Consider the following 56,746-nt stretch of genomic DNA (forward strand, 5'->3'; position numbering starts at 1 on the left):
GCCTCTCCTGGCCCACTTTCCTGCCAAGAAGCCTTTTTTGCTTTCCACCTATGTTAGGCTGGGAAGCAGCATCTCTGGGAAAGGTGGAGCCAGCGCCCAAGCTAGGAGAAGCAGTCTTACTTTTCTGAACGGGCTCTTCGGCTGTATTAAGCATCAGCCCAGGCAGCCTTCTTCACCCAGGTCCCCGCCGCAGAAACGGCACTTCGGCCTCGTACACCGTGGGAGAAAGGGAGCGGGGTGGGTGGGTGGGCTGGGGGTGGGGGGGGGGAAGAGCGGGGGCCTGGGAAACCCTCCACAAAGGCCTTCCGAATGACTTTGCTCCAGTCATGCAGGGGGCTTCGGGAGGGGACCGGGTGGGTGTTTGTTGTTAGCGTGTTTGCTTAATTCACCACCACCGAGCAGGGGGAGAGGAGAAACATTCAGCCGCTTCCAGGAAGAGCATGAAAATCTTACCCCAGCATCCAGAAGTCTCTCGCCTGCGCAAAAATATATCCCCACGGTGACTGACAGCTAGGATCCCGCGCTGGGCTGCAGACCTCCAGATCAGTGAGGATGGATTGCACATTTTTTTGGTTTCCTCCCTTATAGATTAAATATACCCGGTCCACAGAATATTCCTTCTCGATCTCTCAGTGACTTGGGTTGATGTTGAATTGGGGTTTTATATATATTTTTTTTTTGGTTCAAGTTGTTGGTGGTCTGCCCTCAGACGCAGAGAAATCTAGCCACTAGGGCACATCGTCCTTCCTGCCAGCTTCAGACAAAATGCAGCAATATCACAGGCTAATGACGATTATTGCTGTTACTATTAGTACAATTATTGCTATTTAGTTTTTCCTCTCTCTCTCTCTCTCTCTCTCCTCGTCCCCTAGGATTTCCGATGGCGGTTTGCACACAAGGTGATTGCAGGAGGCTAAAATGCTGTCTAATGCCACGGATTCCCACCGCACGAAAAGGAGAGAAAAAAAAAAAGTAAAAAAAGTCCCAGTGTTTTTGATCACGGGACACCCGGCCGTTCCTCCCCAGTACACCCCGGGTCACAGTACAGTAATGACCGTGGGTTGTGCGTTGTAGGACTTGACCTTTCCTACGTAGAAGAGGGCGCTTTCCTCTACGCTACGGGGAGGGAAGGGAGGGGGGAGCGGCGGGAGGAAGAGAGATGCTCCCTTTGGGGATGTTTAATCACAGTTCAGATCTAGGAACGGGCAAAGCTTCTGCCTTTCAGCACGCCATGTTGAAGCTATTCACTGGCGCACAAAAAAAAAAATCTTTTTTTTTTTTTTGTTTTGAAGGGGGGTGCGGAGGCGGGAGGGAGGCCGGAGGGAGGAGGGAGGGAGGAAAGACTTAATGAACATTTGCATTTCGTACCCTCGTTCATGAATCAACTGCATTCAAGGGGGAGGGGGCTCGGGGGGGCAAGGAAGGACTCACGGCGTGGTTAAAACACCCACGGACGGACCCCTGCGGCCGGGGCGCATCGGCTGGGCCCGCACCCACCGGTCCGCGGGGAAAAAGCAACCCCTGGTCCCCCGCTCTTCTCTTTGGACTCCTTTACCGGCCGAGAACGCGCAAGGCCATCTCCTCAAATCATCATTAAACTGCATTAAAACGCATCTAAAAGCTATGAATGGCAACCAACGGCCTTTTAGCGCCTGCCAATATTTTTTTTGTATTAAACGCTGTCTTGATTTTATTGCTAACGCTGCCCACGGAGAATGCTGAAATGCACCAGGAATGGGGTTTTATTTAAGCCATAGCCATTTTTTGTAAATAACTTGAATTTATAGGCTAAAGGCCGAGATGCTTACCCGTTCGTCCGGGAGCATACAAAATAAAGTCGTTGCTCTGGAAGCAATAGGCGATTTTCTTTTCTGAGTATTTCGATACTCAGCACCATATTTTTTCCGTTTGCTTCAGAGGCCATCTCAGCTAGCGAGGGTTTTTTAAGAGGGAGTCTTTCTGAGCAAAAGGCGGCCGAAAAAGACATAGCTTTGCAGTTCTACTTATCATTCTCTTTTTTTTTTTTTTTTTTTCGGAAATATGCTCCTGTCAAGGTTTATTTCCCATAGCAAACCACCTTTGCTACTGCCAAGAGCTCGAGGCGGGGATAGATTAAATACCGGATTATTCTCTTAGTGGGAAAAAATACAAAACATTCGCTGTACCCGTTCGCCCGCGTCAAAGACGTGAGGCCACTTTCTGTCCATGGGAATTTCAAATCTGAGGGACCGAAGACGGCCAGAATTAGGTGATTATAAACCAACATATGCAGACACTGAGAATTAAAGTACATGTCGCTGAATCCCGCAAGAGTTACCTGAAGTGAAAGTGACCTAATATTTTTTGTCTTTAATTATGTTTTGCGTTTTACACTGGGAATGAAATACTGCTCTGACATTAACGTTTCAATAAATACGCTAAATATACAGTAATAACTTGCTCCCTCTGTCCCTTGCGTCCCTCTGCACATCCGGTAAAATGTTATACGTAACATTTTAATTTCTCGGGGAGCTGAGAAAATAGAGACCCTACTTTGTTTAGGTACGCTTTGTTTTTTAATTTTGTGTTTGTTTTCCTTTCAAATCCTTCTTCCGGCACATTTTTTTTTAACGTCTGCAAATAAAACTCCTCGCACATATAACTCTACACAGCAAGCCAGGCACAATAAGTTCCCCACCACCATTTTAAAACATTCTCGGTAACGCGGGGAATATAAATAATAATTATCTCCGAACCGCGTGCAGGGACGGACGTCGTGAAGTAATGTATCACGTTGCTTAATTATTTTCGTTGGTGATATATTTACTTGTAAAACATATTAGGGATGTATTTTAGGACGCTGGCGGCAGATTGGTGAGAGGGGAATATGTAATACAACAGCAATTTGTACTTGAAAATGTATGTGCCAACAGCTTTTGGACGGTAAATGAAGGTAATAAATAACACGAACACACACACACCTACACACCCGCTCCCCCCCCGCCCAACTCTCGCTGGCCGCATCTACCCGGCGGATGGATGGAGGGACGGGGGGCGCGGAGGGCTGCGTGGGTGCAGCAGTGGGTAGGCAGAGATGCGGGAGGACCGAAGAGGGGGCACCCCAGCCCCTCGGACGGGGAATCTTTCGCCAGTCGGGAAACCGCAGGACAACCCCCGCTCCCCGCCCCCGTCTCGGTACCCAGAGCCACCGCACGGACGCGCGGCGGAGGGCTCCGCCGGGCACCGGCGCTCCCCGCAGCCCCGCTCCCTCGGGGTGCCCCGGTGAGCAAGGCACGGAGCTCCTGGCCTTTACTCACCTGACCAAGCCACTCGTCCCCGGGGGCCGTTTGCCTAGCGGCGCCTCCAGCCGGGCCCGAGGAGGAGGCAGCGGGTCCGAGAGGAGCCGCTGGCCCGGCGGGACCGTGCGCCGAGCCGCCGGCGTGGACACCACGGGACCGGGTGTCCGGGGGAGGGTCACCCCGGCGGGGAGGGGGAGTCCCGCCGCCGGTCCACAGCGGGCCTGATCCTGCTCCCCCGTTGGGGCTCTCCGCCTCCGCAGGACCGGGAAACACGACCCGCTCCTTCCGCTGAAGCCTGTGAGAGCCTGGACGCTGACTTACATGGTAGCAAGGGTCCGATCCAAAACGTTACCTTACTCCTGCCAGCGATCGCTCCCCTTTTTACCCTGTGAAATATATATGCGGCAGAGCTATTTGAACAGTAGTGGGAATTTAAATTCGCTAATCCACGGTCAGTCTAGAAATGTTTAGCAGATTTGGACGGTAGGTAGTTCAGTGTGAAAACATAATCTTCAAACGCTAGCTCCGATTAAAAGTTACCTTAAAAAAAAGAAAAAAAAAAAAGCTGTTATTTTACTAATGTCGGCCATATTCTTGTTGTGCGTTTCTTTCAAGGCGCCCCTGAATTATATCGCTCTGGGGCACGGTTTGAAAATAGAAGATCCTGCCTAAGATACAAGGGACTCGAATCCTGCCTATCACCCTCATCTCCGACCTGCAATACATGTAATTCGCGGCGTGCCTCATGCAATAATTACACAGGTTGCGAAATATAACGGAATAAGTAGAATTATTCACTCGGAGCGAGAACAAGTGTAATTCACAAGTGATTTCTCCAGGCAATTTCGCGCCTTCTGGAAAAAGCGTTGCAATGAGAGGGAGGAAAAGCGCTTATCCGCTGCCTGCGACCGAGGCAGACCGGTAGGGATCTGCCCACGGACGGCAGGTACCGTCGGTGAGACACCGGCCCCCTTAGCCAGCCTGCAGCCCCCGACCTCCGCGCAGGGTGCAACCGGGAGAGGCGGCTGCCCGCGGCCCCGGCAGCCCAGCACGGGAGTTTGCTGCTTGCTCCAGCTCCGCTGAAAACCCCAGGCCGCGGGGCTGCTGCGGGGGTCGTGGATGGTACCGGCTCCCACCCGGCTCCCCTCGGCCGTGGGCAGCCCAAGGCCTTGCCCGCCGCGGACGCGTTATTGCCCCCTCGGGCAGTGTTGCGCCCGTGGATCTTTGCCCGTGGTCCCTCGCCCGGCGCCGCAGGCCACGGGCAGGCTGGGTCCTTGTCATAGGGGCTGTCCCCTGTCACCTCACAGGGGCACGCTGTCACCCCAAAGCACAGCCCGACCGCACGGCCTGGAAACCGGCTACCACTTATGCACCTCTCCCCGGCTATTTTCGCGGCGGGACGGGGGAAATCTGGCACAGAAACTCCCTGACCGGCCTCCGAGGGGATGCAGCTGGTGTTCCCACGCTCCGCGGCCGCGGATTACCCGCGGCCTGAAAAAAATAAAAAATAATCATAGCGATCCGCGGCCCCGAGAGCTGCGAGCGGCGGGCGGATAACGCGCCCGCACGCCGCGGGAAGGCTCAAATCCCGCACGGAGCGCAAAGCCTCCGACACGCCAGCCTCCTGGAAAACAGATCCCGCTCCTGCAGGTACTTTTCATGTAAGTTATGGCACGAATGCGCTACGGTCAGATCTGAGCGGCGGAAAGGGCTCTGCGCTGATCCCTGCAGAGGTGGGTCCTTTTGAATTTCAGAAATGTAAGGCAAGAAGCGCACGGTTAGCGCGGTATATGATACCCTCTAAATGTACCGTAAAGGTCCCCCAATCGCTCTAATTAGAGCTGCAGACCACCGCAGGAGACAGGCGGCGAAAGCAAATCTCTCTTTGTGCCCAACCGAACTCTTCCGCCGCTCACAACACCGGCCGCCCGGCGGCTCCTCGCACCGCACGACCATCCCCCGGCCGGGCACCGGCATCCTCCCGGCCGGGCAGCGGCTGAACACCGATTGTCACCCCTCCGAGCCGCGGCCTCGCCAGTCTCCCGCCACCTCCAGAGAGAGATCAGGGGAGCACAACCTGCTGCGCGCTCCGCCTTGCCGGTCCAGGACATATTATAGATACAGATAGATAAGGCTATGCGGCGGTCCCCGCGCGTGAGGGGAGGATGCGGGGAGGATGCTGCGCGGGTGCGTGCAGCGACGCGGCCAGGTGCGGGCGGGGCGCGGCGGCGGCCACCAGGTGGCGCTGTCGGCCCGCGGATGCCGCGGCGCGGCGAGCTGTCAAAAGTCAAGGTCACAAATCGGCTCTTTTTTTTGTTGTGTTTTTTTTTTTTTCTTTTTTTCCCCTTCAAGGTCAAGGTTTCAGGCCTTCCCCGTCCTGTCATCGCCACGCAGCTCTCCCCCCTCCCTCCCCCCCCACGCCCCCTTCCCGCCGAAGCATGGCCGGGCCGGGCAGCGTCCCCCCGTCCCAGGGGCCGGCCGCCGGACTCCATTTGCCGGCCAAGGCTGCAGCGTTGCACCGGTATCATCCTGCTCTTCCTCTCCCTGGTCCCCAGCCCCGCTGCAAAACCACTGTTCAACATTACTTAAACATTAAGCGTTTAGGAACTCTGGTTGTCAGGCGTGCCTGCCCCCAGAGAAATTCTGCCCGTCCAGAAAAATAACCCCACCATATATACATAAGCTACATGATGGAAGACAACAGTATTACAATTACAAGACAGATACACTATATTTTTTTTCTTACGAAATGCACGTAGGTATCGAAAAATAAAGAGCATTTCTTTCATGTTTTGTTACAGTGACTATTTTATTAACAGTATTAATACTACTATACCTATCTACACGTCTTGGGTTTTCATTTTTCAGTAGAAATATAAAAAAAAATGAGGGTGCACAAGTACATTTTCACAGTGCGCTGATTTTTTTTTTTTATTTACAAGATAGCTTCTTATAGTGAACAAAAACAAAATAATGTGCTGGTTGAAATAACTGATTGGATTAAAAGGTGCTGTAAAAAGAATCCCTAAACGTTCTACTGCGGCCTCATAACAGACAATAAACAAGGAGAAAAGACTAATTAGTTATAGATCAAAATATAGATTATATAAATCAAAATACTTCTGGGGAAAAATGTATTTCAGTTCAAAGTTCTTGGATATTTTTTTCCACGAAGTTTTTGTTTTTTGTTTTTTGGTTTTTTTTTTGGTATTGTAAAGAAATGCCAATGTTCACGTTTTTTGTATCCACCCAGAGTCAATATTTTAAAATTTCCGGGGACTTAGAATATTAATTCTTGAAGATTATTTGAGCTTAAAAATAGGCAGAGTCCTTTAACAGGTATCTATTGTACGGTCTGCAGGAGAAAAAATAAACAACAAACCCCCCCCCTTCAGATGACAAATCATCTTTTGAAAATAAAAAATAAAACCAAAAGGCATCTCCAAGCAAATATTTTCATTTCTACCCCCACTAGTTTGCGATGTTTTAAATTTGCTATCAAGATAGTTCCTCCACAGAGCTTCCTTCATTACTGATGTCTCTGAAATCCTTATTCAGTACCTTCGAGGTTTATTATTACTTTTTGACATTAAACGCATTGCTTAAAAACATACAGTAATTGTACATTTTTTTTTCACTATGGTTTACCTGAGCAGTCATTCAACATACAGTTTGGATTGCAATGGAAGAAAACCAGCTTATGTGTCCACATCGACCTCCTCACGTTAACCAGCTCTCGCATCGTGGCCACGAAAAGTCTTCTCAAATAGTAAGGTCGTAGAAGTACTTACAACTTTCTCAGAAAACGGTGTGTCTCAATTGAAAGTGTATTTCTCGGGGCTGGGCGTGTGGGCTTTACAGTCTGTCAGTGATACTGGCTGGCTGCTTGGGATTTCAGGACAACTGTCAGTTTTAACCATTTTGCTACAGCAATATTTAAAAAAAAAAAAAAAAAAAAAAAGCTATAACTCCAAAGATACAGATCTCTTGTTCTGAAAAAAGAGGTTCATTGTCTTTTCTCTTTTTAATTATTATTAATAATTATTTTAATCTGAACACGAAAAAAAAGTTCTGAAACTTTTGAGTTGCTGCTTCTCCATTTTTAATCCATTAACTGGTAGTCTTCAATTTGTTGATCACTTTTTTCTCTTTGACCCTTCTGTTTTGGAACCAGATTGTGACCTGTCTCTCTGACAGATTTGTAGTTGCCGATATCCTCCTCCGTTTGTCTTTGGTTATGAATTTATTTGTAGCATATTCCCTTTCGAGTTCTTTTAACTGGACCTTTGTGTAAGGCACTCGTTTCTTTCTCCCACGCCTGTACGAGTTCGCATCGGAGGGATGCGAAACGACGTCTGGAACAGAAAAAACCATGCAGGCAAGCGTTAGAAAATCGCTCGAACCGCTTAGGACATCTTCAAGTGGTACAAGGGTTAGAGTTACAGCTCACTCCTCCGCCTGCCCCGCTCCAGTTTAGCTACTAAAACCCGGCTCAGCATTTGGGATTCCTCTCTCCTGGCCGCCGCAGACAGCTTTTAGGCAGGGAAAGGCTCGCTTCTGTCAGGCAGACAAATAATAATAACAAACGCCACGGAGCCCGGCGAGGGACTCCGGGAAGGATCGCGCCGGGCTGCAGGGATTTAGCCAGCCTGCGCGCTGCAGAGATTATGGAAAATAACACCGCAGACCTTCCCGCGGCCCTTTTCAGCTGTTTCCTCTCCCGGTTGCCGGCGGCGGGGCCGGGCGGGCGAGGCGGGATGCGCCGTGCGCCGGCGGGGGGCAGGGGGCGGCACCGGGGCCGCTGCGGCGGGGCCGGGGCATGTGCGGACCGGGGCGGGATGGGGCCGGGGAGCGCAGGCTGGGCGGGGAAGGGTCAGCCCGGGGGTGATGCCGGAGCCCTGCCGGCGGGATACCCGGGAGGGGCGAGCGGGGGAGGAGGAGGTGGTGGGGGATGGGGGGGACAGGGGGAGCCATGCAGGTGTATTACCCGGGAGGGTGGATTTCCAGAGGTGAGGCGGCTGGCTCTGCTCCTTAGGGCAGTACACTTGCCCGTTCCACCCATTGGTGATGGCCCAAGGCTGGTAGCTGTCCATGGGGAGCAGGGGGTCGTGGCGCGGCTCGCCGGGGCCGCCGATGGCGGGCACCACCGGCATATCCAGATAGCCGGGCACCGGCTGGTAGGGCCCGGCGGCGTAGCCCTGGTAGAAGGCGAACTCCTTGGCCCGCGACGTGAACTCCTCGCCGGAGACGGAGGTGTCCATGTACTTGTCGGCGAAGGTGGAGGCGGGCTGGGCGCAGGACTTGATGGCGTTGTGGTGGGTCATGCGGCAGGGGTAGTAGCCGCTGCCGAAGTAGCCGTAGGGCAGCGCGGCGCCGGAGGAGCTCTGCACGGCGGCCGAGCAGGGGCTGCACTGCTTGACAGCGGGCTCGGCCATGCCGGCGGCGGGGGCCTCGCTGGAGGTGTAGGCGGCGGCGCTGGGGGCGGCCAGGGGCGCGGGGTGAGCCATCAGGTTGCGGCAGGGGTTGGCCGCCGCCGCCGCCGCGAAGTTGCTGCCGGCGTGAAACCCGTCCATGTTCTTATTGATCTCATCCAGGCTGTTGTCGTAGAGGAACATGACGGGCTCGATCCAGCGGGGGTGGAGGAGCACGGAGGCTGTCATAGCCCGCTCCGCATTGAGACTAGTGGCTCTTTTTTAAAAGCCCCAAAGACTGAAAAAAGAGATACTCAATCTCCGGGACTTGACCAAGGCTGACGCGCCAGTGTCGCGCCAGGCCGGCCCTCATTGGGCCGCCCGCCCCCACGTGATATGCAAAGCAGCTGATAAACATCTGAAGAAATAAAGTGGAGATAATTAAATAGCGCAATAACCACGCGGGGCCGGGTCCCGGCACGGGGGCGCGGGCACGGGCGCGGGCACGGCGCGGTCCTGCCGCCGCCGCGCCGGGAGCGGGCGCGGCGGGGGGGGCCGAGGGGGGGCCCCGTCCGTCCGTCCGCCCTCCCTCCCTCCTTCCCTTCCTCCCTCCTCCCTCCTTCCTCCCTCCGGCCCTCCCTCCCCTCGCCACCGAGGCGTGAGCATTTTGGCCCCGTTGTTGCCGCAGCGCGTTCCCCGAGGTGCGGGGCTCCCCCCTCGGACACCCCCCGCCTGATTTCTCCCCTTGTGCCGCTTTCCTCCGGCCCTCCCCGCCCCGAGCGCCGTGGAAGCCCCGGAGGCCTCCCCTCATCTCCGGGAGGGGGTGGGGTGGGGGAGGAATGAGCCGCACCCCATCGACCCCCTTCCTCCCCCCGGCCTGAACCGCCGCCTCTCCCCGGGGAGCACCGGCGGGGCGCCGGCCGGACGGTGCGGGGAGCCCGCAGCAAGCTGCAACCGGGCCAGATAAGGCTCTCGAAGTGGAGCCTCCCGGGGTCCTTTCTGGGTGTTTTCCTCCTTCCTTCCCGCCCGTCGAAAGCCCAAGACCCATCTCGCTCCTCTCGCCACAAGCCTCAGAAGTCAGATAAGAGGACCAGACCAGGAAATCCCGATTTTATTTATTATTATTATTATTCTCTTTTAGGATGGGGTCGGGGAGCGGGAGGGTTAACTGGATCTCCATCGTGATTCCGCTGTATTATTTGTCGCTGTAATAATAAAAACCGGGGCCTACAATTCGGCTTGAATCTTCTTTGGCTGTAAAATATCACGTCGGCTTCTATAGTGTGCGCACGGGCCCACGGTGCTTTTTTGTGCTGGGAAAAAATGGTTTATTGGCTGAAAAAGGTTTTTTTTGAAGGTCGTACCGCTCTGCAAGCCAAAGCTACAAAAAAACCAATTACATTGCCTTTTCATGATAAATGTTAGAATTTTTCATAGGGCGAAATAATTTCCATTTTCCATATTCGCCGCACTTCCCACCGGGGCTGATGCTTTTCCCCTCAGCATTCAGTTATTCGCGCACAACCTTGAACTCAAAACGCTCCATCACTGAGCTATCAATAAACTTGACCTAAAGGAGCGTTCATCGCATCGTTAACAGCTCGCAGCCCTCACGCGTGTGGACAAAACAGCCCCAAATACTTCCATCCTGAAAACTAATTTTTTTTTTTCCTTTTTTTTTGCAATTGCATGTTGCTTTGTTTTGCGCCTGACAGCTCGGCGTATTTATTATCCTATTGTGCTTCCCATTGACGTTGTAGCATTGTTTTGCCCTCATGGCTACAAGCGCAGAGCGGTCCCGGGACGTACATTGTTACCGAACAGGCTTTTCCTTGCCTAGCGCAGAGCTGCCAGCCATGAGAAATAGCCCTTTGGCTCCCAAGGATTTTTTTCAAGGTGCTTTTTTCCGTGCGATGGGTTGGGATACCTGAAGTCGCTGTCATTCCCCTGCTAATTTGGCAGCATTTTAGCCGCTTTTTTTCTTCATTGTAGCCAATAAAGAGTTCACATTTTGATTTCGCATACTCTTTTCCGCATTCTTCCTCATGGCCAAAAGCAAATATTTATTCCCCGCATATTTTTCCTTTTCTTTCAGGCTCCAGTTTTGAAACCTGTGGATTCCCCCGGCCAAACATTGCTTGGCTGGCACGAATTGGGTCGGTTTGTTTCCCTCTGTTTTCTCGAGGCTCCTTCTGAAAATCGCGTTGCAGCGGGACGAAAGAGTGGGGGGGGGTGGAGAAGGGGGAAGGGAAGGCAGCTCTATGGGGCAGCGCTGTTTTACATACGGGTTAGACACGGCTAGAGGCCAAGGTCAAGTTGAAAGTTGCAGTCTAGCCAATGTGAGAACTGTCATTCACAGCCCGAAGATCTGTCTGATTTGTTAAAAAGCGGGTAGCCATGAGAACACTAATCTCCCCAGATCGTCTCTCACCCCCCAGCCCGCCCCCCTCTCCAAACTCTCCTCTCCCTCAGCCGCGGAGCGTTTCTCGCCTATCTGCCTCTACTTTTCAAGTCCCTTTCCGTAAGGAGGGAGAAGCCATGTGAAACCGTAGCTTTCAGCCCCGGTGCAAACTGTACAAGTGGTGGAGGGTTGGGGGGGAGGAGAGCGAAGGGGGGGGACATCCGGTCTGCTGGGTTTTGGTGGTTGTTTTTTTGTTTTGTTTACCCACTTGGGGCTCTTCCAGCCCTGTGTGCGAAAGGGAGAAGGAAGATGGGATTAAAGAGCTCTCTTTTCTCCCCTTCACTGCATGTCTCCCTCCGTCTAGAGCTCTATTTAATCACGGGGGAAGAGGGCCGTGCTTTCCACTGCTGATAAGAGCGGTGATACAACTGTCCCCTTCCCCTGTTTGCCATGACGTGGGTGGGAGTCAGGGAACGGCACCGTTTCCTCAAAACAGGCAAAATAGCATCTGCAGGGTGCGTACGCAGCACCAGAAAAAATAGTTATTGTCGGACTCAGGAGTTTACGCCTTTGTTTTGCTTTCCGAATTTGACTTATTTTTTAATAAATTATTGACACCGAGAGAGGAGAAAAGCCTCGTCAACTATTTTAATTCCCACACACACACACCCACACACCGATACCCAGTTTTCATTCCCCAGCTATAATTCCTTCCTGCTTTAATGGGTATCTGCCATTACATATTAGAAAGGAACCGTGAGGGCTGAAGGCATCGAGCAGAACAGATGTTCTTCGAAAATCATGGACCCTGTAATGAACACCAGGGATAAAAATATGCCCGAGCCTATCCCCCCGCCTTGAACTTATACCATTCCCTACCAATTGCAGAAGAGCTTTTATTTTTCGCAATGTAAGGCTTGGGATGCGCTGGATAAATTAACCAAAACTAAGAAAGGGTTTACTCGAAGCTACTGATTTATTTGCCCATGCTCTACAAACGCTTCATTTTTGAAAATTAACTTGATAATTGAATGTTTCCGTACATGCAACGGACAGACCAATCGAAGTTTCTTCCAATTTTTTTTGCCCTTTTTCGTGCGAAATAAAGTGGGGATACAGCAAATACAAGCTTATGACAGAGCCTCAGCTTTTTCTAAGAGATTTGATGCAAACCTTCGAACTGCTTTGTATTACATAGCGTGTAAAACATCTTGGAGAGAAATACATGTGCTAAATCGTTTCCTCTAAAACGAGTATTAATTCCTCAGGGAGCAAGAGGATGAACAACCATGATCAGTAGGAGGATTTTAAAAGGTGCTGAATCCTTTCAGGCAATTTCTAACTGGTTTTGCTATTCGGCGGCAGTCACCCCTCGCAGTGCACGGCCATGCCCATCTCATGTATTACAAAATCCTTTGGTGGCATTTTCTTCCCTTGGCTGCGCTGAGAGTGGTCAGCTATACTTCGCAGGTGTAAATAAAGGCAGAATTTGGCCCCTACAAGTGTTTTGAACCAAGTCACTGTGTGCTCCTGACGCCATGAAGCCAAAGATAGTCGTGCCACAGTGAGCACTGCGGGATTTTGGCCTTAAACGAGAAAATATGAATTATTCGTAATTCTCCCCATGGGACAGGAATACGACCATTCATTTTTCTAAAGAGGCCTTAAAATTTCTCTTTTCTTAGAGAAACCAAAAGTCCTTTCAGCCGAATGTCAGGATTTGCAAACACGGAGTTTGTCGGCAGAGTATCTAGAAGGCTTTTTTTTCCCCAAGCCAGCCTTTGTGTGATAACACACTCACCCACCCTCCGGAGCCCTGCCGCGGGAATGCCCGACTCAGGGCAACTCTGATTCCTTGTAGGATAATCACAGTCGTACGAACACGGAAGAAAAACTGCCGCCCAAGGAAATCCATTCTTACTTTTCCATCCACTGCTTAGAGCTAATTAATGAGCATGAAGAGAAAAAAAAATAATAATCGTGGGTGATTGTTGAAAATATATGTTTGTCAGAGAGTTAAATCCCTCTAAACCCGCTAAGAGATCTCAGCTGATAATGGAGGGGCTAGAGGGTGATCTTAGTTACTAATAATAATCTCCGTCCTTCAGAGCCCAGGAGTCTTGGAAGACGCAGGAGTAAAGTGATAGCAGGAGCAAGAGCCTTAATCGAATTTGATTTTCATGAGCAAATGAAATTTACCTGCCAGAAGGTTATTTTGGAGCAGTACTGTCACCGCAGTTTTCTTCCACAATCTCTAAAGCATCAAGGATTGAGATAAACATTCCTGAGTCCGTTTTAAAGACACTTTGTATTTCAGGATATTCATGTGTTTCTAATGGAAGTAAGCAGCTTTACGAGCAGGGTTCGCAGGACATCTTAACTCTCTCCCTCCCACTGCGTGCCGGGGGGGGCTGAGATAATTACAAAATAAGAAGAATTTGTAAAAGCAAATGCAGAGGGGGGAAAGTCCGAGAAGATTTGCGAAGAGCTTAATGCTGCATTTCTCTCAGGTATAAAAGTCATCCTAAAAATCCTCAGGCGCACACTAGATACAAACCTACCTATTTCAATTCCCCCAAACTTTCAAACTGCCACCTCCTATAAATAAGGTGCACTCGAAAATAATGTAATTGCTTTCACCCGGAGTGTGGGACACGGAATAATCTTTATGGAGAAAGGTCTCAGAAGATCGCTTCACTCTGTGTTGGTTTTTCTTCTTTTCTTTTTTTTTTTTTTTCTGTTTCTGCTCTAGAAAACACGCTGGAGGTATTTCATGTGGTTAAAGTGAAAATGGGAATGATCCTGATTTCTGTCTCACGAACAAGGTCTCTTTTCTGTTTTGTTTTACATTTTTTTCCTGTAATATTTTCACAAGCGTATTTCCAGGGGGGTGCGATAGTTTTCTGTTTATATTTGGCGGGTGAAAGGAACAGAAGTCTGGCGTTACGTGTTGGTAGTCAGCAGAAAATACTTTACTTAAACTGTCGTGTAAATGCAGCGATGAAGAGAGAAGCCCTTGCAGGAGCTCTGTCAGCCGCAGGCTGCTTGAACGCAGTGATAAAGTTCCCCCCTACAATTTCAATTAATTTTGCCATGCAAACTGAGACGGATTTCTTCGCAATCAGCCCTGCTCGCTCGCACAAAGGGAGCCGAGAACGTTTTTATTTTACTCTTAGTAAATTCTGATAAGTAAGGAGGCCAGGCTGGCCGTGCAGATATCCACTGCAGTGATTTACAGGTCGGTTCCATCTTTAGCTAAAATTGTTCTAGCATGAACGTGTAGTAGCAACAGATAACAAAATGATACTCAAGTTAAGCTTCCTTGATTTTGTTGGGCTTATCCTCCGATTTTCAGGATTTAGCGTTTTGAGGGTAAATGAATTTCTTCCCTTATCTACCAGTAGGTCAAAATTTTTTGGGGGAAAAAAAAAAAAGAAAACAGAAAATAAAGGAAGGGTATGGTGAACTGCAATAGCATATCCTCTCTATTTCTGCTGGGAGCTTGTAATAATTGCTACCACATGATCACATGGTGTATTGTTGCAGCCTGATTACAATTAAATTTATCCCTCCACCTTTTTCATTAGGGGAAGAAAAAAAAAAGAAAAAAGTTCTTCCTGAGCTTCGGGCCCACTTTGTGCTGTTTTATTTCCTTTTGAAAAGCTGTCGGAGAGAAGCCGAAGTCGCTCTTTCCTTTACAATGAGACAGAAAGCATTTCCACAAAGCCCTTCTCACCATAACATTCCTGTAGTAGCGTGACATTTACACAGTGTCCGACCAGGAGGGCTCAGGGACAGGAGTGGACGCTGCTGCTCTCTGCAAGAAGTTGCAGGGTCGTTATTTTTTAATTTTTTTTAAAATTTTTTTTTTCATGCTGAGTCCAAAGCCATATCTTCACCTAGGGAAACAATAAGGCTCTCGGTGTTAAAGACGCCTGTGCACAGTATCTAGAGAAAGAAAGGGGGGAGAGAGAGAGGAAAAAAAAAATTCATACAGGAAACATTGGACATGTTTGCCTTTACTGGAAGACAGCTGTTTGAGTACATTCTCCAAGAGGGTTTTTTTGGTTCCCTTTTCAGAAGTGGTTTTAGTGATTAAAACATTGACTTGATGGAGGCAGTTTATCTCTAATGTCTATGTCTGTCTAACAGCTCTTTTTCCTCACTTTTCCAGCCCTTTGCTTAGATGAGACTGCACATACCCGGGTCTCTAATCGCGGCTGTCTTAAGAAATATCTTACAAGACAGGGAGACTCACCGGACAGACGGGAGGGGAGGGCTGGCCTCACGGGACAGTCTAGCTGGAAGTTACCTGAGCCACGAGTGAGGGAGATCTTCCCCGCAGAGAGGAAAAGAAAATATATTAAATAAAAAAATAAAAAAAAATACCCCAAACAGAAAATAAACCCAAAGTATGCTGCATCTGGCAAAGCCCTGCACCTCTGTCAAAGGTGGTGGAGAGGGGGGCAGGAGTGGGAGAAGCCCCGTGGGTGCTGTGCCATGCCCGCGGGCTCCTCCCGCAGGCTGGGCGGATGCGGGGCTTCCGCGGCGCTCCCGCGCGCCGCCGCCGGGCAGGGCGCTGGGCTACCGGCCCGCAGGCTGGGGCTGGGCCTTCCGCACCCGCCCGGCGCTGGCGCGCGGGTCGGCAGCCCCCCCGAAGCACACCTGTGCCGGGCCACCCGGCCGAGCTGCCGGCTCCTACCCGCGGGTCCCGCCTCGGGACCTTCCCACAGCTCCTTTCAGCCCCCGGGCACGGACGGGGCTCCGTTTTGGGGTGGTTTTCTTTCCCTTGGCCCATTTCATCCGACGCTGTCAGCTCCGCGGGCGCGGAGGGGGGCTTTTGCCGGCAGCGGGTGAGAAGGGAGGTGCATGGCCGTGGGGAAGAGCGCACCCACGCAGGCAGCAAGCGCGCACACCTGAAACGAATCCCGTGTCCCCTCATCCTGGCTGGTGGGGGTTTGTGTGACCACACACGTGCCTCTCGCCTTGCGACACGTTATATTCGCCCCTCCGCTGAGAGCCGTGCCGGAGGGAGAAGGAGAGCGGGGAACCCCTTGGTCCTAACGGTCCCCTCCCACCCCCAGGCGCGTCCCACCTCGGGGTCGGCAAGAGCCTTCTTCTCGCGTGGGTGGGACCCCGCAGGGACAGCCCTGGGGATACGCTCCACGAGATGTAATGCACCATCTGCACGGATCTGCGATCAGTTTCGGGCAGAAAGAGACAGCTGGCTTCTGCTGAGTCGCCAGCGCTGCTTAAATGCCCTCCTTCCATGTCGTGGGTGCTCCCAGTACCAACCACCTCCCAGCAGAAAGCTACTTGATACCGCGATCTGATTCCATGTTCTCCAATTAGCTTTACATTTCACCAAGCACATGCATTTCTGTTAAAAGTTTATTTGATTCTTAAAAAAAACAACACCAAACAGTAAACCCGGGCTTTAGAAATTGCTTTCTAGCGCCTCGAGTACGTTTCTCAGGTATATATAATACGTGCTGTCTTTAATAACAAGAGACATTTACTGCTCTTCATGTTAGATGGAACTAATGTCTTTCTATCCATACCGTGAACACATTCTCTAAATAGGAATTATACAGTATTTTGCTTTAAACATAACACCAGCCAAATGCAGACTAGCTGATAACTTGCATCTCTGGGCAAGTATATTACTCCCTTTATTTTTGCTGAATCATGAATTTTCCCAAAGCTTATTGTATTTTATGTCTTCTTTAGATAAGCAGTTACATATGTGGCCCTGTTGAAGGCTAAATCCCATCCTTGCATACGCGACAGCTGACTGTACTTCCAATATGTTATTTACTCTGGAACCAGCTTAAAGCGCTGCGTTTGAGACTGGTGGTTCACCAGGAAAGGCGGGAGCCGAGTCGGTCCCTAATTAACCCGCACACAGCGCACTCCAGCAGTTCCCATCTGCCCATGCCTGGACTTAGATCTTCTCATCTGGGGTATGGACTTCATCTGGCTGAGCACACCGGATTGAGGTCCTTGAGGATGGGAGCTCACCCAGACCACCGGCACCGCCTGGCATTGGCCACCCCTGTGTCCCCACACCCACGCGCGGGAGTGGATGTGGGAGTACAGACTCTTCATCCTCTCCAGTGCGGGAGGGACGGCCTCAACCCAGTACAAACAGTCCTGTGTCAGTGCTGGGAGCCTTCTGAGGGATACCCGGGGAGAAGGAGCCAGGCTGGTGCCCAGGGGCTGGAGCGGAGCTGAGGGCATACGCCAAGGTTCCCACGCTCCGAAGACAATTCGCAAAGTCCCGGGAGCCAAAGTATATTTAGTGCAATAATGGCACAGAGAAAAGGGAGTGGTTTCATAGCAACCCCCCTGACATGCAAAATAATGAGCGGCTAAACAATAAAGGTTAGTCTCTAGTCAAGCATGCCCCCTGGGCTGACAGCGGAGGCACCTAAAGGAAGAAATTCCCCCGTCCCCTTGCACGCAACCCGAGGCCGCTTTCCTGCAGATGTGGCTGCCCTGGTGCCAGCGAGCGAGGATCCTCGCTCGGAGCCGCTTCCTTCCCATTGTGGGGAAGATACTCGCTGCCTGCCAGTAATTACCAATTGTCATCCACTTTCACAAGACCATATTTCTTTGCAGTTTCTCTTGCCGAGTGTGGGGACTATGTCACATCAGCTGTCATCTCCCGGCGCAGCCACCCCGCCCCCCTAAAAAGAAACAAAGAAAAGAAGAAGAAGAAAAAAATTTTAAAAAAGCGGCTGGATGTAACATAAAGCTACATCTCGTAGGTCTTGTTGCAAAGGAAACATAAAGGCTGGTGTGCCTTTGCTCAGCAGAAGTATCCGTATCCGCCGGACGCCGGTGCTCGCTGTTCTCAGGTCAACAAATTCTCAGCCCAGGGATTCTACCTGGAGAAGTCCAGCACCATTTTTGGGTCTGAAACCTGTGTGTGCAGCCCTGAGAAGCTGGCCAGGTTGAGGGGGTCAGGCCAGAGGTGTTGGGACAAGGCAGTCGCCCCAGCGGGGCTAGGGACAGCCCCCGGAGGAGCGGGGACACGTCCCGCAGCCCCGGCCCGGGAGCCCACCTGCTGCTGGGGGACCACTCCACTCCCGCTCCCATAACCCGTCAGGAAGTTTTTACCCACAAGGAATAATTTCACTGTGAGGTGATGAAGGCACGAACAGACACGTCATCACCACTTTGCATGATGTAAATATTTGGCAAATAAAGGAGAGGGAGCTTGTCTGACCTATTAATTTTAGCAGGAGGCTGGAGGGAGTGGGGTTCCGGGTCTGTGACTTCCCTGGGGGTCACTAAAAGAGGGGTCAGAAGTTTGTGCTGAGGTACCTAGGAAGTTTGGACGCTACCTAGCTAATCAAGTAATCGTCATTTCATAATTAGCTTTCAATCAAGTTCTCATCTTCGGTAGGATGGCAAGACCACGTCGAAATAATAATAATAATAATAATAATAATAATAATAATAATAATAATAATATTATATAAAAAATTTCCACTTTAGCTAGGAAGACGGCATTATATATACACAACTACTTTGTCAGAAGATTAAGATTGCACTACTTTTTAAACAATAACCACAGGATCGAAACCTTAAAAACTGTAAGCAAGAATATTCCAGCTGACATAAAAGTTGTCTATATATAAAAAGAGAATCCCATATAACTCCACAGCGGAAATCGGTTAGCAAGTATCTTCTGCCCGTTTGCAAACATCAAATGTTCCTGCCATATGTCCGTTCTTATTTGTATACCAGCTAAGAAACCTGAAACGTATATATGCGATATTAAAACAAAACATGAAAGATTTTCTCAGAAATCTGTGAGAGGGGAATGTAAGTCTGAGGCGGGGGTTAAAGGAAGTAAAAAAACAAGTGTTGCTATTGCCAAAAACTTTAATATTGAACAACGCAGCTGAAGCTTTTATCATGGTACGAAATTTACAGCCTAATAATTTAAATCTGTGTGCTCATAGCAAGATGTCTCTTCCCCTTTCTGAGTACCCAAAGGGAAGGTTTTGCTTTCTCAGGTGAGGAGCATTCCTGCAAGCCAGGGAATTCTTTGGGAACGGCAGGTGACCGGGAACTTGAGGGAAAAGGGAGAGGAAGAGGAAAGAAAACAAGATGATGGCTCTTTAGGATCTGAAGAGATTTCTGATACCTAGAGTGGAAATCAAAATGTGGCCTCTGTAGAAATCACTGAAGGAACAAAACGACAAGGAAAACCCTACCTGGTAAAAAGAAACCCAGAGAAAAACGTGTGGGCTGGAAGAACAGTCGTTTCGTTTGAGTCTTCACAAGGTGGAGGAGATCTCCGAGGCTTCCCCTCCGCATCCTCAGCATTTGGGCAGGTGACGGGGCTTCCCGCATCTCAGTTGCCACATGATTAGGTGCCAGCTAAGAAGCTGGAGGTGATCTGAACTCCTTGGGGGGGAAAAAAAAAAAAAAAAAAAAAAAAAAGGATGGGAGGAGACCACCCAATTTAGAAAATATCCACCGACCTCCTCCAACTCCCCACAAAATAGGAGGAATCCTGGCACTGGGTCCCACTGCAGCTTGGAAATGCTTTTCGTGGCCAAGGAGAAGCCACCTGTTAGACGGGGACAGCCTGGGACCCCCCGTCACGGCAGGGTTGATCGCTCAGGTGCCAACACGTGTTTCAAAGCTCAAGGTCAACGCCTCCCCCTCCCCCGAATACTCCGTCCTCTCCCCAAAACCCGCGGGGTAAAAGAAGACGTGAATTTCTGCCATGGCACCGGGGAAGCCGGGAGCTGAGCTCTCCCGTGTGGTTTAGCCAGTCCCCCTCCTCCTCCCGTCTTTCCTGCCTACCCCTGCCGAGATCTGTAACACAGAAAGGAGCAGAAGGGGTTTCGGGCAAGCTGGGATGTCTTCCCTCCCGCCGGGGGCGGCGGGTCGCAGCGCCCCGCGTGTCCCGGCTTGCTCGGATGGCTCCGCCGGGCGCCGGGGCCGGCTCCCGTCCCCCGCTAGCGATAACCATCAGGTATTTGCAAGGGTAAACAGAGCCCCGAGGCTGCGGGAGGAGAGGGAGGGGGACATCCTTGCCTGGGTTTCCAGCACCGCCCGTGGCAAACGGAGCGAGGCACCGGGTGGAGCAGCACGGCGGGTTGCGGGGTGGCCGTTGTGGGGTTGAAGCCGGACGGGGGCCGGTCTCGCCGGGGCAGGACCCGGGCGGGGCCGTGGCGGGCCGGACTGGCACCGGGAGCCTCCAATGGGGGCGAGAGGGGGCCGCGCCGCGGGGCGCCGCCGTCCCCGCTCCCGGCTCCGCGGCGGCGACGGCCGGGCTCCGCGGCGGCCGGAGGAGAGGAGGGGAGCGGTGCGGTGACGACCGAGAAGCCGGGGTAAGCGCCTTCCCGCGGGGCGGAGGAGATCGGGGTGCAATTGCGAGGGTTTCCCACTAGATGTCTGCACAGCTAATGATAATTGAAGGCTCTGTCCTTCCCCGGTGTACCCCCGAGAGCCCGACCCTCCAGCCTCTTTGAAGTCTGCCACCCCCTTTAGAAATTAAATCCCTTTCTCCCCTACCATCCTGCCCCCCCCGCCCTTGGATCCTTTTTCTTTAAAGAGCTTTCTGGAGCTTAGGCTAGAATAAAGTACGGACTTCTCCACAGAGAAAGCTCTCTGGTGCACGACTCATGCTATTGGAATCCTTTTATGACCTTTGATGTGTTTAAATAACACGGTAAAGCTGTGCACACACCTCGGATTAAACTTTAATCATCCCAAGTCAAGGACATCCAGGTGGTAAATGACTTTACTTTGACATTTCTACTTTAGAACAATATATGATCCCAGTCGCAAGTCAGAGAGACGTTCCCAGTCTTCTCACCCTCAGAAGCACAAATACGGTTTTACCTAGAGATTAGAAACTCGTCGCTCTTGTTACCTTATTTAAAAAAAAAAAAGAGAGAGAGAGAAAACCAAACCCAAAAATCAAGGCTCCCGGGATTCTAGTTCTATCAGGTACCTACAACCTACAGACTTCCCACAGGACTGCGAAAATGTTCCTCGCTGTTAAGCACTGCTCTGCCGCTCCTGGGGTGTGTGTATGTGTATAATGATCCATACAGGAATCTAGACAAGTTTTCTCTGTGTGTGTACATATATATATGTGCATATAAAATTTTTAAAATTAAAATTTCCAAGCTTTCCCTTCGAGCTCAGATAATGATTCTGAACTTCTGAATATTTCCTCATGAGGACTCCCTTCCTGCAAAAGGTTTTGCTGTAGTTGATTGCTTTAAGAAAGAAAAAAATCTTCTGCAGACTTTCTCTCTGGTCCCGGTGCGGTGCGAGCACCCCCTACGAGCCGAAAGTGAGCTTGGTTCCTCACGAACAAAAAAACCAAGCAAATAATGTAAGTATGTTTAAGAGAAATCTGGAAGTCTTTATTTGCTTCGCTGCTAGCACCTGGTTTTAAATCAGACAACTTTGGGTTAACACGTACAAGAGAGGGGGATTTGTGGGCCCTTTTATTGCCAATCAAAATTAGTGACAACTAAATTTTGCGTTGATTTTTACCAATGGATCCCTGCTCAGCCTCGGCTAATGCTTGTCTTGGAAGCTGTGGAGCGCAGGGAGCTAAAGCCAAGTCTTCCGCATGGAGTTTTAGGTCCTGGACTCAGTTGTTGGAAAGGCCTAAGCATGGGAAATCCCATCCTTCTTTTTTATTCCTTTTCATCTCCGCTTTGACCCACAGAGACTTTACACCCGCTCCGAAGAAAATTAAAATATGAATAAATATGAGATAAATTTTAAGGGAAACTGTCGGGAGGGAGGCGGGCTCGGGCAGCTCGTTTTGAGGGGCCGGTTAGAAATAGACGGGTCCGGGTGGGTAGCGCAGTCTCACGGGGGAAGGGGTGAGATTTCGGCTCCACTCGAGAGCGGGGACAAGTTCAAATCCTCGGGAATAAAGTACTGGCGACCTTCACAGCATAGAAAGCAAGACAGTGAACGGACAGTCAGCCCTGGGGGCACGGCAGGAGGGAACCGAAAAAGAGCATCGACACCTTCTTCCTGGAGTCTTCCCCAGCCCCACGGACGACGGAAGGTGCTACGGACCCCACGGCTGGAGGCGGACGGGGGGCGCCGGGGACGGAGTGGGGTAACGCTGCGGGGGCAGGGCGCTGGGGTCGGGCGCGGACCTTGCGACGACGCCCGAGACTTTGCTCATTTCCAAAAGTTCGGAGGCGTTGAGTGAGAAATCAGCATCTTCGCAAAAATTTGTGGGGATTTCATGATTTGTAGGAGAGAAAAGCTCCGCTTCCCTGCTCCCTCCCGGCCGCCGGTTGCACGCAACCGCCTTATGTGTCTGGGTTGTGCCAGGCGGCGTTATTGCCTTATGTACTGTTGTTATTGAGAGGAGATAACTCGGAGCGAAGGAGACGTTGTAGCCATAATTGCGGCTCCCCGAAAGACAACAGGCTGTTCTTTTTTTTTTTTTCTCCCCCCGCCCCAAAAAAATCTCTGAGTCTAATTATTTAACTGTCCGCTCTCTCCTCCGCTTCTAATTATGAACTCAAGATGTTTAATGCTGGAAAAATACATCAGTTGTTTTATACCCGGACAGAGCCTTTACTTGTGAAACTCACTCCTAAAAAAAATAAATCTGGAAATAATTAACTCGTACAGTTGAGAACATTATGTTGCTTATACTGTAAACGTGTCCTTACACCTTTACAAGACGTTACAGAGGACTTACTCAACTAATTGAAACTGTTATATAGCAGCGTTATGTATTCAACATACTCGTTACATTTCATCTTTATGGACTTAGAGTTTTATTCCTTTCACAGTCTTGTGATTTTTTTTTTTCCCAGCAGCCGGTCTTTTAATCTGCAAGAAGGAGAGATACTCGGAAAGCTGTGAAAAGAAAAGCAATTTAACGTTATTTTCACTATAGCAGGGTGAGGTTGTTCACATCATCACGGACAGAGTATTGGAAAAGGAGCTAGCTCGGAAAATATGAACGCCAAACATTTCTCCCCATCCCAAACAACACTCCGAGGAGAAACGTATATATGTGTACCGGCTAGTTTCTACGCTAGCTGGATCGGGTGGTGGGACCTCTTGCTACCTCCCGCCTAAAATAATAATTAAAAATACAGTAATAATTATTAATATTAATATAATTATTGACATTAATATTAATTATTATTTTAAAAAGCGACTTTAAGGAGCTGCTTCATTTACATCCTTGAGCCGGGGAAGCGAGACAGCGCGAAGCCGGGTGGGCAGCGAGATGCACCCACCCCGCTGAACGCCGGCGTGGGGTGGCGCCGGCGTGGGCAGCCTCGCCGGCCGACCACGGGGATGGGACAACCCTCGCGTGGGTCCTGGGAGCGGGCACGGCGGCGCGGAGCGTCTGCGTGTGTGCGTGTGAGGCTTACGCGCGCCCGTGTGTGTATATCTACAAGGAGCAGTGGCATCACTGCTCTGCGGGGTCCCACGCACGAGTTTTCCCCCCGTGTCCCCTGCCCATCCTCCCCGCCGCTCGGCAATGTCCTTTTCCCGGCCAAGGCGACTTGGTCCCGCAGACAGTTTGCCCTTCATGCGAGTGGCCAGCAAGCCCACAAGGAACCGTTTTCACTGCTCCCACCAGTGTCACGCCTTCAGGAGCTGATGGAGACTTTTGTTCCGCCCGCAATAAGTAGCACTCACATAGGCTAACACAAACACCCGATTCACTGGGCAGCCGGAATAGGGACCAGGATGTGGGCTGCGCTCTGGGCTCGGATTTGTGCCGAAGACACAGTTCTGCAATTATTATATTACGTTATTTTCAGTGCAGAGGGCAGGGGCTACTTCGGATGAATGAATTCGTCTCCCGCAGAGATCGCCCCCAAAAAAACTTTTTCCCGACTGATATTTAAAGGCAAAGCCTGACATATCGAGAAGGAGGACAAACTGAAGAACGGAAAACTTCTAGTAGCGGGAAGGGTCACTTATAGGAGGGAGAGATGTGCATATCCTCACGCTCATTGCACGAGCCAGTATGCCTATACACTCCCAGATGTGTTTGTAGATGACGGGGAGGGTGCGTGTTTGAAAAGATGTTTTATGAAGAAGTATTTCCAGGGCAGTGGTTCAGTTCCAACTCTACAAGCCAGGCTTTCCGCCCAGAAACCAGTCTGCATCCCTGTCCTTTCCCTCTCGGCTGTCAGAGGAAGGAACCGCCTCGGCGAGCCGGAGATAAAACTACATCTAGAGGCTCGTCCTCGTCTTTCATCCTGCCGGTTCCTCGGGCGGACAGGACCGGCTGCCGGGAGGCAGGTGATGCGGGGACGGCGGCGCGGCCCCGGCGGGCTCCCGGCTCCGCCGGCGCGGGGACCGCGGCCGCCGAAACATGTGGTCTCCACGCACCGGCACTGTCTCCTCTTGACAAAGTGGATGTGTGATTAATGCCGACCGACGTCTCCCCCCAGCCCTGCTCCCCCTCCCCTTTTCTCCTCCCGCTCCCGCCCCCTCCTCCCAAGGTCCTTCGCTGGTTTCAATAAAAGGCAGGATCTAAGCTTTCCCCCCTTCAAATCAAAGAGGTGTTACGATTGGCCGAAACGAGGGGCAGATGGGGTATTTTCAAAGATATTTCCAAACAATATGCAGCCGAGACACCCGAAGTTTCTCGGGAAGCGAGCATTGTCTAGTAAAACAATGACGGTAAATAAATCAGTCATCGGGGTCCCCGTCGGGATCCTGGCGGGGGCGGGTGTTAACCCGTGTGGGTGACTCGCCTTCCCCGGCTCTCTCTGCTCATTAGAAAGTTAATAGGAGGCGCCGGAGATTTACCCCGGGGTGGCGGAGTTTGGCGGGGGGGGACGGGACACAGGACTGCCAAGGCCGAGAGCTTTGCTAACAGCCCTCTGGCAAGTGAGACCACGGGTGGCGGGGAAGCCCGTGGGCACCGCGGCGCGCCCGGCAGCGCCCACTCCGCGCCCCACGGGCAGCAGCGTGGGGCTCTGCCCGGCCCATCGCCGCCGTGGCGGGGCTGGGTACACCCGGCTGGTTTGCTGTCGCCGACGCTGCTTTCCACCCCCCACCCCCTACCCCGAAGGTTAAGCGGGTGCAAAGAAAGATTTATAGGCCTCTGTGAAAACGTGAAAATTAAAACAAGTCTTTCAGGTATAAAATACACCTCTGAAATAAAGTTTCGAGATTTATTTGCTCAATTTTTAGTTGATAAACTCCGTATTACTCCGAAGGGAAAAAATTCTCTCGCTTAACTGCGTGCACAAGGCAAGATTTACATTCGCACAGAGGAGTCATATTCGGAAAGAGATGGTAAAGTCCGTTTGAACGCGATCTTTTCAGCCCCGCAGCTGACTTTCCCCCCTAGAACAGCGTGAATTTTCTGCTGCTTTGGTTAAAGGGAAGCAAAAGTTTTTATGGCCTCCACCGCGGCTTCAGTTGAAAAGATTTGCATGTAAGACGGAGAGATTAGTGCCCCAGAGCTAGATTTTCTGCTGGAGAGCTTGGAGTCCTGCACAGTCCCGGCGTTTTACTAGTCAGTATGCTTTTTACTGCAGAGCTCGTGTGCTCTATCGAAAGCGATTCCTGGAGGGGTATTTTTGCACTGGGTTTCACTTTTACGTGGTCACTCGTTTTAAATCTTGAGAGGCTCAAAATCAAGGTATGGACCTTTAGTGAAAAATAACCCGTCCCAGCTCTCTACTGTTAATGAAGTGAAATTATTCCACTTTCATCTCGCCCCTCAGAAATATTTTTACTTAGAAAGGGCTGGCTGCTAATTGGGGAGCGCAGTTGCCTTTAATCTCCAACACAGTGCTTGGAACCTACCCAGAATGAATTAAAATAAGTCTGATAAACAAGAAGTAAACATGGCTTCCCAGTAAAACTCGTTTTATGATCACAGCTTGTATGCCACCTCAAAATATTAAGTTTAGGCATTTAGGGCATAAAGAATAAAACCGCATTCCAAAGTCACTAATGCTCACATTTGGTACTGTTTTAATCTTCTCTATTAGAAGTACAAGGAAGGAATATCTTTTGTTCTAATAAACTATGGATAGAGTACAAATTTGCGCGTTTACATGTACTTTCTGTCCTGGAATCGTCCCCTGAACCTATGGATAAATATGTGTATTTCTTTCAAAAGCAGGCTGCAGGAGATTATCAGATCATCGTCTGCACAGAAGTGCTCTCTCCCCTTCTCTAGTTCTGCTAGGAAGTAGAAAGAGCAGAGAGAGTGCGTGTGCGTGCGCGGTGTGTGTGCAGGAGGGAGCTCTGCCACACGGTTGTGCAGACTTTCAGATTTATGCATAGCGAGATGGGTCGGTCTGTAGGAATTATAGCACGGAAAAGTTTAGGTTGAGTAAGCTGTAGATCACGGTTTCATGATAGCTCAGCGAGTTACCAGAAAAAAAGCCCCCAGACGTGGAAATGGCTCTGATAAAGCCTGTGTCATATGGCTTGCCATGCAGAAGTAAAAGCTGCACTGAACACCTAGAAGCCCCAAAATTGCTGGACCCTGTTCCCACCAGAGAAACTTCATCGAGTTCCTATGGTAGGAAGTGCCATTTGCTTGTTTGTTTGCTTGTTTGTTCTATTTATAGCCATTCCTATGGAGCTCATCCGCAGAGCATCTGCGTGCCCACTGGAGCCAGATCTGCTTTCCTGGGCTAAGCCCCATCCTTATTCAGCAGCAGCGCGTTTGGAAATGTCTGCTAAAGAAGGAATCAACCCGCCTGCAGCCTGTGGTGCTCCCCTTAGGGAACGGAGTCTGCTCTCCTCCCAGGATACTTCCACACAGGAACACATAATAATTAAATGAGCCTGAAAGCCACTCAAAATAACAACGGTGAGGTGAAATGTCCCTTGTTTGTCAAAGGATTTCAGAAAACAGGTGAAGAATTAAGATAGGACTTAATGCCATGCATATTGCATGTAAATGAAATATTTAATCTGCCATTTCATCTCTCCTGTATGCTCAAACACCTCCAAAAGTTCTTTGAACAAATATTTAGTTTCCAAGCTATAAATTTGTCTTATGCAAAGAGAAAGCTTTTAGGATCTCCAGTTTAAACTCGTTCCTACCACTTGTTGTGGTGCTGAGAATTATTAAACCGGTCAGCTTACCTTTCCCACGAGTGGTAATTAAAAGAGAGCTAGGGGGTATGAGGGGCGGAATAAAAGAAAGAATAATAGCATTAAAAAAATTGTGAGCTCACAGATTGTGATTAGCATCCTTCCTAGTTCATTTATTTCTTTAGTTAACTCCTGATTTCTTTTTTTTCCAATACCCCTGCAGCAGTTCTGTGTTTATAGTAACCCTGCAGCATATCAAGAGCCCTTAATAATGTCATTGTCAGAAGGGAAAACAGAGAAGTGAAACTTCTAAGGAGAGGAACTGCTACAGTATTCTCCAGTCTGCCAGAGGAGTTATCTAAAGTGAGATCATCTTTGCCATGTTCTCTCCTGAGATCCAAGAAAAGCTTACAGGGATTGACTGGTGTTTTAGTACACTGGGTTGGGATGAGATGGGGTGGGATAGGAAAGGGAGAGAGGAAAGGAAGATCCTTCTGAAAGGCTTCCATGGAGGTAAGTTCTCTCCACTTCCAGGGGAGAGAAAGCTGGCCATGGTGACAGTGAGTTAGTGGCTTTTGACAGGCAGGTGAGGGGCCCCTTTCCCAGCCACAGTCTTTAGCTGGGGGGGTTGGAGGGGGAGTGGGAGCTTTTCCCAGCGACTCTACACTACTTAGACAGCATTTATGGACGGATAAAGCTGAACATTGGACAGGACTCCCCGAAGGAAAAGAACCTTTCAGTGTAGCCATCAACCTGTCATCACTGCAATAAAGGTGTAACACACAGGAGTGCTGGTAAGAGCCCAGAGTTTATTTCCTGGCCCTGTCACATGACATGGGGCCAGGGTTACCAAAGGTTACCCCCTCACATGGAAAAGATCAGTGGCCATCGGCCCCAGCGGCTGCTTCTCCCTCCTCCTGTCTCATTTTTTTATTCACTTCATGCGTGTGACTTGTTAAAAATGCAAACCCAACAACCCTGTTCAGCTACAGCCATGCAGGCGATGGATCACACATTTGCCCACAGCCCCGTAACACCATCCAGGTCAGAGCCAAAGGCTTGATCAACTTTCTGTACCCACCTCCTGTCCCTGGAATAGTTGCTTTTCTCAGCTGGTGGAGACATAGCCGGGGGGTCGTATCCCAACATTGCAATGCTTTTCCAAACAAGTTATTTGGTGTCTTCCAAGCCAGTCCCTCTGCAACAATCTGCTCAGCCACTCGTGTGAAATGTGCTGGTTTTTTGGCTATGTATTGCAGTGTCAGACATTTCACACGTGTGGCACTGTGAAACCAGCACCAGGACTTCTGTGGGAAAGCTAGGCAGAGACTTTGGCTGTATCATTCCTTGTCATGCAATTCCTTGCTACACGAGAGATGCAAGCTCTGTTACGGCCTCCTGGCCAGTGTGTAGGGACACCATAGAAGCAATGACAGGGAAGGCCTGGAATCAGGGAAATGGAATGGAAGTAACCAGAGACTACAGAATTAATAAGAAAGGCTGCTTTCCACAAAATGTTGGTTATGATGGCTTTGCTGTGGTTTCTGCCAGACAGACAGTTGTCAGACAACGCTGTCCTACCCAGGATGTGGGTGTAGGTGAATGGCTTTCTATGAAGCCTTGCAGTAAAATCTACGACAGAACATAAGAGAGTGCAAAGCATTGGTTATAGATCTTGAAGGTTTACATTACTTTTATAGAGGATTTGGACTATATTTTAGATTTACTGAGTGCTTACAGAGCCAAGCAGTGGTGTTACAGACAGAAAATATTTGCCGTAACTATGGCTGGGTCCTTTGATTTAGCTTCCCACCCCGCTGTACAAAATACCGGGACAAGGGTGGCCAGGAATGCCTGCACTGCCCCTGCTCCAGGGTGGGCCTGATGCTCCATCTGGATCAGGCAGACGCAGACTGGCTTTGTGCAAGCAGGCCTCCATGCGCTGCTCCAGTGGCAAGGCATTATTAGGGCTAACGATCCCTTAATCATATATTTTCATTGTTATTATTACCATTGCTCCTTAGCAGTGTAAGCAGGACTCAATTAGCGGAGTGTGGAGAAAGCAGAGAACACTGAGATTCCCCTACCCTGGAGAGTTTTCCATCTACGTGTAGGAAAAGAGGTGGTGGATGAACACGGGAGAGAAGTGGGAAACACAAGACATCAGCAGCTTACCTGACCAGCATCTGCTTGAGGAGATGGGAGCCGGGTGGCTTGGAAAAGAGCTGACAGCAAACAGCCTGTTTTTCCTGAGAAAATCTTACACAAAGACATTCGATCTGCTGTGTTTTAGGAGTTTCATTTTGATTTCCTGAGAGGGAAAAAGGAGAAGTTTCCTCATGATCAAAATGGGGAAAAAGAGAAAGTGGTATAAAATAGGAGCGCGAGAGAAAAACATGAACCTTGCCATTAAAAAAATAGAGTTTTTCTTCCAGTCAAAATCTGCTTTCATGAAAACTGGTTTGTTTTTACTTCAGATGTTGCACAGCAGCTGTATAAGGCCTGGGATTCCCCTAAGCAGATGAAATGGATTACAAATTGGATTTGTCCCTTTTCCAAAGAGAGACTCTTAGAGGAGTACTGTAAACTTGATCCTAATGAACAGGGTAAGGGGGTGGAGGGGTGGGTTGTTCTTATCTTATTACCCTCAAATATCAATGTGAATAACAAGGACATTGTTCCTCTTTAAAATACTATGGGCAATAGTATTCAAAGTTGTTGTTTGTTTGTTGGGGTTTTTTTACCATAGAAAAGCTGTGGACTGATCACTACTGCAGTCATCACCATGAAGGAACGAATATCACCCCTATTTTACAGGCCGGGAAGTGGTGTCACAAAGATTAGGGCTTGCCCAAGACCACAGAGCCAGCAGTCAGGCAGGAAGAAAACTCCAGATTTCCTGGCTCCCACTCTCCTCCTAAGTTCATCTTTTGCACTTCAGTGACGTCTAAACAGGGCGTTGTTTTCTGAGATAAAAAATATCCTCCTCCAAATGGTTAAAATATAACATGAATTTCTGCCCAAAATCTGCGTCATGGAATCAGGCATTGCTGGAATGTGATTTAGTGTGTTTTGGAGCAGCTTGGCAATACCTTGCACAACGGGACACAATGCGTGAGTGCCATGTGGACACAGCCGCAGCCTCTGCTCTCTGAACTAACCAGAACGGGCTACATGGGAGAACTGGAACATGAGACGGTGTGAGTCAGAAACGTTGGGGGAACAAGGCTGCAAGAGCATGTATAGCATCAGAGTGGATTTGCTATGGGGGATTCATGCATTGTCTATAGCAAAAACCCCAGTCACTTCAACTAAGGTTTTGCCCATCCAATTGCATAGGCTAAGTGACAAGTAATGGTTGGTTAAGCTATTCAATAGGTGACATACCCATTCTGGAGCCATTATAGGTTATAATATTGATTCCACTCTAACTAATTAAAAACCCATCTATACATAAATGAAATACCTAAGTGGGATCAAGTACATAAGCAGGAGCATCCCCATAATGCAGCATTTCACTGAGGGATGTGATTGATGATTTATCTTGGATTTAGCTGATGTAGATGAAGAGGTTACCGCTGTTTTCACTCCAGCTGTAAAAAAGGGGGGTGCCTGTTCCTCAGCCATGGTGTGTTAATTTAAACTGAAATCATGTTAGGTTAATTAATAACAGTAGCTGTGAATGAAGCAGCTGAAGGTAGAGTCTCTTCTGCCTTGTCAGCAAAGCTGTCAGGGCTCAGAAATCAGAGAGACTAATTAATGTGTTCCAGCAGCAGTTTCTATAAACCTATTTTCCATTCTGTTGCAATGGACTAAGAGGTGCCGTGTCCATCAGTGGTGCTGTCATAGCTGTGAGGTGGTAACGTACAGCTGAGCGCATCATTATTGCTAAAGGTGCCTGTCAGGCAGACTGGGGGCAACCGGGTCTTCCCTGCTCAGGTGAGGCCTCCTTGATTTCAAAAGAAATTAGTTTCAACACTTTATATCCAACCTCTGTGCAGAAGTGCTCTGGGTTGTGGTTTGTGCTGGAAATCTACACGGAGACTTACGGGAGCCCTTTATCTCAGCTGAGTTTAATTTGATTATATTTAGATCAGATGAACTTGGTGCAAACCAACAGAAGACACTCAAGCCAAACTAGGAACTTATTGAAAGGATCACACTGTGTTAATGAGCGTCTACTCTTGAAAGTTCATGCAAATTAAGATAGGATCTGAGTTTAAAATACAATGTCCCTCCCTGAGTACTTCCAAACATGAACATTCTTGTTCTGAACAAGTTCCTGTGTTCTTCCTTATCTCCACTGGGAACCTAGGTTTGTCTAACCAGGAAATTCACCTGGGCTGAGATCAGGTGTGGATTTGAGGTGGAGCAGCAAGTCCTGTATGGACATTGTTAGGTGTTTCCATGTGCGAACAAGTCCTTACCCTCCAGTCACAGACTTCATCAAGCATAGCTCTGTATGTTGAGATGTATCACCCAAGTTCTACAGATTACAAAGTACAAATTACTCTGTGAACTTGCCTGGTTCATAGGTCAGATCCACCTTCTCTGTTGTGTGGTAGGTAGGCACCTGAAAGTCAATGCTCTGGTGTCATTTTATATGCAAATCCTCTGAAAGGTGTCGGTTAGCCCAATACAAATACCCACCACTACCTTGACTGTGAAGTGTACTAACCACGAGAATCAGTTTGACTCCCTTCTACTGAACAAAGGGTGTGCAAAGCCTTCCAGACAGGAGGCAGAGAGAGAAGGAAGGCCTAATCCCTTAATTAGTGCACCCAAAGGGCATCTAAAGGCAGGTACTTGCACATTGGAAACTCCAGTTCTTCGGTGTTAATAGGAGATTACTGCTCTTTAGGAAGGATCTCTTACTAGTGTGGAAAATACAGTCTGTGGGCAGCGTATCTGCCATTCAAGTAGTGCTGGTGGCTTTTACCTTCCTGCAGGGCTTGGAAGACACCGTATTTTCATTTGGAACATCCGTAACTCATACATGTGCTCCTGTGTCAGAAGTGAGGAATTGGCTTCAGTTCCAGACTGCTTTCACCGTAACACATGCAGATCTCCTTTTATCTGCCAGAGGCCTGAGGAAGACCCACTTGCTGCCTTTTTGGGTATTTACCCCATGGATATCTGTTGCAGAGACGTTTCTTGTGAGGGAGGTAGAGACAGGGTCTCTCAAAATGTTGTGCTATCAGCAGGAAAGTTGGAAAACACACAGCTATGGAAGAGTAAAGAGAGTGGAGTAACATCCCCATAGAGAGAGATGAGTTGAGAATTCCCCCCTACTCAAAGAGCTATCAGGTTTAGGACACTTCTTTCCTGATTCCCTGTCATCATCACCATTTGCCTTTATTTCCCTTGAGCTGGTGGTGGCTGGATTGGGCTCTAACCTTTGGATAACTCAAACCCTTTGGCCCTCCCAGCAGCTGCTCTTCCACTGTCCAATTTTCATGCTGATATACCCATTTGATTTCATCCTAATCCACACAAAGTTCGGATTTCCTAGTGCTGGGAGAATTCTGACCTAGCAGGCACCAGAGTGGTTATTGCATGGGATTAATGCATCTGCCATGCAAAGATTCTTTCAAGACTATTCAGGGTTTTTTTTTCGGGGGGCATTGGGTGTCTTCTATTTTTATCTTTTCCCTTTTACAGCATGCACTTTAACAAATTTTAACTTTTCTTTAGGCATGACTTTGTGTGCATGTGTGCGTGTGAGTGTGTGCCTCACCCCCTAATGTGGGTGCAATCAATTTAGGGGTTGGTTTACAAATCCACTTTTCCAAAGCCCTCGATGTTGCATGGATCTGGCATGGAAACCTCAGAGAGCAGCCAGAAATCAAGTCCTCTCCACTCCCGCCCTTTTTATTTCTGTGAATGAGTATGTAAGAGACCTATAAATCTAAAACTGTGCAGGCGTGGAGGAAATCATAAGAGTCAGGCTGGTGATATTACCGTGGGGAGCTGTGAAATCACTGAGGATTTATACAAGCACACACAGAGACGTTGTCATTAAAAAGAAAAAAAAATGAAATGGGACAATGGCCGTTTTGCACTGTGCTGTGTGTAGTAGCCACCTCGGACACATGGGTTTGGTACATCCCCTCCATGCTCTGCTGGGGGACGGCAACTGGAGGGCAGAAAGTTTTGCAGCCACACCAGCAGTTTGGAAATCAGCCCTTGGGCAGTATAAAGCAAAGCAGTTCTGGCTTGGCGTCTTTGGCATTTGGAGAAGGGCTTGCAGGAGGGGGACGTCATTCCTGCTGCTACACCCAAAGCTGGGTGGTCATGGAGGCCAGGCTCAGAGCAGACTCTCTCTGGGGCCAACTGCATGGACTGGGCCCTGGCCCATCCTGCTGGGCCAAGAGGATGCTGCCAACCAGCCAAGCAGGCCATGCAGCTATTGAAGGGAGGTGGAGAGTGTTGAACCCGGCTGCCTGCCCAGGGGTACTCCCATAGTTTCGGGGGAATGGGATCTTCATAGGATTCTTTATATTTACAGCATCAGTGATTATCTTTACTACACTGGGAGTACTTGGGTTCCCAATGGGGAAAATATGGCCTTGGGCAGCCAGCCACATCCTCCACTGCCTGCCAGAGTAGGGGACTAGTGCAGGGAACAGCTCCAGAAACAGTCTGGTGGGAGGGGGACGAGGGCTGAGGAGAGAGATTTCTGCCTACCCTTCGCCATCCCAAGGCCACCACAGAGCTGTTCTGCTCCCCTCTCTTGCAAGAGGGCCCCTTATAGAGGATAATGCCCCAATTTTGAAAGGGGTTAGCTGTGCCTGGGTCCGGGGGAGGCAGGGGCCAGGAGCTGCTGTGGGGTCTGGGTCTCGCCCGCTCCCTCCCAACCGGGACCAGAGGCGCTGGGCGGCCGGAGGTACCGCCGTCAGCCCGACCTCGCCCGCCGGAGCCGCTTTCCCAGGGCACTCTGTGCCAGCGTCCAGTGGGGAAAAAAAATCACGGCACAGGCTTAATCGCACCCTCTTGCCTAGAGCCCTGCCAGTTCGGGGGCGGGGGCAGGATCCGAACCGTCTCGCTGTTTCTGCTGGGGGGGGTGGGGGGTGGGGAATGTGTGAAATAATAACCTCTACGCAATTAAAAATAACCCGGCTCCCGCAAAGTCGGGCGGCTTCGCTCCCGCTGCCCGCGGAGAGGGTGCCCGGCGGGCAGCGACCTCATCCCGCGCTGCCTGGAGCCCCGTTGCTGCTCGGTCAGAGTGGATTTGCGGCTTAACCCTCCCCAGTGCAAAACCCACGCGTGTTCAGCCATGCGTGAGGGGGTAAACCACGAGCCCCCGCCCCGCAGGCTCTGCCCCTGCAGCCCTCGGGCATGCTTTTTTCCCGCTCTGGGGGGTGTTTGGGAGCACACGCTCTCAGCTTTATCCCATTGCCAGTGCCTCTCCTGCACCCAGCCTGGATGCCAGGAAACGTTTCCCTCTTCACAAAGTTTTATTCCGCTTCTTCTCTCCAAGCTGTGAGGGCTTTTTTTTTTTTTTTCCCTTTCTTTTCTTTTTCTCAAGAAACACGCCAATTCCGAAGGATATATTCGGCTTTTGCTGAAAAACTGCGGTGCCTGAAATGAAACGTATTTAGGAAGCAGAAGTAATCCCATCAGATTTATTTTCCCCACCTCTTCTTCACAGAGGGCTTATTTGCGATGGGGGAGATGGGAGCGGGGAGAGGGTCCGGGATGCCTTAGCGAAGCGCGGCTCCCCGTAAAGCGGCGCAGGGGGGGCGGACTTCATGTGTCTCAAGGGCCCATCAACCTGCTGCCATGTAAAAGAAAATGAAAACCTGTTTAAAGCGTGAGTGCCTCTGCTCGCGTTTGCTGGAGCCCGGCTCTGCCCAAGGGACCGACCTGCGGCTCCCACCGCGGGGGTAGGGGTGGGAGTGTGCGGCGACGGTTCCCCCCGCCTCCCAGTCTCGGATTGCCTCCAGCGCCCGGGGGAGCACCCCGCTTCCTTAGGGCTCTTGGTGTCCGCTCTCCCCAAAATACATGTGGGGGCTGAATCCCGTAGTCCTCTTCTAGGGGGAAGAGGTATAGGGGGGAAACCCTCAAATGTAAAGGTGTTTCAAAGTTTCCCGACGGAACCGTCCTGCCGCAGTGATGCCCAGGAAAGGAAGCTGATCCCGTAAAGTCATTCGTGTTTCCTACAGGGCTTGGTAGAAAAATAGTAAGAAAGACGTATCCACGCACCAAAGGAGAATGGAGCAGCCCATGGGATGTGTTCCACATGCTTTGATTATTAATTTTTTTTTAATTACTTTTTTTTTTTTTTTTACTGCTGGTTGGCAGCAAGAATAAAAGCATTCAAAACGAGTTTTGTGGACTGGAAATGAAAAACTCCTACAGGTTGCCGTGTACCCATAGTAGGAGGCATGTACTGGCGCATCGATGTAGTCTTTCCAGATTTGAGCGGATTTTTCGAAACTGGATTTTAATGGGAGAACAAGGGCGGGAAGAACGTATCTATATGCATACATGCCGTAAGTATGTGCCTGTTCGTGTGTGTATATGTATATACAAGTGGGATAAGATGTGCTATGTGGCACACACCACGGATCTAAATGTGGAGCGCATATTATGTTTTAGAAGAAATGGACGAAGGCGATTAAAGCGCAGAGACGTATTTATTTCGACGTATTCGAGTTCCGCACATCTAAACCGTCGGCCGCCCGTGGGAAACGTTGATTTTTCGGAGACTCTCGGAGAGCGGCGGAGAGGACCAGGCTGCTCCGGCCAAGCTGCTGCCGTGTGCCGCGACTTTCCCCGGGTACCGCCCCAGAAGGACTTGAGCTCATCGCCAACAGGTTTTACCTGCAAAAGCGATTTCTCTCTCGGGGCGTGTTTCCCACTTTTAAGTTTCCGGTTTTAAGTTTGATTGGGCAAAATGGTCTTGACCTCGAGGGCTGGTGATGGTGAGGATGATGTAACCTCTGAGTGAACCAGCGAATTAGCCGCGGGCTGGGGAGCCGTGCCCCCGCGGAGGGAAGGGCGCAGGGCGGTGCTGATGCCACCCGGACGCTCGGGAGGCCGCTGCCCCGGTGGCTTCTTCCCTGCCCGTGGGAGAAACGCGGGGGGGGAACTTCCCGCTAGCCGGCACTCCCGGCAGGAGCCGTCGGAGGTGCTGCCTGCCCGCCATTCTCCTTCGCTCCTTCTCCCACACGCTTCCCTGGCACGGGGAAAAAAAAAAAAAAGGAAAAAAAAAAAAGGGATCTGCGAGGGCAAGCGGGCTGGCTTGGCTCCTTTCATCTCTGCGGCCCATCAGCAGTGGGGGGCGCAAGAAGACAGCAGTTAGTGTAGGGCCGCGGTGATCACAGCCAGGGACCGCCGGCCGGGAGGGTGGGAGCCGGGGGGATGCCGCGGTTGGCGCTGCGGGGAGGACGGATGAGGCCGGGGACGGCGGGGGGGAGGCGGGCGGCTGTGCGCAGGTCTGAACTGACCGTGGAAGGCAGGGACCTCGTCTTGTCCCAGACCCCCACACGCCTGGGGCTGGGTAGTGTTCCCTCCTCGTCTCCTTTGTCGATGGGTTTTGCCTGGGACTTCGGGATGAGCTCCTGGGAGATGAGTCTCTAAAGCCGCACGCTCCAAACCGGCAGAGAAACAGAGCCGTCCAGCATGGGACAGCAGTGCAGGGAAGCCCTGGAATGAGCAGCTGACCCCGTCTGTGTGCCATGGCTACGTGCTGAAGTCTTCATGTTCTCAGCCATGCCTTGTGCAATGCTGCCCTGCCTGAGAAACAAGCCCTTGCCTTTCTCTGACAGGGTTTCCCAGTACGTGCTCATTTCCTCTTTCAGAAACAACAAATACCCGGGCTTCTCTTCTAACAATATTTGGGCTTTGCTTCTGGCATTATCTTTTCTCACATCCATTCTCAGGCAACACAACAGGCAATTGCATGAGCATATCCAGAATTTTCTCTCCACACAATGGTGATACGACCCCTATTTCCAGCAGAAATATGATGATCTGTCTCTCAGCCTCTAAGCAGCTGCAGGGGCTTTCCCTGTGGGCCAGCAGCCCCTCCATATCCTGGGCATGCCATGGGACCACCTGGGTGTCCAACATTCTGGGGAGAAACTCCATTTCACTTGTCACCCATGTGGGCTGCAATTTTCTTTTTGAGTGTGGGAGCACCATAGTCAAAGTCAATCCCCCCTCAGGATCCGTGGGGAGACAGATTTCTCCCCGTTCAGCTCAGCCTGGGTAGCAGGAGGCCTGAAAGATGAGCCTCCAGGAGTTAATGCAGTTCTGTTGCAGCGATGGGTAACTCAGGTTTTTCTCCTTGTCCACTTCATCCTTTTGCTGTTCCTGGCCCTCACTGACTGAAAAACTCAGATACAGTGTTTGTCAGAAACTATTGATATAACTTAGCAGTAGATAGGATCAAAAGTCCATCAGTAGTTCCAGCAAAATCTCTGGGATCTTTGTAAATACACATCAATCAAGGAGGGTAAAAAAACCCACATAAGCATAAATGAATCTGCTCCAGAGATTTTATTTGCCCTGATATAAGTTTTTTTAGACAAACTCTCAGAATTTCCTACTTGTTCCTGAGCTGAACTCGGTGCTCTCTGGCAGAAGCCCATGACTTGCTGTGAGAGTTTCCTACATCTCTGCTTTTGCCCTGATTACTATCTCATAGGCCCAATAGTCATCTGAGACATGACGTGCATGGTGTGCCCAGAGCTGAGCTCTGAGAGCACAGAAGGCAGGAACAGGCCATGGGAGAAGGATCCCCATTGGCACAGTTCATCTGGGTCACCGGCTTTGCTCAGTGCACATTCCCTGCTGCTCCATGCTCACCTAGGCTGTCAGCCACCTCTTGTCCAGGAGACCACGGGTTTTACAGACAGGAGATGGAGAGCTACTGGTCAGGCATTGGGGATCCAGCTCCCAAGGTGCAAACCCGGGCATTTCTGAGTCAGGCAGCAGTGCTGAAGCACTAGACCACTGCTCCTGGAGTCAGGATGTAAGTTTTGTTTTTGTGGGACAGACACAGCCGTGGATGTGCATCCTTATCCCCGAGGGCTGTGCACAGAATTGTCAAGCCAAAAATAAACCAGGCAGCTAAACCTGCTGTTAGGATACACCGCAATAACTGATGATGCCATCTCAGCTTGGCCAGCTGTAGATGAAGTTTCTTGAAGGTGGGACTGGAGCTTAAGGGGTTAACATTTGACTTTTGATAGTGAAAAACTAGGCAAGATTTTCCTTCAACATGCCTTCCAGGTCCATATGTAAGTTTTGATTTGTGTTTGTTTTGGGGAGACTTTGAATGAGGCAGAGATGGACAAAAACTGATGAAGCCTTCCGTGTCAGTGCAGCTGCTTCTTTCCAAACACTCAGCCTCGGTGAGGGGTGAGGGAATTGCCATTGAGATACCTGTCTTAGGTGGCTGGGATTTCCTTTTTGTTTCCCCCCCTGTTTTCTTTTTCCTTCTTTTCATTTGTTGTTTTCATATCTAACTTTCCATTCCTTGTCATCCTAAATGGATTCTCTTTACACATGTCTATATCTTATTCCCATGGGGTCAAATCTGACCCTTTTCCAATCAAAGAGGAAATCACCTTTTCATTAGAAGAAGCACACAGTTGGGTCTCCTGGAGTAAGATACACACTTCTGGCATTTCCCTAATTGCGAGAGGTCCCTCAGCAGATCCTGTACCCCTTGGACACCCATATCTCCAAAGGAACCTTTCGTAGGGATTTCTCACCCTCTCCCTAGGGAAGAAAAGGGTCCCCAGGATACAGTATATGAGCTGGGACTTTTGCATCTTTTTTCTCTAGGCAGAGCAGATGGGGGGTTAATTTCCGTATCTTAGGGTCAGACTCCAATGCTCTGAACCACAGCTACACCCCTCTCCACACTTTCTCATAAGGCTCCCTGTAAAAAAATACCTTCCGCCCAGTGAAAACACTGGCATTTGGCATACCTGGAGCAGAACCAGGCCTAAAGCTGTCAGCACGGCTGGAAAGCGGAGGACTGCAAGAGGGCGCAGACAGCCGCCGGCTCTGACCATGCGCCGCTTGTTTACAGCAGGCACAGATGACACCGTGCATCGCAAACGCCCCTCGCTTCAGCCATTTCCTTCCGGGAAGGGCCGGGAAACGGTCTCTCCCGGGGCTCTGCCGCCTGCCCGGGGCGACATCGCGGGGAATGGCAGGACACGGGTTTTCAGCAAACCGAGCCCTAACACGAGTTCGGGAGGGTGGGTTCCCCCCCCGCCTCCTTCCCCCCCTTCCTTCACCCTCTTTCTTCCCCAGGTTAGCTTCGCGTCTTGAGACTGCTGAGGGCGAGCGATAGGAATATAATGGGAATAAAAGGAGCGGGTTTGGGTACAGGAGGAAAACACAAGCGAAACACCAGGCGCCGTTGCCCGGCTGGAGGAAAATACTAAATGCGGTGAAAGGCTGTGTGTGCTCGCTTCTGACGTGCCTGCGGTTTTCTGTTGGTCATGATACACACACACACCCCTTAAGGCTCTTCTTTCGGGCACCTAAAGACCCCCTGAAACGCCTCAGTGTTTCTGTAGGAGATGCTTAGGCGCACCAGGTCTCAGGCGACGCGGGCGGGTTTCGCGAAGATGCAGGGCTGAGAGCTCAATTCTTAAATCAAATCTAAAAAAGAAAAAAAGGGGAAAAAAAAGCCTCCTTGCGGCACCCACCGAAATGCTGTCGATTTTCATTTACCTGTGCCTTCCACCGAATTAAATTCACACCGTAAATACTATTCTGCTTTCAAATCAGGGAGTTTGCAACGCAGATCTTGTTTCTACAGCTCTTTCTAACACTTGAAGATTGCCGCAGTTTTATGGCTCTCGACGAGTCTGGAAGCGATGGCAATTGAAATCGAAAGACCAAATTCCAGCACGATTTACTCACTGCAATCAGTGAAGCAGCAGATCCAGTTTCAAGTGGGAAACTTGTCCTGAATGTTCTAGGAGTGGGAATCGGGCCTTTTTTTTTGTTTGTTTGTTTGTTTGTTTTGTTTTCCCACACAGGTTTTGATCTAACAAGGTATAAATTTCCAGAGCCTCCCGCAGTGGCAGGGAAGCGCTGCTTCGGGCAGCCAATAGGTTAAAAAAAAAAAGAATAATCAAGAACAGGCAGATGCCCTCCATAGAGGTGCCGGGATCCGACACTCGAAGCTACACGGAGGCAGAAACGTGTCCTGGATCGAATCCTGTAAATACCATTACATGCTCTCCTAGGCACATCCCACTCACGGCTCTGTCCTCTCTTCCCTCAACGCCACTTACGTGTTAGGTGCTGTCATCGTACCAGCTTGTCTTTACACCCCAGAATAATGCGTCTATTATTCTCTTCTCTCCAAAGCTTCCACCTCTAACCATGTCGTAAAAAATAGCCTTAATAAAACAGTGATAATTACGCCATTATTGTTAACACTACCCATTAAAAATTTAAAAATAGGCTTTCTGGTTTGGTCACCCATTTATACTGCATATCTGCTTTTGCGGCACTAAATCTTTCCGCGATATGTCAAAACTTTCTTCCTTTTTAAAAGACGACAAGACTTGGGCTTTTTTTAGAGAAACTGAAGGCGCATCGTGGGTTCACAGTCGTAATTGGACTGTATCAGTCAACAGTTATTGACACACTGTTGACCGGCGAAGGAAAATAAATATCCCGCGGGTAAGAAGTGTGTGATGTGTCTTTCCTTCTCCAGGCTTAGCACTTTCAAGGGAAATACCTGATTTATGAGCATATCGCTCTAGCCATGTTTTGATGTCCCCCTGTTATTTCCTTGTTTTGGGAAAGGAGGGTGTTTCGTTTGTTTTTTGTATACGGGGCACCTTTCAGCAGAGGTAACACTGAAATCGGCGTATTACCCTTTTGAACGCGGTCGCCCTGATGTCGCCTTGGCCGTATATCAGCAAGGAAAGCTGTAAACTCGGAGAAATAAATCAGTTTGAAAAGTTTTGAGAGTAGTTATTACATCCTGGCTGTAACCAAGCGAGCGAGAGAGACTTATTAGGTTTTAAATCTCAGTCTGGAACAGGCAAGGAAAAAAAAAAAAGAAAAAAAAAAAGAAAGAAAACCCCGTAGAGATACACTTTCCAATCTGCCTGGAAATTAATCCCAAATGAGGGAGTCTCCTTCCAAATCGGGCTTGACAGATCTGTGGGAAACACTAGACAGAAGGCAGAGCGCCGGACCCCGCATTCCCGGCGAGGCAAAGCTCTGCCGCCGCGGCGGGGAGCGGGACGGGGCTCTTCGCTCCGGCACCCCGCTCCACAGGCTCCTCGACGTGCAGAGGGGCTGTCGCGTCGGTACTCTTCCTGGGGGATGTAAAAATAGACATTTTTAAAAGCCTTTACTAATCTAACCTAAATGGACCCCAAAACTTCGAGTCCATCAGAGCCTTTCTGTTTTCCTTTTTTTTTTTTTTTTTTTCTTGGACTCCACTCGGGCCTTTAACTCTCTGTGTTTACCCTTAGTAAATAGCTGCATGTGTATGTGTGCGGGGGTGTGCGTCTGTCCGTGCGTGGGGGTCCCGCAGCCTGGGTTGCTGCGGGCTAAGACAGACGGTCCGTGGCAATGACCGTCATCCCGGGCTCAACAAAACCTCCAACCCGAGGTACATGACGGGGGGCATCCTCGTAGGAACGGATTAAGAATGGGGTGAGGAAGGAGGCAGCAGCGTCGGGTAAACGAAAATGATAAAATTTGTGGGGATCGGCCACCATAATCCACGGGAACCATCCCCGGGGTTCCAGTCTGCCAGAGACAGGATTTCCCGTTAACTTCCCCGCAGTCGTCTTCATCGCCCTCTCCGGGAGCGCCTCCCCGTATTCTGAATTCAGCTCCCAGCCCCTGTTTTTTTAGAAAGAGACACGAATACTACTCTTCTTGCTGCCCCCAAACTCGTAGTAATGGGGAAATCCTCTCTGTCTGCCACAGACAACGGCCAGCCTCCTGCGACACGGCTACCTGGCCGAGCTAGGAAGGAAGCTGGTGGTGAGTTTCCCCGTGAGGATGGGATGTCCTGGACCTCGGGGGAGGCCGAGCCTTCACAGCCCCCCGGAGGTGCCAGGGAAATCAGCTCCCCAGCAAAGCGCAGCGACGATGCCGCCGGCCATGGAAAGCGGCACAAGAGCGACACTGGCACAGCGCTGCCCGAGTGCCCCCGCCTCGCCTTGCCTGGCCCCACCGCACAGCTCCGCGCCGCTCCGCACTGCTCTGCGCTGCTCCGCGCAGCGGGATCAGCGCTGACCCTCCGCCCATCAGGAGCAGGCGAACCGCGGCCGGCGGGCAGGCGGCAGAACCAGACTGCCTTACCCATCCATCCACCCATCCATCCATCCATCCATCCATCCATCCATCCTTCCATCCACCCACCCACCCACCCGCCTGCTCCTCCAGCAGCCGGACCTGGTCCTGCTCCCCCGGCTCCGCGCCCGCGGAGCGGAGCCTGGCTGCGGCGGGGGTGGACGGCGAGTCCTCATCCGGAGCTGGAAGGGCACACAGCGGTCTGGAGGCTGGCAAGGGAGAAAAGGGAAAGGGAATTTAGCAATGAGTTTTCAAGGAACGGGCAAGCTTCGGAGCAGTGCACACATCACATGTGTGATGAAAAGCAGCGCAGTCCGGAGCGTGGTGTGTGCGTGATGGGTGTGTGCGTGGAAACGTGCCTGCATGTCTACACAGGGAGAAAGAGAGATGGGTGGCGGTAGTCCCCTAAAAATTCCTGGTCTATCCCCCTGAAATCAGTATGCTTATTGCTAGAGGCACATCTTAATCCATGCATCCAGTGGACCGGGAATCCTATTTGTTTGTCAGTTGTTTGTTTGTTTGTTTGTTTGTCTCCCCGCATCGTGCCCGCCTTGCTCACAGGGCTAGACAGAAAATCCCAGCGTGTTTCCCATTGCGCTGCCTGTTCCCCACCGAAGCAACGTCACCTCAAATATGCCAGTAAATTCCTTACCAAGTTGAGAACGTAATTGGTTGAATGTTTTCTGTAACCTGACTAGCCAATAACACTCCGAGAAAAAATTTAGAACAACCTAGTTACGACAGATGGTGAAAATGACTTGACACGTGTGAGTCAATATTAACTAGAGATGAGATACTTGCCGCACTCATTAGAAATATCATAATACGCCAAAGAGACTGCATGTGCCGCTATATTTACGGTACAAGGTCCCTTATTTTCAGACAAGTGCTGTCCAAATGGTTGCCCTTGTCATTTCTGTTTTAAGAACATCTGCTAGCTAGCATAAGCTCTGGCCTTGATAACTTGCATTTCTCTGAGCCTGAATTATTCTTGGCAGACCTTCTTCTCGCAGTTTTTCCTCCTGAAAGCAGATAATAATTTATGCAAAACGATTAGTTAAAAAGAAGAAAGGGGAGGAGACGTAAAACCCTCTCAAAAGCACAAGAACCGTGGAGCAAATGGAAACTGCGAAGGAAGAAATAATGGTAAACGATATACAGCAGATAGCCAGAATAACTAGTAACGGAAAGTGAAGTAGTTGTATCTTTTCAGCTGTAAAACGCAATAAATATGTAAGCGCATTTCCAAGTTTTAAACTAACGATTTAATCTCAATCAATAGAAAACAATACCAGTTATACGAATAGGAACCCATATTGAACGAGAACAAGAAGTCAAAGCTATTTCTGCATTCAAATGTCAGCAGCGCATTTCCTTATCCTCAAGTTTGCAAAGGATTCTTAAAGCCTTATATATGCAGTTATGCGGAAGCTGATTGCCAGCAATAAATAATGCATCCAAGGAAGAGGCTTGAGTACGTATCTTCTCACTTCCAGGATGCGGCTAGGGATCTTCGCCTCAATTCTACATCAAGGTGGTGGCTTAAAGCAGTCAAAAGGCTATTTAATTGTCAGGCGAGGCTTCCCCCTGCGGAACTCTCTCCGCATGTTACAACCTCTTTGCAGCTCAGCTCCATATGCATCTCTTTTTCACACTTCCCTCTCCATCTCGGGCTCCTACACCTGGTGCAACACGCATTTAGCCCATTAGCTCCGGCTCTTCCTTTCATCTTCCCCATGGCAGACGTTTCTATTTATCCACTGGCAATCAATGTGTGGCGTCACCGGTGGTACTGTAATGACGACTGCACCATTGAGGATGACAGCTTAGAAAGAAGAGGGCAATGGTGATCCCTCCCAGAGCAGCACAGCAGAGTGTAGCGCTCGCATCACAAGGTCACCCTATCTCACCGCTTGCTCCTCTGCATTGGCAGGAGAGGGTTGCTGGGTTTGTACAAGGCTGGGGCGGGAGCGGGAAGGAGGGGGGGAAGAGATCTGGATTTTTTTCCCCCCTCCCTTAAGCAAAGCCACAATGGAAACCAGGAAGGAGATGGTGATGTTTCTGGAAGGGACACAACTTGGCGCTCTAGTTGGCAAGAGGGTGCCTAATTTGTCCGAAGCAGTGGGAAGCCCCGCTCCGGAGCCGCAGGAGAAGATGATCCATCGGAACTGTCTCAGCCCCAGACCTGGCCCCTTGTCGTCCCGGGAGAGAGGAGGAGGAGGAGGAGGAGGTGGCGGAGGAGAAGAAGAAGAGGAGGTGGAGGTGCTGCCAGGGACAGGGACGGTGCCGGAGAGCCGCTCGGCGGCGGCAGCACTGCTTTCGGCCGGACAGCAGCCCCCCGCCCCGGACCCCCCCTCCAGCAAAGGGCAGCAGAGCAGCTCGGACACCGAGTCGGATTTCTATGAGGAAATCGAGGTGAGCTGCACCCCGGACTGCGCCACGGGGAGCGCCGAGTACCAGCACAGCAAAGGTACCCAACTCCTTCCCATGCCTCCAGCCCCCCGCCCGCTCCGGGGCTGGGGGGCAGCACTGGGGGGGGGGGGGGAGGGGGGAAAGGCGGGAGGGTGGTGGGGAGGGGGCTACCGGAGGGGGGCTTCCCCTCGTCAGCTGAGCGAAGGGCAGCGAAATCGGGGTGTGTGTGTGGGGATCTCCCTTCCCGGCTGATTCCTCAGCTCCCGGCCACCGGGAAGCTTGTTTGGGAGTCAGAGGACACGACACCGGGCAGCCCCCGCGTCCCTGGAGGGGAGCCAGGCTTCCCGCCGTGGATGCATCAGGTCTGCAGCTTGTCTCCTAAGGCCCCCTTGGCCAAAACCACCACCCACTCTCCCCCTCCATCTTTTTTATTATATATATATATATATATTTTATTATTCCCCATTGCCTGGAAAGTGTATGCTCCAGGAAATCCTTCCCGATCCTCCCCACCGGCAGGGTTTTTTGTATGTGTTGGGGGGCGGCGGGGGTGGTGGTGGTGTGTGAGAGCAAGATCAAACGGGTTTTCTGGCCGAGAGCTGTTTGTGGTTTTTCAGGGTGAAATATGCCCGGGCGAGTGCGGAAGCGCCCATAAAGACCGTAAAATCGCTCGCCGACTCCTGCCTGCCCCAAGTGCGGCAGCGAGGTCCTTGTTTGCACGTTGGGTTAAAAAAAAAAAAGGGAAAAAAAAAAAAGATGAGAGGTCCAAATTACCTTGTCACTTCTATGTCTCGGTGGCGCCAGCTCGGAAATGGTCCCAATGAATTAATTGCCTTTGGTCTCGGGCACAATGAGGGAGAGTTGCATTTGAAAGCAAGCGCAGCGGCCAGGCCCCTTTTCCCCCTGCCCCCACTCCTTATTCCCACCTTCCCACCCCGTCAGAGCCCCCCCCCCGCCAACAACAACAGCCCACTGCTCCCCCTACTCCATTTCCCCATCACTTCAAGAAGAAGCCGGGAAGCGCGGGGAGCGCTGTCTGCCCTCTCTCGTCCCTTAGAGGCTCGTTGGAAACATCTCATCTTGGGCTTTGGAGGCTGAGCGGAGAGTCCCCGAGGCCTGACGTCCCCCTCGGAGGGAGCAGGGTCCCTGTCTACCGGCTGCTCCGTTCCTGGGCCCTTGCTGAGCTGGGGGAAGGGGCCGCGGGGCCGTGCGGCTCAGGCGGTGGGCACACCTGCCTTTCCGAGCCTCTCAGAGTCGGGGGATGCTACGGCGGCCGCCTTCGGCTGCACAGTGCAGGAAGCGAGCGAGGGGGGCATCGAGCAGACACCCCCAGGACGGTGTGTGTGTGTGCTGGGGGCGGCGGCGGGGGCGGACAGGTAGCCTTCCAGCCAGAGTGAATAAGCACCCGTCAAATCCTTAACCGGTGCTGCATCTCCTTTCTCCCTGCCCTCCCCTACGGTCCCTCTTGGATGTCTCCCCAGCATCCTCAGTACACCCGGGCAGGCAGAGAACAGGCGAACGGGGAGGGATGGGGGGAGAAGGGACCTCGCTGGGCAGGCGGACGGGGAGCATCCCTCCGTGTCTGCCCGCCTCCGAGCCTGTGTCTCCGCTCCGGGCTCCCCACGCAGGGCCGTGCTCCGAGGGGCTGGCCGGCAGCCCTGGCGGCGGAGGGGATCACCCCAAGGGCAGCGGAGGCAGCGGCGGCTCCCAGGGCTCGCTGGCCTGCAGCGCCAGCGACCAGATGCGCCGCTACCGAACCGCCTTCACCCGCGAGCAGATCGCCCGGCTGGAGAAGGAGTTTTACCGGGAGAACTACGTGTCCAGGCCCCGGAGATGTGAACTGGCGGCTGCTCTAAATCTGCCAGAAACCACCATCAAGGTACACACAGCTCGGACATGTTTCCAATTAGCACGATATCAAGCTATACGGCCAAACTTCCTTGCAAAACTCGGGAAAGCTCTTCGCCAGCACAACCCTCCCTCTTCTCTTCCCCCCCCACCCCCCGCCCCTTTCCTGGCCCTGCCCGCACCCTGCAGCAAGCAGCAATGCGGGAGAGGGGACATGGCTCCATCCCAGCCAGCACCGCTAATCCGCCCTCTCCCTAGCAGATTATTTTTAATCCTCCCGTCAATCCAGTCCAAACCTGGCTCAGCTCTTGGGGGAGGGAAGAGGAAGGCAGTAGCAGATCTTGTTTTGATCTCGCTTTCCTTTGCCTTTTTCATAAGCATTTGCACATGAAAATAAACCCGATAATAATAATCCCAGGTAGTTCTGGCTGCAAAACGTCAGCAAGGAGGCAGAGCTGCTGGGTTTGCCCGGAGCCGGGGGGGGTGTGGGGTGGGTCAGCAGGACAAGACCCAGCAAGAAGAAAGGAAAACAAGCACCCTAAAAGAGCTGCTCCACTGGGTCTCCCTGTAGATTTATAGGGGCTTAACTGATCCCTCCGTACGTGATGACAACTCCCTCTGGGAGCGAAAGCTGGCGCCCGTCTCCGCTCGCCGGCAGTCCCCCTCCCGCCCGCGCCGCCGCGGGGTCGGTGCTGGTGGTCGGGCGGAGCGGGGCGGCGCGGGTGACGGCTCTCGCCTCCCCTCTCCCCGCAGGTTTGGTTCCAGAACCGCAGGATGAAGGACAAGCGGCAGCGCCTGGCCATGACCTGGCCTCACCCGGCCGATCCGGCGTTTTATACCTACATGATGAGCCACGCGGCGGCCACCGGCAATTTGCCGTACCCGTTCCCGTCCCACCTGCCCCTGCCCTACTACTCCCACATGGGCATCGGAGCCACATCGGCCTCTGCCGCCACTCCCTTCAGTACCCCCCTGAGGCCGCTGGACACCTTTAGGGTCCTCTCCCACCCCTACCCGAGACCAGAACTGCTGTGCGCCTTCAGGCACCCCTCTCTCTACCCTGCCCCAACTCATGGACTCAGCAGCGCCGGGGGCAACCCCTGCTCCTGCCTGGCTTGCCACAGCGGCCAGTCCAACGGGCTGGCGCAGAGACCCTCCGGATCAGACTTTACCTGTTCGGCCACAACCAGGACTGACTCTTTCCTCACTTTCACGCCCTCTGTGCTGAGCAAAGCCACCTCAGTTTCCATGGACCAGCGAGAAGAAGTACCTTTAACGAGATAAACCTTCGTCTCAGGGTTATTAAAAACTCGCCCCTTTCCCGGGCTTCTCTTCGAGTTAACGTACCTACAGCCGATGTTTATTTAATCGTGTTCTCTCCCCAGAAGTGGACACCTACGGAAAGAAAAAAGACTAAAAATAGCGCAGTCTTAAAAGGATTTACATTCCAAGGGGAAAGAAGAGAAGAAGAAGAAATGACTAGCGATTTATCTCTGAGAAGGATTTTAGACACGGAAGAGGAAGAAAACCAACCCGAATGAAATACACTTCGGTAGCTATAGAAATAAGCTGGGACTTTCTTTTCCATGGATAGACTTCTTACCAAGGGCTGGGGCTTCTGCGGGTCGCAGCAACAAACCTTATGCACAAACCTACGAGACGGAGAAGGAAAATCTGAAATACTTGAAAGAAACGTTATCTTGATAAGGAAATGGCTTGTGCGCATGAAGAAAGCAAAGATGTAATCTATCAGCGTGTTCAGAAAATAAAAACAACGAGCAAACAGCAAAGCCGAGCGGTTTCTGGATCGCAACTCAACAGTATTATCCAGTTGTCTCCATAGAGAAAAACAATGCTTTACCATAAAGAAAAAACTGTCGTTCTGTACATTACTTTCGTGGTTTAATTGCATTCTTTACTCTCCCTTGTCTCCTCCTTCGTTTTGAGCAGAAATCCAGCATTTCGTCTCCTCTTTCACTCCAACTTTTATTTTTAAGAGGCAGACTGGAATTGGCAGGGAAAAAATACGAGCTCCTGCCTCTTTATGGGTCAGAGCTATTTGTCCTTTAAAAAGCAATGTCCCATTATCAGTCGCTGAAACGTGCACACACTGACGAAATTAGCAAGTGATGTATATGTAAGGAGGGTTTTTGAATATCGAATGTATAATGCTCTGTGAGCAGAGACCCCGTGCCAAACGCTAACAAGCCGCCAAGGGAAGAGATTAGGTGACAGGGAGCACAACTCCTTCAGACAATCACCAGTCTGTAAATTGGAGCAAAGGCGATTTCCCTTCCTTTGTACTTCAGCCTTCAGTTCTCTCATTGACTTTTCCTTGCTGCGTCTTCTTCTTCTTTTTTTTTTTTTAAATTATTTAACTCGTGCGTTGAGTTTTGTGTTTCCTTCCTCACCCCTAATCTTTGCATTTGTATGTGTCCTTCACACTGGTCCTTCTTCCTTCTTGAGGAGTATTTCTTTCACAAGCCCCCCACCCAACCCCCCCGCCTCCTCTTTCAGGTATTTCGGAAGGAGGTAGCATCATTGCTTTTGCTTGGATTTCTGTCAACCTAAAATTTAAAACACACGAACGCCGGTCTGGGTGGTAGTTTCTTCCAAAACAGTAATTGTTTATTTCATTCTGTTTCAAAATAGCCCAAAGAATACACTGTCATAATTTGTTACCATGTCGGAATAAAACGTAATAACAACACCAACAACGATAAAAACAACAGACAAATTTTAACAACATATCACCCATATTTTTATTGTGTTTGTTTAACAAAAAAAAAAAAGTAAAGTGTTGCTTAAGACGAATTTCACCTTCGTGCAGTTTCTAATAGTTATAGTTCAACAAGGAGGAAAATAAATGCTGGACAGAACAAAGACGCGTTGACACCTCCGCTATCTACTTTGTGTTAAATTGTTGAGGAGCCTCTGTTTTATTGTTACACCGGAGACTTTTTGTCCTTAGGACAGAGGGTGAATAGCAGCGTTTCCCCACAGCGGATGGAGAGCAGGGAAGAGGCACGTGTGTGCCAGGATATATTTTTTCATTCAAAAAATTTGTTTATTGGAGCTTTTTAAACACTGATCCAAAGTCACCATCTTTAAATCATTAAGGACAGATTGTTCCGCCCTTTCTGAATGAGATGTCCTCATGGACATGGAAACCGATGGCCCTTTTTGGACATTCACAAATAGATTCCTCCCCCCCCCATCCCCCCGGAAATAACAATTGTAAACAGCATCCAAGGGCAGCGCTGAACACCATCCGAGCTTTGCAAGCCTTTCCCCTCCTTACTTTGTCTTTTAGCAGACAAGGAGAAGAACCGGTCCGGCAAACCGGGAGCTGCGGGGCGAGTGCGTGATACACCCCACCCCCACCCCCTCGGCGACCCCGGGAAAAGGGAGAGCTGAAGAGGTCGGGAGACAGCTGAGCGCTGCCCAGCAAAAACGGGGCGCCCTAAATGGCCCACGACCCCCCCTTCCCCAGCCAGGCGGAGGCACCTGCTGGGCCGCGATCGCAGGGCAGGATGCGGCCAGGGCTGCGGAAAAACCGCGGCACCAGTTTGCTCCTGCAAAACGCCCAGTTCTCAAAATGCCATCGGCTAGGGCGCAAGGCAATACGTATATATACGTTTTCAAATACATATATTTGATATATCTAGTGGTGTGTATGTGAGGGAGATAATATTTAACCCGCTGTTTACCACTTCCACCCGTAAAGGGGACATCCCCCCCACGAAGGAGCGGGCAGCAGGAAGGCAGGGATCGGGATCGTGGGACGCGGCTCGCCCGCAGCCGGCAGGGTCCCCGCTCCCCCCCGCTGCTCAGGGCGGCCATCGTCGCCCTCCCAACCGCCCGTTTTTGGGGGATGCTGCGGCAGAGGGTGGCTGTGAATTTCTGCCTGGCTCGGTCACAGGGCAGAGATTGCCTGCGACAGGTAAATAGGCTGCGGGTCGCAGTAACGCCAAGAGTATTTTCAGTTAATAGGGGAGGGAAAATGAGGTGTCTGGAGCGATATTGGAAAGTACAAGATCGATGATCCGTCCTCGTGTCCAATCAGCAGCCTTTAATTGACTGTATTTTCTAGGTAATTGAGCCGCTGTGCTCCTAAATTGAAGTGGAAGATATAACAATACATCTCACTGGGAGGAATTACTCATTACTTCATAATGAAATTTTCCTTTTGCTGCGTGGGGCCGGTGCCGTTAACGCCTTCGCCGCCGGTGGGGGTGCCCGCGGCCCCACGCAGGGATCCGACTCCGGGCACGCGTGGGGCATCGCCGGCGGCGGGGGCGGACACGGGGCACCCAGCCGGCAGCAGGTTCTGCCTCTGTCCCCGGGCCACCGTCACCAGGCAGGCAGGTTTCCCTTGCCTCACCCTGGCCGGGGATGAGACCCTTAGAGGAATTAGGGTGAGATCCGGGCCGGGGCCCCGCGGGGAATTGTCCCCGGGGAGCCGGCGGTGGGTACCGCCCCCGTGTCACCAGCGGGCACGGGGTTGTCTTGGGCGTACCCTCATGTGCCGCATCGGCTCGGCTCCGCTCCGCTCCCCAGCCAGCCAAATTCAGCTCCGAAAGGCCTTCCCCGCCTTGTTAGCGTTTGATTGATTGCCTTATTAAAGCGTGTTCTTGTAAGTGTGACCGAGCTGATTGCACTGCATATGTTTGGGATAATGCTCATTTTAAACAACTGAATAATAATAATACTAATAAAAAAAGGACCAGAAGTGGAAGAAGATGAGCTCTAGAGAACGGGTTAAGCCTAAACGATCCCGGGGAGCAGTGCTGTAACTCGCGCATTAAATTGCTCCGTTACTATCAAATCACTCAGCCCTTTTCGGCTCTACTCAGACCATCTTTGTTGTGTTTTATGTGTCACCTCCTGTACCATTAAGTGAGATAGCACCGAGACCGCCGCTTACTTTCCCGTCTCAGGCTATATGTTTTTATTAAGGTTGTATGATTAAACTGGATCGGATCTGCTTTCCCAGCACTATTCTTTACTCCAGTGCCCAAATCATTAGAAAATCGGCTCTCCGTATTTCACATTTTCTGCTCGGTTGTTAGGTCGTTTGCCGGCACCTGCAGAAAGGCATGCGGCTCCTTTAGCTTTTGGCTTGTATATCGAAGCAACCTTTTGTTTTCTATTATTCTCCTGCTCGCCTGGCTACTTTATTTTACTACTGAGTTTAGCCCCTGAAAACACCCCCCACCATATGTCACCCCAAGGCCCGCTGTCCTGCCGCTTACAATAGTGTCACCCTGGGGTAAAGCCAACGTCAGGATAAGCTGAAGTCTCGTTAACACAAATGGCTTCATTTAGGCGCATCAGGTTCCTGGGTGGATGTCAAGGGGGAGGGAAACCAGTCCCACGTCCTTTTGCTGCATCTTTCACCCCGGAACCCTTTAACCCTTTTTTTTTTTTTTTTTTTGTGTGTGTGTGTGTGTTGTTGCCTGCTCCCTCTAGATCTTCTCGCTGCTCCTTTTGTAAGACGGGAGTGTCCCGTCCCCCCTCCGCATCCGCGGATGGGCTGACCGGGGAGAGCTGGTACCGGGGAGGGGATGCGGTTAGGGTCGATTAGGGTAGATCCCCCCCTGAATTGGTCCCTGTCTTTGGAAAGTTTTTCTTCCTCGCTCTCTCTTAAGTAAAGGGAGGAAGAGATGGCCAGTTCATGATCTTCAAACAAGAAAACAAATAAATCACAACCTCTGGCTTCCAATTCACCGTTTGCTTTTTTGTTTGGTTTTTTTTTTTTTTATTTTTTGTTTGAATCAGTTAAATCGACTGTACCTACGACCAAGAACGTAGCGCAGGTTTACGCTAATATTTACAAACCCCATTTTAAAGAATCATCATGGGTGTATTGCATGCACATATACACACAAAGCAAACACCCAAAGTGCTGCCCTCTCTGCAAAGAAGTGCCTGGGACTTCAGAGACAGAAATTGCCACTTAAGAACATCACATGAAAGTATTAAGTAATTATTTAAAACAAGGCTGTTTAGAAAAATATTTGTATTTATTGCAGCTGCTCGATTGGCCTCGTTAAAGCCGGGGAGCATTTAAATTGTGTTACAGTCTCATTTAAATCCAGTTTCGTTCCAGCAGGCTGCAAAGCCTGAATAGAACCAATCACTCCATAATGATGATGAATGAGAAATTAATTCAGATACAAGCAAGACAATTTAGGCCTTCATCTGTTTAAATAGCCTTCCAAGATTATTCGCAATTGCAGGTCACAGATTTAATCAATTGTCCAATCTTGTGAAAGTCATATCCTTGCATCTTCATCGAGATTATTTATAGCGCGGCGCAGCCCAGTGAAAGGTATACGCTTTTAACAGGAACAATTACTTAAAGGGAAGCGTTTGCAAAATGAAAAACAAATGCCTCCGTGGGTAGTAAATGATCAGACGCCTCCTCGCTCTCCCGGCACATCCTCCCCGGCCCGAGGAAGGGAGCGGAGCCGCAGGTTGGGTATGAAGGGGACAGTTGCCAAACTCCATCCCCGCCGCATCGGTGGCTGCGCTCCGCAGCGAAACCCTCCGTGCCAGGCGCAGCTCCTTCGTGGGCCGCCCGGCCCCGTCCCCGCGGGGCTCTGCTTTGCTCCCGAGAGCGTTGCCTGCGGAAGGGCCACGTTACAAAGCAGCTTTTAACCACGCATAACAGGGAAACCGCGCTGCTGCTCAGCCTGGGGATGCCAAGCCCAGCTGCGGGGAGGGATGTAATTTTCTGCCTCTGACTGCCCGTTCGAGGTATAGACATATATATGTACCACCGGCCCTGCTTTTGCCCCAGCCCTGCGTCTCCCCCAGCCCAGCCTTACACGCTACCGACCTTCCCCCGGGCCGGGGGAGCCGCGGTGCTGTGCCCGCCTGACTCGGGATGAAGCCGGCAGAGCATCCCTGCTCCTTTCCTGTAAACGCCGGCTTTTCCCTTCGGCTTGGTCGAGCCGCACCTGGAAAAGACCCAGGTCCCGAATAACTCAGGGTTAATGAAACCTCTGCTAAAGTTGAAGCAGGCAATTTGGTAAGCGGGAGAATTGTTGCATTTCTCGAAGAGAAGATGAAAAGCAAGGAAGAGACCGGGTTTACTCGTCAGTGTCTCGGTGTGTCACTGACTCCTCCCTCTCCTCACCCCTTCTCCAAATTCAGACTTATTTCCCTGAAGACTTCATCCCCCCTGTCTCTGAAGCGCTGCCTGGAAGGGCCGTTTCAGGCTCCTGCCCGAATTCGAGAGGAGATGCCGGGCTTGGAGAAACACCTGCTGCCCCAAAAAGGCTCACCCCAACGCACAGGGCAGGCAGCCCGAAGGGAGCCCCTGGGGTGTGTTAGGAATAGGGCCCGGCCTCACGTCCGTTGTCCACGGGAGTCTGAGGGTAGGGGCTCCGGAGACCCGTGGGCAGCGTGGGTCCGCCGGTACCGTCTAACTCCTGGGGACCAGCAGTAAGCGAGGACCCTCTGGGAGCCACCAAAGTTTGGCCGCAGAGACGGATGCCCGCGCTGCCCACGGAAAGATGGGGTTCCTGGGTGGCAGTGTGCGAGGGGCGAGCGTCAGCGGTGACACGTCCCCCCAGTGAGCCGGGAGCCCCGAGTCAATACAGTTTTCACGCACCTCAAAGAGCGTGGGGCGCACCCACCCGCGGGCACTGCTGGGGTGGGGAAACGCGAGGGTTTCGGGCAGCGGGCCGGGCCGGAGGAGTCGTGCGGGTGCGTGGGTGTGAGCCCCCGCTCCCCGCTTCGCCGCCCGACACGGGAACCCGGAGCAACGCCGCTGCCTAAAACAAAACCCTGACTACAAGAACCCCGGAGCTCCGAGGAGCCAGTCTCAGCGGCGGACTTTGATGTATCGCTGTCCAATTAGTGCCTTTAATTGGTGTCCTCTGGGACAGGCAACCCGGGAGCGGGGACGGCGAGCGCTCTCCCGGCAAACCCTGCCCGCTCGCAAGGTAACAAATAAATAATCCGTCCGGGAAGCACGAATCCTCCATCCCTCCCAGCAGGAGAAGGGAAACGACCTCGCAAACCCGGGACCAACTGCTTGCAAACCCTCTGGCGGGGGTCCCTACCCACGGACACCCGTGTACCCGAGCGAGATGTAGGTGCTCCCACATTTACCCCAGCCTCCGCAATCAAATCCCTCTCTCGCTGCAGAGAGGAAACGACGCTGCTTAAAACATACCGCACGTTCCTTCCAATTTGGCTAATGAAGGTCGCCTGTTAAGCGTAATTTTAGAGGTTAAATGAGGCTGACTGCAGATTTAAAGACGCCTGATAAAACGTCTTATTTAAATGACACATATTGTATATATAGATGCCATTACAGCGGTCTAGATATACCTTGGGGTAGGAGGAAACAAAACAAATACACAAACAGGCAGGGAGCAAAAAGCGCCGCCAATTTATTCCAAACCAAAAACGCTCAGTCGAAAAAGAAATTGATCGCTTCATCCATCAAACGTGTAAAATACATTTCTGAGATCAGAAGTAGCTCGGAAAGAGAGGGAGAGAGAGAGGCGGGGGGAAAGTTCGTACTTGACAAGAACCCTCAAAAGGGGCATGCTAGAAAAAAAAAGGGGGGGAATAAAAGACATCTGTCACTGGCAGCTCACCTTGATGCAATTCTAGTTTTCTTTTTTTTCCCCTTTTCCTCGAATAGTTGTACAACGCTTTAAGAAAAAAAAAAATCACCTGAAGCCAGAGGAAGATGAGATTTTTTTGATTAATAAGGAAATAAATTTGGCAGAACGGAAAGCGCTGCTGACTTCTCAAACCCGCTGTTAACGCAGGCGTCTCTGGGGAAAGCAGGCAGTTCGAGGCTGTCTCGGGAGCCATCAATCCCTGCTACTCGGGTACACCTCGAAACTCAGTCACCAGACTTTTTACGGGAAAGCGTCTCTGATCGATATTTGTAAGCTGAACTGTTTTATTTGCTCTTCTGCATTTGCGTCTTCAGCGTTAAAATATTGTTATTTTGCCACATTCTTCCCGAGCAGCAATACAGTGTTACATTAGGGGCATCTTTTACATCCTGTCCCCAGAAGCTAAGCCCTATATGTGTCTCATGCATTGCCACCAAAAGTCAGCCTGAAAAATGCCAATTCCCCTCTCTATAGAGAGACCTTAATTGGCCCGGGATGAGTGCTCTCAATTTCTTATCCAAGAGAAGAGACCCTAACAGTCAGTTCAGTCAGTTCTCCCAGTTCTCTCCTTGCCAAATTTCCATTAAAAAAAATTTACACTTTCTAGATCGCCTGCCTGGGACCAAATTCTGAAGGTCCTAACTCATGCCAAAATGCATTTTTGCCTACTTAAGTTTGAAGTTTGCTTACTGCTATTGCAGTGCAGGATCAAAGATGAGTTGGAGAGTAAATAAAGCAACCACTATTACTAGATCCACATGATTAATATGTGGCCTTCTACTCCCATAGACTGGGAATCACTCCTGGGAATTATCCTATAATTCTAACGTTTACTCAAGTCTGTGTACTTTAGGGTGGGAAGTTTTCTCTAATGTGGAGATACTGAGTCATAGGTTCCAAAACCACTTTCCACAAATGACCTGACCTGAAGTAAAATTTAATCCAAACCCAAAAGGTCTGATTTACTAAACCTTTAGCTAGAAAGGAGCACGGACTTGCCTCCACTGACAACTACAAATTAAATAGAAAATCATACAGAAAAAAATAAGGAAAAAATAATAAAGAAGAAGGGGGGAAACCCTAGCTTTGTTAATGTTTATGCTCCCCTCGCAGACAGATGAAATGTGGACTGGGATCTATTCTGGAGGCAGGAGAGCACTCAGCCAATTGACAGGGGCTGGTTTGGCTCCAAACGGTGTTCCTAACCTGTTCCTGGTTCAGTGGCGATGTGGATTTGTACGAGTGGAGAAGCCTGAGTGTCTCGGCCGTCCTCAGCCCCACACAGTGCGTTACTGCCCATTAATGCTGGCTCACGAGGTACAGGAACATAGAGAGTGCATGACCCTATACCTCTCTCCCTCTGCTTTGGCAGTCACAGCTTCCCACCTG

At 50.7% G+C, this 56,746-nt stretch overlaps 2 protein-coding genes across 2 annotated transcripts; one reads left to right on the plus strand and one right to left on the minus strand.

The window, feature by feature from the left end:
- Positions 1-7,060: 7,060 nt before the first annotated feature.
- On the minus strand, positions 7,061-8,938 carry HOXA13 (homeobox A13). Its single transcript, XM_074573468.1, has 2 exons — positions 8,266-8,938; positions 7,061-7,633 (listed from the first exon to the last, which is right to left on the minus strand). The coding sequence occupies exons 1-2, from the start codon at positions 8,936-8,938 to the stop codon at positions 7,389-7,391; spliced, it is 918 nt and encodes a 305-aa protein (XP_074429569.1). The 3' UTR covers positions 7,061-7,388.
- Positions 8,939-44,480: 35,542 nt separating this feature from the next.
- EVX1 (even-skipped homeobox 1) lies at positions 44,481-47,993 on the plus strand. The gene is made up of 3 exons (XM_074573470.1): positions 44,481-44,919; positions 46,490-46,740; positions 47,463-47,993. Exons 1-3 carry the CDS (start codon positions 44,481-44,483, stop codon positions 47,991-47,993), a joined length of 1,221 nt encoding a protein of 406 aa, XP_074429571.1.
- Positions 47,994-56,746: the final 8,753 nt, after the last annotated feature.

Source organism: Larus michahellis, chromosome 2 (genome assembly GCF_964199755.1).
Source record: "Larus michahellis chromosome 2, bLarMic1.1, whole genome shotgun sequence".
NCBI lineage: Eukaryota > Metazoa > Chordata > Aves > Charadriiformes > Laridae > Larus > Larus michahellis.

Bases quoted from the DNA above. Each gene is read 5' to 3' on its own strand.
- HOXA13 (XM_074573468.1), bottom strand. From the start codon at position 8,938: ATGACAGCCTCCGTGCTCCTCCACCCCCGCTGGATCGAGCCCGTCATG. The intron at 7,634-8,265 runs GTAATACACCTG...TTTCTGTTCCAG, and splicing joins CTGGAAATCCACCCTCCCGG to ACGTCGTTTCGCATCCCTCC.
- EVX1 (XM_074573470.1), top strand. From the start codon at position 44,481: ATGGAAACCAGGAAGGAGATGGTGATGTTTCTGGAAGGGACACAACTT. The intron at 44,920-46,489 runs GTACCCAACTCC...CTCCCCACGCAG, and splicing joins CGAGTACCAGCACAGCAAAG to GGCCGTGCTCCGAGGGGCTG. The intron at 46,741-47,462 runs GTACACACAGCT...CTCTCCCCGCAG, and splicing joins TGCCAGAAACCACCATCAAG to GTTTGGTTCCAGAACCGCAG.